This window comes from Camellia sinensis, chromosome 6 (assembly GCF_055761805.1).
Source record: "Camellia sinensis isolate YWXY chromosome 6, ASM5576180v1, whole genome shotgun sequence".
Taxonomy (NCBI): Eukaryota; Viridiplantae; Streptophyta; class Magnoliopsida; order Ericales; family Theaceae; genus Camellia; species Camellia sinensis.
The window spans coordinates 194,552,255-194,624,343 of NC_138966.1; the positions used below are offsets into that span (position 1 = coordinate 194,552,255).

At 35.4% G+C, this 72,089-nt stretch overlaps 3 protein-coding genes and 1 pseudogene across 3 annotated transcripts; 3 read left to right on the forward strand and 1 right to left on the reverse strand.

The window, feature by feature from the left end:
* The first annotated feature begins 32,173 nt into the window (after nt 1–32,173).
* LOC114301657 (uncharacterized) lies at nt 32,174–34,634 on the forward strand. Its single transcript, XM_028246628.2, has one exon. The coding sequence runs from the start codon at nt 33,246–33,248 to the stop codon at nt 34,215–34,217; it is 972 nt and encodes a 323-aa protein (XP_028102429.2). The 5' UTR covers nt 32,174–33,245; the 3' UTR covers nt 34,218–34,634.
* A 2,407-nt stretch (nt 34,635–37,041) lies between these two features.
* Nucleotides 37,042–45,903, reverse strand: LOC114301647 (zinc finger CCCH domain-containing protein 34). The gene is made up of 7 exons (XM_028246608.2): nt 45,478–45,903; nt 45,207–45,352; nt 44,812–44,877; nt 44,442–44,561; nt 44,019–44,342; nt 43,595–43,912; nt 37,042–38,189 (listed from the first exon to the last, which is right to left on the reverse strand). Exons 1-7 carry the CDS (start codon nt 45,548–45,550, stop codon nt 37,791–37,793), a joined length of 1,446 nt encoding a protein of 481 aa, XP_028102409.2. The 5' UTR covers nt 45,551–45,903; the 3' UTR covers nt 37,042–37,790.
* A 5,989-nt stretch (nt 45,904–51,892) lies between these two features.
* On the forward strand, nt 51,893–53,708 carry LOC114301648 (uncharacterized; annotated as a pseudogene).
* A 7,126-nt stretch (nt 53,709–60,834) lies between these two features.
* Nucleotides 60,835–61,479, forward strand: LOC145793954 (uncharacterized). Its single transcript, XM_082876870.1, has one exon. The coding sequence runs from the start codon at nt 60,835–60,837 to the stop codon at nt 61,477–61,479; it is 645 nt and encodes a 214-aa protein (XP_082732996.1).
* Nucleotides 61,480–72,089: the final 10,610 nt, after the last annotated feature.

Here is a 72,089-nt window from a genome sequence, read left to right on the forward strand (position 1 = left end):
AGTTTTTCTATGGATGCTTTAATCTTTTAATTTCTCTTGATTTGCTTCTGCATAGTTCTTGTAATACCCCTGTTCCGTAATATGTTAATTGGTCCTTAACATGATGTGATTATGTATTTTGATATGATTTGGTGTTCCACTATGTGAAAATATGTGGTTTGAAATTTTATCTGTTCATCGTAGGAATATCTGTTTGAGTAGTCTGCTTTGGAAAATTAATTGAGGGCCTTATCGGCCACGGAACCCGAAATTGTTTACGCCATTGTGGTTGGCATAATTTTTAGAGCCTACGGTGAAATTTAATTGAAATTTGATTCTGGTCAATTTAAACTGATTAAATTGATAAATTAAGTACCCCATTATTTTATATTAAAATATTTGTTAGTGGGGCTTGTTGTATATTTGTATTGCACTCTCCTTTAGCTCTCTTAAAACTCAAAATCTGAGTTAGACAATTGAGGGTGAGAGAGAGGCCGGCCATGGAGAGAAAAAGGGAGAGATTTGTGTAATTTGGGCTCAAGACTTGGGAATTTGAAGATCTAGCTCAAGATTTGGCTAGAGCTTGTGGGAATTTGAAGATCTAGCTCAAGATTTGGCTAGAGCTTGAGTGTTGAAGCTCTTAGGTAAGTGAATTCATGGACTCTTACTTGTAATTTGTAAGTTCAAAGGTTGTTTGTGATCAAGAACATGTAATGAGTTGATTTTTGTTGAGTTTGAAATCTTAGAACTCATGCATGTAAGAAATTACTTTGAATTTGCATGTTTGAGCTTGAAACACATGATTCATGTAGAGCTTTGGTTAAAGCTCATGTTGTAATCACCATTTGTACCATCTAAGTTGAGAATGATGAGCATCTCCCACATGCATGTACAAATCATGGGAGTATAAGTCTTGAATGTTTGAATTTGAGCATGTTGATGATGGGTTTGAGATATCTTGGGACATGCATGTAGATAAATCATGAAATTGAGCTTCCTAATGTTGTGATCTTGTATTAGTAGCATGTTAGCATGTGTAAGTGTGTAATTTGAGCCATTGCATGCAAGAAATGTAGATGGAAAACCGAATTGGAGCCCAAGAACACGATCTGGGAAACCCAGATTTTTGAGGTCCGCTCGAGCGGGGTAATGGCCGCTCGAGCGAGAAAATCGTGCTCCCAGCATTTTTGCAGAGTTGGATGTCCACTCGAGCGAGACACCTCACGCTCGAGCGTGGAGTTTGTAGACAGGCCTTCAGCTCGAGCGCTCTATTCCACGCTCGAGCTCACCTTTCGTGCAACCAGTACTTTTGCAGGCCTTAAGGGTCCGCTCGAGCGGAGAAGTTTACGCTCGAGCGGGTACCCTGTTTTCTGAAATTTTGTTCATGCGTTCTATGTTTCGTTTCCCGTTCTCTTTCACTTATAAGCACTCTTAGGCATATGTTAAGCATTGTAAATGAGTTGATAAGATAATAATAAAGCCTAAAGAGGAATATGTGAATTAAGGAACGGATTGAATGGTTAATGACCCTTTTGTGTTCATGGAATGTGTAGGGTCAAGCTCCAGGGCGAATCCACAAGCCGATCACTATGAGTAATATCAATATTTGAAAACTTGTCAATGTCCAATTGTTATTCCCCTATAAATATTATGAGTTGTTAATCGGGATTGTGGACGAAAGTCTGACAAGAATAAATGAATGAGTGGGCCAAAGGCCGTTTTGACATGAAAGAGTGGGCCGAAGGCCGTTTTGGTAAAAATGTATGGGCCGAAGGCCGTTTTGACATGAATGAATGGGCCAAAGGCCGTTTTGACATGAATGAATGGGCCGAAGGCCGTTTGATAAGAATGAATGGGCCGAAGGCCGTTTAATAAGAATGAATGGGCCGAAGGCCGTTTTGATAAGAATGAATGGGCCGAAGGCCGTTTTGATAAGAATGAACGGGCCGAAGGCCGTTTTGATAAGAATGAATGGGCCGAAGGCCGTTTTGATAAGAATGAATGGGCCGAAGGCCGTTTCGACATGAATGAATGGGCCGAAGGCCGTTTAGACATGAATGGAAATCTGAATGGGCCAAAGGCCAGAATGATTGGAACTACAGTTACTTGACTTGCATTTCGTATAGTTATATATATATTTTGTTGTTAAACAGAAGTATGAATTGGGCCCAAGGCCGTTTGGAGCATGTTGTTCTACATATTGTTATGTAACTGTTATATTTGATATTATTCACTGGGCTATCGCTCACGCTCATTCATGTATTTGTAGGTGAGCCAAGGGAAGTCCAAACCCAGCCCCAGTGAAGTCTGCTAGAAACAACAGGAGTTTTGGGAGAGTCAGCCTTGTGCCTCGCGCATGAGACCATCCTTGCCCTTTCACTATGTACCTATGTTTTGTCTTGTTGGCAAGGACCTAGTGCATGTCTGTACATAGTCTGTTATAGGTTGACTCGTTTTGGACGATCCTGTCTGTAATGAATTTTGTGAAACCGTACTTTTGATGTGAGTTATTAACGTATCTGAGTATGGTTTGTTTGATGTGCATATAAGCACGGCTCTATGGACAAAGTTTTTAATTTTGCTTCCGTTTGGCCCCTTAACTCTGACAGGTTATGTCTGTTTTGGGTCTGAGGCCGTAGGTAATCTCAGGATTACTGGCCGGTTATGTCCTTAACCCATAGGGGCGGGTTTGGGTCATGACAGAGTGGTATCAGAGCACGAGTTAATAACTCACACACTTGTCCAAAAAGAGCAATAAGCGTCTAGATAAGATCTAGGATGCACTCATGTGATAAATACGAGTTTGGAAGCATTGATTATATGCTTAAATGTTTTGTTATGAATAATTATATGTGTAAGTTGTGAACTACTTGCATTACGAATTATCTGGAAATATGTGCCCCTTAGTGTATGTGTACTTGTGTACCTTTGGTATGGAATATAATGCAAGTTTAATCAGATGGTGAAAACCAGAGGTGATGAGTTAGAGGAATCCTCTGCTGCCAGACTGGACAGAATGGAAAGACTGATTCAGGAAATGGCAGAAGCTTTGAGACAGCAACAAGAGTGGCAGCAACAGTGGCAGCAACCACACCCGCCACCTCCCCCTCAGGCACCGCCCGTGCCAGATAATCAAAATGATGATCGGATAATTGCTCTCACCAAGGAGTTCAAGAAAATGAAACCACCGCAGTTTCATGGTGGACTGGATCCTTTGAAAGCGGAAGCTTGGGTTCTTGGGATCGAAAAACTGTTTGAGGTATTTCCGTGCTCGGATACACAAAAAGTGCTTCTAGCTACTTTTATGCTAGAAGACGAAGCGAGAAGATGGTGGATGTTGATGCGAGAAAACCACAGGGATGTTGACTGGGTGAAATTTTTGGAAATCTTCTATGACAAGTACTTCCCGCAGTGTGTCCGGGACAGGAAAGTGGCAGAGTTCATGGAACTCAAACAAGACAGCATGACTGTAGCTGAGTATGAGGCCAAATTTACTGAGTTGGCCAAGTTTGCACCACACGTGATTGACACTGATTATAAGAAGGCAAGGCATTTTGAAGGTGGGCTCCGAAGTGACATCCTAGAGCGAGTGAATGTCCTGAAGTTGGAGACCTACATTGGGGTGCTTGACCGGGCCATCATATCAGAGGCTAACATAGCTAGACAAGCTAAGCCAACAACAGAATGGAAAGGCAACAAAAGACAAGGCTTCTTTCCGAAGAAGAAGTTTCTGAAAAAGCAAAACACGGGCTCCTCAACTACTTCAAGTTCTTCCCGAGACACAGCTCCCATGTGCAACATTTGTAGAAAAAGGCACCGTGGAGTCTGTTACCGTGCATCGGGAGCCTGTTTCAAGTGTGGGAAACAAGGGCACATAGCCCGAGAGTGCAATCAGAACGGTGGGAAACTGGCAGCTAGTTCAACTGCATCGGTCCCAAAGCCGGGAAATGCTGTGAGATCCGCTATTACCGGGGACACAGTGAGACAGGGGAGAGTTTTTGCGCTTCTTCCGGGTGACACACGGAACGCCAATGCCGTTGTCTCAGGTACTATCTCAATATGTAATCAGGATGCTTTTGTGTTAATTGATTCTGGATCAACGCACTCATTTGTGACACATGCATTTGCATCTAGACTGAAAAGACCCCTAGAATTGTTGCCATATTTGTTATGTGTGTCTGCTCCATCGGGGGAATCTGTGCTATGTGACTATATATATCGGTTTTGTGACATGCATATTGAGGATGCTACCCTATATGTAGATTTGTTGCCCTTAAACTTTAGACACTTTGATGTAATTTTGGGCATGGATTGGTTGGCCAAATATTGTGCCACTATAGATTGTGTGACAAAGAGGGTTGTGTTTAAACCACCAGAACAGAAAGAAATTGTGTTTGTGGGAAATGGGGTAGTGCCTCCACCATATTTGATATCTGCAATGAAAGCATGTAAATTGATCAGGAAGGGGTGCCAGGGTTATTTGTGTTATGTATTGACTGAACAATCTGTGAATGTTGAATTGAATGATATTCCCATTGTTAGAGAGTTCCCAGATGTGTTTCCAAATGAATTACCAGGGGAATTGGTAGACAGGGAGATAGAGTTTACTATTGAGACTGTGCCAGGCACCCAGCCTATTTCTAAAACTCCCTACAGGATGGCTACCGCCGAAATGAAAGAATTAAAGGAACAGTTGCAGGACCTTCTTGATAAAGGGTTTATACGGCCCAGCACTTCACCTTGGGGTGCACCAGTGTTGTTTGTAAAGAAGAAAGATGGTACTTTGCGCCTGTGCATCGATTATCGGGAATTGAATAAGGTAACAGTAAAGAACAAATACCCCCTACCCCGTATTGATGATTTATTTGACCAGTTGCAGGGATCACAGGTGTTTTCTAAGATTGATTTGAGATCCGGGTATCATCAGCTGAAGGTTAAGGCAGAGGATGTTGAGAAAACCGCATTCAGAACGAGGTATGGTCATTTTGAGTTTCTTGTTATGCCATTTGGAGTGACTAATGCTCCGGCAGCATTTATGGACTTAATGAATAGAATTTTTAAAACCTACCTTGATGAGTTTGTTGTAGTCTTCATCGATGATATTTTGATATACTCTAAAGATAGACTTGAACATGAACATCATTTGAGGACCGTTTTACAAATACTTCGGGAAAGGAAATTATTTGCTAAACTAAAGAAATGTGAATTTTGGTTGGACGAGGTTGTTTTCTTAGGGCATGTAATCAACAAGGAAGGAATTTCAGTTGACCCGCAGAAAATAGAAGCAATTGTGAATTGGCCTACACCAACTAATGTGACAGAAGTTCGTAGTTTCATGGGCTTAGCTGGATACTATAGGAGATTTGTAAAAGACTTTTCGAAATTAGCTGTGCCTCTTACCCAATTGACACGTAAGGGACAACCATTTGAGTGGAATAGTGAAAGAGAATCAGCCTTTCATGAATTAAAGACAAGATTGACCACTGCACCAATTTTGACACTACCTTCAGGTACGGAAAATTTTGTGATTTTCAGTGATGCATCTTATAAGGGTTTGGGTTGTGTGTTAATGCAGAACGGAAAGGTTATTGCTTACGCCTCCCGACAGTTGAGGCCACATGAGAAGAATTATCCAACACATGACCTAGAATTGGCCGCAGTTGTTTTTGCTTTGAAAATCTGGCGGCATTACTTGTATGGGGCAAAATGTGAAGTTTACACGGATCATAAGAGCCTGAAATACTTCTTCATGCAGAAAGAGTTGAATATGCGTCAGAGAAGATGGCTAGAATTGATAAAAGATTACGACCTAGAAATTCAGTATCACCCCGGAAAAGCTAATACAGTGGCTGATGCCTTGAGCAGAAAATCAACAGGGAGTACGGCTTGTTTGCTTACTAAACAAAGGGAGATTTTGCAAGACTTTGAGAAGTCTGGAATTGAGGTAGTGGTATGTGAACCGGGCGGATTGATAGCCGCCATTACGGCCGAACCGGCAATTGTTGATGAAATCAAGCAGAAACAGAAAGAGGATGAGTTCCTCCGAAAGGTAATTGATGAATTTGAAGTCAGCCCAAAAGCAGAGTTCAGTGTCGAGAATGGAATGTTGAAATTTCGAAACTGAATATGTGTTCCAGTTATTCCGGAGCTAAAGAAGAGGGTCTTAGATGAAGCCCACAGATCCGTATTTGCTATGCATTCGGGTAACAATAAAATGTATAGGGATTTGAAACAAACCTATTGGTGGCCTAAAATGAAGAAAGAGATTGCAGAATATGTGTCCAAGTGCCTTCAGTGTCAGCAGGTTAAGGCTGAACATCAGAAACCAGGCGGTCTACTTCAACCTCTCCCCATTCCTGAGTGGAAGTGGGAACATGTGACTATGGATTTCGTTGTTGGCCTACCTCGGACTTCCCGAGGTATGGATTCTGTTTGGGTTGTAGTTGATAGACTGACTAAATCTGCACATTTTCTGCCTGTCAAAACTACATTTACTGCTTACAGGTTGGCTACTATTTATGTTGATGAAATTGTCCGCTTACACGGAGTTCCAGTATCCATTGTGTCGGATAGGGATCCGAAGTTTGTGTCTAGATTGTGGAAGAGTTTGCAGGAAGCTATGGGAATAGAACTAAGGTTCAGCACTGCATTCCACCCACAGACAGATGGGCAGTCGGAACGAACAATACAGACTTTGGAAGATATGCTTCGCATGTGTGCTTTGGATTTTCAGGGGAGTTGGGAAGATTACTTGCCACTTGCAGAATTTGCCTATAATAATAGCTTCCACTCCAGCATCGGTATGGCACCATACGAGGCTTTGTATGGTAGGAGGTGTAGATCACCTATTTGTTGGACAGAGGTCGGGGACAGAGCTTTGCTCGGGCCTGAAATTGTTCAAGACACCTCTGAAAAGATCAAAACTATTCGGCAAAGGCTCAAAACAGCTCAAGACCGACAGAAGAGTTATGCAGATGTCCGGAGAAGACCTCTTGAGTATGAGGTCGGCGACCATGTGTTCATCCGTGTTTCTCCAATGAAAGGCCAAGTCAGGTTTGGGAAAAAAGGCAAGTTGACGCCCCGTTATATTGGGCCGTTTCAAATTTTGGAGAAACTTGGTCCAGTTGCTTATAGAGTTGCTTTGCCACCGGGATTTGAGCAAATCCACAATGTGTTTCATGTGTCAATGTTGAGGGGTTACCTCCGAGACCCGTTGCATGTGATTGATTATCACCGGATTGCTATCGATGAAAATATGGAATATGCTGAATGGCCGGAAAGAATTGTTGACCGACAAGTGAAAGAATTGAGAAACAGATCCATTCCAATGGTGAAAGTGAAATGGAAGGAACACTATGGGACAGATGCTACATGGGAAAAAGAGGAGGAAATGCGTCTACGCTATCCACATTTGTTTCCCGACGAAGGTAAATTAAGTTTGGAGGACCAAACTTCCTAAAGGGGGGAAGACTGTAATACCCCTGTTCCGTAATATGTTAATTGGTCCTTAACATGATGTGATTATGTATTTTGATATGATTTGGTGTTCCACTATGTGAAAATATGTGGTTTGAAATTTTATCTGTTCATCGTAGGAATATCTATTTGAGTAGTCTGCTTTGGAAAATTAATTGAGGGCCTTATCGGCCACGGAACCCGAAATTGTTTACGCCATTGTGGTTGGCATAATTTTTAGAGCCTACGGTGAAATTTAATTGAAATTTGATTCTGGTCAATTTAAACTGATTAAATTGATAAATTAAGTACCCCATTATTTTATATTAAAATATTTGTTAGTGGGGCTTGTTGTATATTTGTATTGCACTCTCCTTTAGCTCTCTTAAAACTCAAAATCTGAGTTAGACAATTGAGGGTGAGAGAGAGGCCGGCCATGGAGAGAAAAAGGGAGAGATTTGTGTAATTTGGGCTCAAGACTTGGGAATTTGAAGATCTAGCTCAAGATTTGGCTAGAGCTTGTGGGAATTTGAAGATCTAGCTCAAGATTTGGCTAGAGCTTGAGTGTTGAAGCTCTTAGGTAAGTGAATTCATGGACTCTTACTTGTAATTTGTAAGTTCAAAGGTTGTTTGTGATCAAGAACATGTAATGAGTTGATTTTTGTTGAGTTTGAAATCTTAGAACTCATGCATGTAAGAAATTACTTTGAATTTGCATGTTTGAGCTTGAAACACATTATTCATGTATAGTTTTGGTTAAAGCTCATGTTGTAATCACCATTTGTACCATCTAAGTTGAGAATGATGAGCATCTCCCACATGCATGTACAAATCATGGGAGTATAAGTCTTGAATGTTTGAATTTGAGCATGTTGATGATGGGTTTGAGATATCTTGGGACATGCATGTAGATAAATCATGAAATTGAGCTTCCTAATGTTATGATCTTGTATTAGTAGCATGTTAGCATGTGTAAGTGTGTAATTTGAGCCATTGCATGCAAGAAATGTAGATGGAAAACCGAATTGGAGCCCAAGAACACGATCTGGGAAACCCAGATTTTTGAGGTCCGCTCGAGCGGGGTAATGGCCGCTCGAGCGGGAAAATCGTGCTCCCAGCATTTTTGCAGAGTTGGATGTCCGCTCGAGCGGGACACCTCACGCTCGAGCGTGGAGTTTGTAGACAGGCCTTCAGCTCGAGCGCTCTATTCCACGCTCGAGCTCACCTTTCGTGCAACCAGTACTTTTGCAGGCCTTAAGGGTCCGCTCGAGCGGAGAAGTTTACGCTCGAGCGGGTACCCTGTTTTCTGAAATTTTGTTCATGCGTTCTGTGTTTCGTTTCCCGTTCTCTTTCACTTATAAGCACTCTTAGGCATATGTTAAGCATTGTAAATGAGTTAATAAGATAATAATAAAGCCTAAAGAGGAATATGTGAATTAAGGAACGGATTGAATGGTTAATGACCCTTTTGTGTTCATGGAATGTGTAGGGTCAAGCTCCAGGGCGAATCCACAAGCCGATCACTGTGAGTAATATCAATATTTGAAAACTTGTCAATGTCCAATTGTTATTCCCCTATAAATATTATGAGTTGTTAATCGGGATTGTGGACGAAAGTCTGACAAGAATAAATGAATGAGTGGGCCAAAGGCCGTTTTGACATGAAAGAGTGGGCCGAAGGCCGTTTTGGTAAAAATGTATGGGCCGAAGGCCGTTTTGACATGAATGAATGGGCCAAAGGCCGTTTTGACATGAATGAATGGGCCGAAGGCCATTTTGATAAGAATGAATGGGCCGAAGGCCGTTTGATAAGAATGAATGGGCCGAAGGCCGTTTGATAAGAATGAATGGGCCGAAGGCCGTTTGATAAGAATGAATGGGCCGAAGGCCGTTTTGATAAGAATGAATGGGCCGAAGGCCGTTTTGATAAGAATGAACGGGCCGAAGGCCGTTTTGATAAGAATGAACGGGCCGAAGGCCGTTTTGATAAGAATGAATGGGCCGAAGGCCGTTTCGACATGAATGAATGGGCCGAAGGCCGTTTCGACATGAATGGAAATCTGAATGGGCCAAAGGCCAGAATGATTGGAACTACAGTTACTTGACTTGCATTTCGTATAGTTATATATATATTTTGTTGTTAAACAGAAGTATGAATTGGGCCCAAGGCCGTTTGGAGCATGTTGTTCTACATATTGTTATGTAACTGTTATATTTGATATTATTCACTGGGCTATCGCTCACGCTCATTCATGTATTTGTAGGTGAGCCAAGGGAAGTCCAAACCCAGCCCCAGTGAAGTCTGCTAGAAACAACAGGAGTTTTGGGAGAGTCAGCCTTGTGCCTCGCGCATGAGACCATCCTTGCCCTTTCACTATGTACCTATGTTTTGTCTTGTTGGCAAGGACCTAGTGCATGTCTGTACATAGTCTGTTATAGGTTGACTCGTTTTGGACGATCCTGTCTGTAATGAATTTTGTGAAACCGTACTTTTGATGTGAGTTATTAACGTATCTGAGTATGGTTTGTTTGATGTGCATATAAGCACGGCTCTATGGACAAAGTTTTTAATTTTGCTTCCGTTTGGCCCCTTAACTCTGACAGGTTATGTCTGTTTTGGGTCTGAGGCCGTAGGTAATCTCAGGATTACTGGCCGGTTATGTCCTTAACCCATAGGGGCGGGTTTGGGTCATGACAGTTCTATACTTAGAATATTTTGTATGCCTTTCATACTTTGCCATCCTTGTGCAATCTTCTCGGGGTTACATATCTCGGGTGTAATAACTACAAGCTTTACTTCGGCAAGATACTGACCTGCAATCTTTTCATAAATTTTAACAAGTATGAAACATATACTATTCGATGTTTTAACTTTTGCAAACTTTTTCTCAAGTTTCAACAAGTATTTAAACAGTGATCTTGGTCTAACCTACTTGTAAATTGCTACAAATTTCAACAAGTGTTAATCATATATTGTAAATTTTTCTTAAGTTATAACAATGATCTACTTGTAAATTGCTACAAATTTCAACAAGTGTTTAAACAATATACTTAGCTTTTACTTCAACCTGTAAATTGCTGTAAATTTCAACAGATAATCACATGCCGGCTTAACATTATCTTGTAAATTGCTACAAATTCCAACAAGTGAAGATAAGGAATCAGCTTAATTCCAACTTGTAAATTGCTACAAATTTCAACAAGTGAATTAAGGAATAATCTTAACTTCGACTTGTAAATTGCTACAAATTTCAACAAGTGAAGATAAGGAATCAGCTTAATTCCAATTTGTAAATTGCTACAAATTTCAACAAGTGAATTAAGGAATAATCTCGGCTTAACTTCGACTTGTAAATTGCTACAAATTTCAACAAGTGAAGATAAGGAATCAGCTTAATTCCAACTTGTAAATTGCTACAAATTTCAACAAGTGAATTAAGGAATAATCTCGGTTTAACTTCGACTTGTAAATTGCTACAAATTTCAACAAGTGAAGATAAGGAATCAGCTTAATTTCAACTTGTAAATTGCTACAAATTTCAACAAGTGAAGATAAGGAATCAGCTTAATTTCAACTTGTAAATTGCTACAAATTTCAACAAGTGAATTAAGGAATAATCTCGGCTTAACTTCGACTTGTAAATTGCTACAAATTTCAACAAGTGAATTAAATGTCTCTGTCTTCTCTTTGCCCCCAATGTGAACCCGAGTTCTATTTGGGTTCTCATTAATCATGTCTTCCAAAAATACCAATATGTAACTTTATCCATCATATGTGTTTTAAAGAAAAGGAAAAAGATTTTATTGATGACATCGGCCAAAAATAGTGCACATCTAATGATAGAAGAATTTCAAATTACAAGTGTTCCAAGGTCTTGGCAGTGCTTTGCCCTCGTTATCTTCAAGCCGATAAGCTCCATTGTTTAATACCGAAGTAATTCTGTACGGTCCTTCCCAGTTTGGGCCAAGCTTGCCCTCTCTGGGATCCTTCTTGTTGCCGACGACTTTTCTCAGGACTAGGTCGCCGATTTGAAAATCTCTTGGATTGACCTTCTTGTTGTAAGCTCTGGCAAGCTGTTGTTGGTATACTGCGAGCTGTATTGCAGCTTTCTTTCTTCGTTCTTCCAGAAGATCCAGATCTCGGGCTAAGAGTATGTCATTGGTGCCATTCTCTACTCCCTGGGTCTTGATCCCTGGGATGCCGATCTCTAATGGGATGACTGCTTCTGTGCCATAAGCCATGGCAAAGGGGGATTCCCCTGTTGATCTTCTCGACGTAGTCCGATATGCCCAAAGCACGTTGGGCAATTCGTCTACCCACTTTCCTTTTGTTGCCTACAGCATCTTCTTTATTCCATCCAAAATTACTTTGTTGGATGCTTCTGCTTGACCATTACTTTGGGAAAAACTTGGTGTTGAAAAGTAATTCTTGATCTTGAATTTCGCACAAAAGTTCTTGATAAGTTTGCTGTCAAACTGTGTTCCGTTGTCGGCAACTATTGCTCTTGGAATGCCAAATCTGGTGATGATGTTTCTCCATATAAAGTTCTTGACGTCCACATCTCGGATTTTGGCAAGAGGTTCTGCCTCTATCCACTTCGTAAAGTAATCTGTTGCCATCAGCAAGTATTTTCTTTGCCCAGTTGCCTGGGGAAGTTGCCCAACAAGATCCATGCCCCATTGGGCAAGCGGCCAAGGGCTAGACACTGGGTTTAAGTCAGCAACTGGCTGATGTATTAAAGGTGCAAACTTTTGGCATTGTTCACACTTCTTCACGTAGGCTTCAGCATCCTTTTGCATGTAGGGCCACCAATACCCCTAGGTAATGGCCCTGTGGGCTAATGATCTGCCCCCAGCGTGGCTTCCACAAATTCCTTCATGAATTTCATATAGGAAATCTTTAACCTGCAAAGGGTGTACGCACCTTAAAAGGGGTCCAGTGAAGGATCTTTTGTAGAGGTGTCCATCTGCTGTCAAACAGAATCTTGTCGATTTCAATCTGACTTTCTGTGCCTTCTTATGATCTTCTGGCAGCTTTCCTTCTTTCAGGAATGCAACAATTGCATCCATCCAACTTGGCCCCATGTCCACATACATTACTTCCTGCTCTGTGCTCTCTGGTTCTATGCTCGGGCCCGACATATAGTCGATCATAATCGTTCTTGTTTTTCCAGTCTGCATTTGTCACGACCCAAACCCGGCCCTATGGGTTTAGCACTGTAACCGGCCAGTAATCCGAGATTACCGAAGGCCTGCAGAACAGTAATACAGTAAAACAGAGTACAGCGCCTGGCGGAAGCCAATACAGTAAGTAAATAGTGTCCATTGAGCTGTGACAGTCTGTATGCAAAAAGGCTTTTCATACATTTATACACAAGCAGTACAGAACAGTATGTACAATATTGACATCCATTCAAACTAGGGACTCAACCCTACATAACAGTACAGAAAACATTCCGTCAGTACAAAACAGTACGGTCTATACAAAATTTACAGTCACACAGTACAGGGACCTAATCCCTTTATAACAGTACAGTAGACCAAACAGTACGGAGACAGACGGGGGAAGACAAACAAAACACCCCAAAGCCATAGCATGGAAACTCGGAACCTCGCAGTGAGGCACAAAGGCTGGCTTGACAAAACTGGAGTAACCCTGACGCCTCTAGCTGCGGTCTGGTGCCTGAACACCTACATATATATATAAGCAGTGAGCTAAAGCCCAGTGAATAACATAAAGCGTAAAGAGGTTTAGAATGAATGTCCTTACAGTAATGAAAACAGTTCAATTCAATCAGTATTTCAGTCGTTCAGTACAGTAAACAGTCATATGTGGTACATCCATTAGCATAACAGTAACAGTAGGTCTTGAAAGACCGAACAGTAATGATGGCCATCAGTCAGTAAACAGTAGTGGTTCCACGAGGAAACCGACAGAGATCTCTGTAACAGTAACAGTAACAGTAAACCGTAGGTACTAAGGATGCCACAGTACAGTTCAGAAATAAAGGACATACATTCATTCAGTAAATAATACCAGTTCAGTAAACAGTTCAGTTCAGTATTCAAAAGATAATCAGTTGAACATATCTTTACACAATTGTTACTCACAGAGTTCTGGGCTACAGTATGCTAGAGCGTGTCTCCCCAGTTGCCAACCCTACACAGTTCACAGGTTGAACACACTAAGCTACACAGTTGGGAAATCTTATAACTTAATCCCTAATTTGCCTTGGTGTGTTCTACAACGATATCCTCATCTAAATGTCTTAAACTAGGCCTAAGAATGCCTAGGATGGGATGAGGATGCAAAAATACACTTAGAAAACATTTCGCAAACTTTGCTGAAAATAGGGGCTTCGCTCGAGCGAGACTTTCTCCGCTCGAGCGTAAGTCCAAAATCAAAGGCTTCGCTCGAGCGAGGAATCCTTCGCTCGAGCGGTCTGCAAAACAGTAAAAGTACTGGATGCTGAGATTTTACGCGCGATGGTCGCTCGATGGTCGCTCGAGCGGAGCCCTGGACAAAGGTGCTCGCTCGAGCGGGGAATCCTTCGCTCGAGCGAGGAAGCCAAATCTGGAATTTCCAGATCTGCCTCCCAAGCTCAAACCAAGCATTCTACCACTCCAAACTCGACCTCTTGGGCCCAAATTCTGGAAAACATCATTAAATTCAATGTATAACAAGTTTCAAAGCTCAATTTATGAATTCAAGCCCCAAAGGTGAGTCAATTAAAACCACATTCAAACCCATTTTCAAGAACAACATTCAAACATGTCATGCATGAGTTTCAAATCAAATTAAATCTTCAAAGCTTGTTCAAATGGACTCATTTCTTCAAGAACATGATGAATTCATGGGGTATGACCAAAAGATGGACATGCATGTAACCTTTTGCCATGAAAACAACTCAAATATCTACATTACAAACATGCATGCATGAAATGAGTTCCAAATCAACACAATGAACCAATTCTAGACTTGAATCACTAGAGGCTCAAGAATCTAACATGAATGAGCTCAAACACAACAAAGAGGGGTTGAATTCCTTACCTAGAGCTTTAGTTACAAGGTGTGGAAGTTAAATTTGCAACCTATGTTCCAATTCCTTCAATTTCCAAGCAATTCACAAGGTAGAACTCAATTTCTCTCCCTCTCCCTCTCTTGGTCGGTTAAGCACAAGAAAATGGCTGAGCAAATGTGTTTTGATTCAAGTATAAGGCTCAAGTGTGTGTATATGAGATAGTGGCAAAATGGTAAATATGGCAAACTCTTTAATTGGCTTATTTTAATCTAATTTAATCATACCTAATCAGTTTTCAGATAAATATACCATAAAATCACATTAATTATGAGGGTCACGGAACATCAATCGGTTTCTAATTCGGCCGCCGATAAGGCCTTCAATTAGCAGTTTAAACATATAAACATGAACAGATAATCAGACAATCAAACAGATAGAATGCAATTAACTAACATATACTCAGTCAATTCAGTTTCAATTTCAGTCAGTCAGTTCAGTATTTCATTCAGTTCGATTATCAGTCAGTTATCAGTTCCGTTTAGCAGTAATCGGTGATTATCGGTAATCGATCAGTCCTTAATCAGTAAACAGTATGAGGGTTGTTACAGCATTGAACTTGCCAGGTTAGCCAATGCGTCGGCGTGGGTGTTGTCATCTCGGCTAACTTGGAGTAGTCGGCAGTTCTGAAATAGGGCTGCCAACCCGATAACCTCTTTTGCATATGCTGACATCCTTTCGTCCCTGGCTGCAAATTCACCTGTTGACTGGTTAACAATAAGTTGTGAATCACAAAAAACTATTACCTCATCTGCTTCTACTGCTGCTGCCAGTTTTAGCCCTGCAATTAATGCTTTGTATTCCGCTCCATTGTTTGAGGCCTTGAACCCCAAACGGATGGACTGTTCTATTATTTCTCCATCTAGAGATATCAGCAGTACTCCTGCCTCCGCTCCTTGTTGGTTCGAACTTCCATCGACGAACAGTCTGAATGAATCGCCGATGTAGATGCTGCAGGGTCTGAGTTTTTCCTTTCTTTGCTCTTTTGCCCTAGGTTGGGATTCTTTTTGCTTGCTGGGACAATGCTCATCCTGGCTCAACGGAGCCCGATGTTCGATGGTTTTGGGTGTGAATTCTGCCACGAAGTCGGCCAAAACTTGGCCTTTAATTGCTGTTCTTGGCCTGAACTCCAGGTCATACTGGCCCAGGGCTACTGCCCATCTTGTTGTCCTTCCTGTTAAGTCTCCTTATTGCAACAAGGACTTCAGTGGGTGCTCTGTTAGGACCACAATCTTGTGCGCCTGAAAGTAATGGTTCAACTTCTTTGAAGCCATTACTAAGGCTAGCATTAATTTCTCCAGTGGTAGATACCTTGTTTCTGCATCGGCCAAGGTTTTACTAACATAATAAACAGCCTTTTGCTCCCCTTTTTCTTCTCGGATTAGTACTGCACTGACTACGTGTTCTGAAACTGCCAAGTACAAAAACAGTTCCTCCTCTGGTTCTGGATTGGAAAGAACCGGAGTTGTGGTCAAGTACTTCTTTAGGTCGGTTAAAGCGGCTTCGCATTCTTCTGTCCACAGAAAATCTGTGGCTTTTTTCACTAAGTTGAAGAAGGGTCTGCATTTATCTGAGCTTCTGCTGATGAATCTGTTTAGGGCTGCGGCCCTTCCAGTAAACATCTGAACCTGTTTTGCCGACGTCGGGCTCTGCAGCTCTAGGATGGCCTTGATTTGGTCTGGGCTGGCCTCAATGCCCTTTCTCGTTACCAGATACCCTAAAAACTTACCTGATCTAACTCCAAACGCGCACTTTGATGCGTTGAGTCGGAGCCGGTATGTTTTGAGTATATCAAAGACCTCTTTTAGGTCGGCAGGATGACCCTTAGATTCCTTGGTCTTCAAGACCATGTCATCGATGTAGACTTCTACCGTTTTGCTAATCAAGTGCTTGAACATTTTTGTTACTAACCTTTGGTAAGTTGCTCCTGCGTTTTTCAACCCAAAAGGCATTACCTTGTAACAGTACAGGCCTTTAGGGGTGATGAACGCGGTCTTCTCCTCGTCTGGAGGGTACATGGCAATCTGGTGGTACCCCCTGTATGCATCCAGAAAACTCATCCTTTCATGCCCTGAAGTAGTGTCTACGAGCTGGTCAATCTTGGGCAGAGGAAAGCTGTCTTTGGGGCAGGCTTTGTTGAGGCTGGTAAAGTCTACACAAACCCTCCATTTGCCGTTCTTCTTCTTCACCACTACTGTGTTGGATAGCCATGTTGGGTAGTGAACTTCTCGGATGGCCCTGGCCTCCAGAAGTCTATCTACTTCTTCTTCTACTGCTTCGACGTGCATCAACGTCGGTCTTCTGGCTCGTTGAATCACAGGTTTTGCCGACCTGTCGACATTCAGTCTGTGGCAAGTGACCTCGGGGTCAATGCCAAGCATCTCGTAAGGTGTCCAGGCAAACACCTCAATGTTGGCTCTCAAAAAATCTTCCAGTTCTCTTTCCTCTTCTTCGGCTAAGCCTGAGCCGAGAAGAAAGAAGCGTTATTCGTCGCCCTCCTGGACAAGGATTTTCTTTAGTGTCTCTTCACTTTTTTCGGTTGGCTCCTTGCCGACATCATCTAGGACCTCCATGTCCTCGTCTTCAATCTCAGCTTCTTTTGGCTTTCGAATGCTGCAAGTAGTCTTCATTGCTGCCATGGAGCAATTTTTTGCCTGCAGTTGATCTCCTCTGACTTCTTCAATCCCATGCTCTGTTGGGCACCGTAGTAGTTGATGCAGTGTTGAGGGAACTACCCCCATTGCATGCAACCATGGTCTTCCCAAGATGATGTTATATGGCGAGGGTGCGTCAATCACCATAAATTCTGTCTTGATCTTCTTAGTACCAGCTTGTACTTCCACCCTTGCTGCGCCCAGTGGCCATGTCGGCGTTCCATTGAAGCCGACCATAGGGTTGCTGGATTGTTCCAGGTCGTCAGGGTGAAGGCCCAGCTCCTTGTAACATCTGACGTACATGATGTCACAAGAGCTGCCTTGATCTATTAGGATGCGTTTTACTTGGCATTCCCCAACCTAGAGGGATACTACCAAGGCATCATTATACAGATGGTGGACCATCTCTAGGTCGGCTTCAGTGAAAGTTATCATCGGTCCTTGGCATTCTTCACGTACTGTAAGTGTTTTACTCTTTGGGTTTCTCCCCGAATGTTGTTTTCGTTCACCTTTGAGTGGATGACATTAACCACCCGTGGTCCTCCTACCTGTGGTTGTTGTGCTGGGGGAGGCGGAGCTGCAAGTGCTTGAGGCAATCTTGCATGTTCTTCTCTTGTCCTGGCTTCATCAATAAGGTCCCTCAGATGGCCTTGCCTTACTAGGTCTTCTAAGTGTGCTTTTAAGGCTCTGCAATCCTGAGTTGGGTGTCCTTCTTCATTGTGGTAAGCACAGCGCTTACCAACGTTTCTTCCCATAAATTCCCCTGGTGCTCTTGCCGGTGCCCTAAAATAGGGTTGATTTCGTATTTGGTCCAGGACTTTATGGATAGGGATTCGGAACACCGTCGTCACTGCCTGTTTACCCTTCAATTCTGTTTCTTGTTTGGTCGGCCTGTTGGTACCTCGGCCTCGCTTCGGCGAGCCGTTTCCCTTCTCCTGCTTCATCTCTTCGTTTCCCGACATATCTTCCTCGGCTCTGGCATACTTCTCGATTCTCGCCATGAGTTCCTCCATGCTTTTTGGCAATATTTTTGCCAAAGACTTCCGTGGTGGGCAGTCATCTTTCAGGCCGTTCTTAAAAGACACGACCGCCACTTCTTGGTTGCATTCGGGTATTCGATTGAACACCTCGTAGTACCTCTTCGCGTAGGCCCTAAGGCCTTCTTCCTTGGTGATTCTTAAAGCCATCAGGGCGTTGACCCTCAAGGGCTGTAGTTTGTTCGTTACAAACCTGGCCACAAACATCTCGGCCAGGCCTTCCCATGTTTTTATGCTTCCCTTTGGTAGTTTATGGAACCAATCGGATGCAATTTCCCCAAAGGATGAGGGAAATACTTTGTAGAGCAACGGCTCGTTCCCATTGTATAATGCCATTGAGTTCAGGTATAGTCCAACATGAAAGTTGGGATCTGACTTACCATCATAAATTTGGAACCTTGGCATACTGAATCTCTTTGGTGCTTCAAATTTGTCCAGTTCCACCGAGAACGGTGTTCTCAGCTTAACTGGGAAAGTCACCTTGGCTTTAACATTCTGCTGCCTCCTTTTGAGGTAATCCCTCAAGTCTTCCTTACTCCTACCTGGAGCTCGGCTGTCTCTGGACTTCAATCTTTTTGGCACATTACTTTCGGCCTCGTGGTGGGCCCTTTTCGATCTTTCTCCATGGGTTGTGTCAAAGCAGAGTGCTTGCCCTTGAACATGCCGATGTTCTTTGGGCCCTGGATCCTTCATGCGATGTGTCCTTCGGGACTCTTCTTGCCTCGGCTCCTCTCGTCCGACTTCCCTGGAAGGTCGGTGAGAGTGCCTTTCACTCCTGGTGTGCTGAGGGGCTTCAAGGATTGCTTTCCTTCCTCCCTTCTGGGTATTAATTGCTAGCATCGGCGTATCTTGCAGCGGGTATGGTGGCTGCATAACATTGTTTTGCATCATGAAGTTGACCACTGACTGTAGGTCTGCCAACTTGTTTGTTAAGTCTTTTACTTCCTCATCTCTCCGTAGGCACCTATCCCTCCATACCTGAAGGTTATCTTCGTTATAATACTTGCTTTGGTCTGTTCGTTTCGAAGTATCGCCCTCCTGGCCGACGTCTTTCTCTCCGTGGCCCTGGTCATGATTTTCTATACTGTGGTTGTCTCTTTCAACGTCAAGATCAATTGGTCTGCCACTTCTAGCAGGAGTGTCGCCCCTAATGTTTTCCCTCTGTTCGTCACTGGCCATCTATTCTTCTAAGATTCCCACAGACGGCGCCAAATTGTGTGGGTAATTTTCTGACCACACTGCCCGCCTAGTAATCAGTTGGAGAGCACCGGCAGAATAGATGGCTTCAACAAACCTGTAACAGAAAGAAAAGGCTCCGGCGGTGGCTCTTCCACCCGGGGGCACTCCGACGATCAAGTCAGTATATCTCTCAAAAATAATCAAGTGCTAAACTCACAAGCTTGAGTATAAAACTGCGTACCTTAGACCCACGGGGGTGCCTCTCTTTTATAGTTTACTCAATCCAAGTCCTACTAGAAGCCTGACTTCTATGGACTCCAATTTAGTACTTACTTTGGATTCCTCAAAAGATAAAGATAAACTCCCTAAAAGTTTTATCCTTATCTTAGCAAAAGTCTTCTCTTTTCTCTAGGACTCTTGTCCCTTATCCGCTTATCTCGGATTCCGATATCTTCGGAGATAACCTCGGCCTAGCCAAGATAACCTCGGCACAACTACCACGACACGTGGCACGTCGGCTGACACGTCGGCGTCACCATGCCACGTGTTGGTACTCAGAAAATATATCCCCACATTATCTTATAATCTCATGTGTCTGTATAATATTATAATATTAATATATGAGATAGTAAGTCTATGTTTGGAAAGTTGGATTTGAGGATTTTTTGACTAAAATAATCACAAAAAGCAAAATAGATTTTTTAATTCAATAAGACAAAATATCACATCAAATCCATAATCATTACATTCTTTCCCTCACAAAAAAATTAAAAAATCCAAAAAAGTCAGAAGTTCTTCCCAAAAAAGTCAAAAAACCAACTCACTTTCCAAACGAAGTCTAAATATAATATTATTGATTTTTAGGAGTGAATAAATTAAAAAAACATACATATAGTACAGTTTAATTAACTTTCTTAATATATGGTTTGATTTTGGTTCTTCAAACAAATGAACCATACTTCATATTTCAGTCCATAATTTTATAATTACTAATATAGTTTGGAACCAAATTGGGCCATATTTTACTAGTTCAATTGATTTATATTCAAAATTTTCATGATTTAATTTAGTTTGCTCTTAAATCAAATCAATTTGAACATTAGTCAATGGATGGTCATTTTTTTCTGCCCCACTCCATACCTACATTTCTTGGCTTGCCTCGCATAGATTTTTCTCGCCCCGATTAAGAAGTGGGGTAAGGACAAATTTTGCTTCCTCTGTCTCGTTCCACTTGAACCCACCCTGATTATATTTATTAAATATATTTATATGTATATAATATATTAGTATTATTATTTTTATTATAATAAAATTAAAATACTAAAATATTATACATAATATTAATTTTTATTCCTTTCTTTTCTATCTTATATAATATAATTCTCAATATAAATTATTATTCGTATTATACTAAATTATCTATAATTTTTATTAATATTTTTATATTTCAACTTACAAAATTAACCTCCTTCTGTCCCTGCACCTGCTTCGCTTCCATCATCCTTCAATTTGTCCCAACCTGATATAAAACGGGGGCAGGAGTGATTTTTTAATTAACCCACCACTAATCTGACTCGTGACCATCCCTACCATAGTTACTCTTAGGCCCCGTTTATTTTCCGCCATCACAGTCCAGAGTGGACTGTGATGGATGAACAATCCCACAACTCCATGTTTGTTTTGGAAATAGGTCTGGATTAGTAGTCTGGGCGAGGAGGTGGTATTAGAAGTTAGTTTGTTCGGCTTAGGATGTTATCGGACGTCAGCCTAGAAGTCCAGCTGGTCGTCCGGTTGGTCAACCGGTCAATTGAAATTTATTTATTTATTTATTTTTACTTATTGGACATTTTTTTAAACATTAATGTTTAATATTTTTATATTTTTTATTAAGTAAAAATCATAATTTTATTTTCTTTATTATTTTATATAAAAATAATTTAACAATCCTTACACTAACAACTATCATCAAAACAAACACAATTTTACTAATCCCCTCACCATTTATTTCCTCACTATCAATTTCTTCCATTCTACTTCTGAAAACAAATGAGACTTTATTGAGTTCCGTATCATTTGTGTCTCATTTGGCATTTAATTAAAATAATCAAAAAAATAATATAAAAATCATTACATCACTTTCCTAATTTTTTTTTGAGGTTTAAAAGCCAAATAAAAATAACAACTAAGGAGTTGTTTAGGATGCACTAAAATAAAGATAAAAAGTTAAAAAATTGTTAAAAAAGTTTAAAATGTTATACTATTTAAAGGTAGCTTGTGGGGAAAGTTACTGGGACAAAATTATTATTTTGTCATTTAAATTCAACTATCCAAAAAGTTAAAAAATTAAAAGTTAAAAAGATGAAATGGTCATTTTAATTTTACTACAATATTTTATTACACATTTTTTTATAAAAATTTAAAAATTATCTTAAACATACATTTTTTTTCTTTTTTTAATCAAAAAATCAAAAAATACATTTATATATTGCACATTTCAAACAGCCAATACAAAACACGGTATTTGTGTAAGTTTGGGACAAGGCTTACGTCATTAATGCTGACGTGGGATAATTCCGGTTGACATGTTGGACCCAAAGGATGTGAGATTCACTGCGTTGCAACAGCAACAGTTGTAAGAAACTGTACGTGTCTATCTGCCATTGGAAGAGTAGAAGGTTGGTCGTGTAATCCGGTATGTGTTTCCTCGCATTGGATTGTGTGATCCTCTTGCAAGATATTGCCCCCGTTAGGCGTGGATCGACTGCGGTGGCAAAACCTTCAATTAGTCATTCAGTCGTTAAATTGGTAGTTTAAAAAAAAAGTACCTCCCCTCACGTTTCTGACAAATACAGGGACATTTCCTGTAGTTTGAATAATTACAGTAACCTCCCTTATTTTACCTGACAATGTCAAGATTCCCTCAAAATTTGGCCGCCGTTTATGCACCTAGCCGACCCTGCTGATGTCATCAACTGTAAACACAAAAATACCTAAAATGCCCTCAAGTGCCTATAATGCCTATAATGTAAATACTAAAGTGTCCAATGTAAACACTTAATTTGATTTTTTTATTTAAATATTTTATTTTATTTTGTAAATATTTTAATTTTTTAATTTTAAGATTTTAAACTCAAAATACAATTTCAGACTCAAATCGTAACTAAACATATAACTCAAAACTCAATTCAAAAATTATTTTCAAACCTCATAACCAAACACATAACTCGAAACTCCACATTATTTTCAAAACTCTACACTCAAATCATAACAAAACACATAACAAAAAAATTAAAATATTTAAAAATATATTTATAAAATAAAATATTTAAAATAAAAAATAAAATTTTTAAAATTTGTTAATATTTAAAAATATATATTTAACATAAGTTTGTATTTTTTTTAAGTTTGTGTTTGGTTATGAGTTTTGAAAATAATTTTTGAATTGACCAACACAATCATAAAACTCAATTCAAAAATTATTTTCAAACATCATAACAAAACACATAACTCGAAACTCCACACTATTTTCAAAACTCGACACTCAAATCATAACAAAAACATAATTTTTTTTTAAATATTTAAAAATATATTTATAAAATAAAATAAAATATTTAAAATAAAAAAATTTAAAAACATTAATATTTAAAAAATATATTTAACATAAGTTTGAATTTTTTTAAGTTTGTGTTTGGTTATGAGTTTTGAAAATAATTTTTGAATTGACCAACACAACCATAAAACTCAATTCAAAAATTATTTTCAAACATTATACCCAAACACATAACTCGAAATTCCACACTATTTTCAAATCTCTACACTCAAATCATAACAAAACACATAAAAAAATTAAAATATTTAAAAATATATTTATAAAATAAAATAAAATAAAAAAATTTAAAAATTTTAATATTTAAAAAATATATTTAACATAAGTTTGTATTTTTTTAAGTTTGTGCTTGGTTATGAGTTTTGCAAATAATTTTTGAATTGACCAACAAAACCATAAAACTCAATTCAAAAATTATTTTCAAACATTATACCCAAACACATAACTCGAAACTCTACACTATTTTCAAAACTCTACATTTGGTTAAGATTCTATGAGTTTTGAAAAGATTTTTGAAAATTTCTAATTGGAATTGTAATTCTAAAAGAAAACCAAACATGTTTCTAAAAAAAATATTTTTTCGGAACATGTTTATACTCAAAACTCAATTCAAAAATTATTTTCAAAAACTCATAACTAAACACAAATTTAAAACTCAATTCAAAACTCAAAACCAAACTTTTTCCAAAACTCTATTTTAAAAGAAAAAATTAAAAAAATATATTTTATTTTTTAAAATTATTTTTAGAGTCATGATTTGAGTGTGGAGTTGTATTTTGAGTTATGAGTTTTGAAAAGAAAAAATTTATTTTGTTATAAGTTTTGAAATTTTTTGAATTTATTTTTTTAGGGTACATATTTTGTATTTTAAATATTTTTTATTTATTTTAATGTGCATTATATTTCATACATTTATGTGTTGTATTTTTTAATATTTTAAATATTAAAATTTAAAAAAAAAATTATTTTTTATTTTAAATGTGTCATTTTTAATATAAATATTTTTAAATTATTTTATTTTATGGTTGTGTTGGTCAAAGCAAAGGGTTTTCTCGTCTTTTACTTTATGGCAGTGATGTTCGTCTTGAAGAAAAGGATTTTTCTACTTTTTGCAGGCAAAAGCAAGGGTAATATGGTCATTTTATATAAAATACTAACGTCGTTTGTGCAAAATAGACAGAATGGGGGAATCTTGACATTGTCAGGTAAAGTAGGGGAGGTTACTGTAATTATTCAAACCACAGGGGAGGTCTCTGTATTTGTCAGAAACCTCAGGGGAGGTAAATGTAATTTACCCTAAAAAAAATTAATTCGTATCCGTCTATTAATTTAGCAAATGTGAATTGTGTGGATTGACGGATGAATGCGAATCGGTTTGATAATTTAAAATTTTATAAATTTTTAATATAATTCATTTCGTACACTTCTTCAAAAAAAAAAAATATTACAATCAATGATTTAAAAAAGTATTACAATCATTGTATGCCTCATTCAAAGAAAGAAAGTTTGAAATTTTAGAATATTATAATCACTGCATACTTCATCCACATAAAGTATTACAATTTGTAATTCTTAAAATGTAAAAACAATTCAAACCACCAAAATCATGAACAGAGCAGTAGTAGATATTATATGCCTTTGTATTGTTACATTTATATCTGTTTTTGAAAACAAAAATCGACTAGCATATATCATCTTTTTTATTTGTTATTTTTAAAGTTAAATTTAAAAACCAAAAAATATAGATAAATAATACGTTTATTTTTTTCAATTCAAAAAGTATATTCAAGTTGAAAATTCTTTTTCAACCAAATATATTTAACAGAATATTTAAACTATTTTTAATTGAAACCACAAATAGAATATCTAAACAAATTGAAAACATGTCGCACAAATTACTAGGAATAATCGTAGTTTGGCGGTTCGGTTGCGATCAAAAGAATCTCAAATCCTCCAACTGCCCGAAACTAGGCAGATTGAAAAAAAATCAATCTATAACTATCCGCCCGTCATCACGTATCCGTCTAAAATGCGACGGATCGGCTCGGTTAAGTCGGTTTGGACAGATCGATATATCCGCTAATCAACCCTTTCCACGCTCTCTTTTTTCAAATAAAATATAATAGAAATTATAATTTAGTGATAAATTTTAAGAACATTAATAATTAAAATTTTAAATTTATTTATTATTTTTGTAATTATTTTGAGAAAATAATACTGAATTATGTATATATTTTTAAATCAAATATATTTTTGTAAAAAAATAAAGATACAAAATAAATTTATAACTACTTTATTAATTACTTGCATGTGTGTAGAGTTCACGTTGTTAATAAAATAATTAGGAATTTAGTTTTAGGGGGGTTTTTTTTTTTGTATAATTTATAAATTGACTATTTTACTTATTATGAAAAAATTATAGAAAAATAAAAAGATAACGTGACCTAAATAAATTAATAAGTCAATAAATAACTTATTTATGGTGTCCGTACCAAAATAAAAATATAAAATACCATAACAAAACTCATATGTTTTATTGCATGTGATTGCATGTACCGTACATCTATTATACTACAAAAAAGATACGGTCTAGACTTACAGTGCTAGTATTTATTCAGAATAAGCATGAATAGTGGAGATTAAATTGTTGAAGTGTGGGATCCATAAATGAAATGAATTTGAAACATTGTTTCATCTTTTTGGATAAATTCTAAGTAGATAATTCCAAGTTCGTAATCTTGTTGATTGTAATATGATAAAAAAAAAAAAAAAAAAAAATATTAGGGTAATATCAAATTAGGTTATCTGATTCTTTAAATTTGTAGGACATTGTGTATAAATTATTTATGATTTTTTTTATTTTTGACTCAATAATAGTCTTCATGTGATTTTATTATATTTTTCTTGAAAATTTAAATTTAAATTTTAAAAATATATTATATATTTAAAGTAATAGATCCCGTTACTTAAATCAATGAGTATGCGTGATTTTGTTCTTACAAAAGTGGGTGAACAAAATCTTCTTTAAATTTTCACTGTTTTATTTACAAGAGAACCGATGCCTCAAAAATGCACAAGAAATTATTCAGCACGATCGACATGATTAAGTTTTTTTTTTTGGATAGGCATGATCACGTTATAAATGCATATAATTTACATAAATAAATTATTGAAATTTATTTGAGACAATATCATAACTGTTCTAAAGTAGTAATGCTTTCATTGGTCAGTTAGAGTTTAACATTAGGACAACTAGTTAACTCAGATTTTTTTTTTTTAAGAGAAATGTTTGAGAGCTCCAAGGAGGGAGTTTTAATAGTTCCAATTTGTGTGTGGACCATCTGAGGTAATGTTTTGGCCTTATTCAATTAAAATTCTAATTTTAGGGGATGAAACACTGCTGGTTTTTTAATTTGTCTCCAATGCATATATTGTTGTTGTTGGTCCAAGTTTTTTAGAAACTTCAGAATAAGTATTAAAATAAGGCATTATCTAATTAAGTTGTTGAAAAATTGAGGCTTTTGATAATAATTTTTTCAAAAAAAATTTCTTGTAGAATTTAAAACAACAATTAAAGTGACCTAATAGTTGAACTATCTTTTATTGTTGTAAATTTTCTTAGCTTTTATTTGGGATGTGAGTTGACTTTTTAATTTGTTGACTTTTTGACTATTTTAGACAAGGTTAAAAAGTCTTGTTTGGAATAGGTTTTTTGGATTTTTTTATTTTTGTGAGAGAAAAAATAAAATGATTATGGATTGGATGTGAGATTTTGGATTCGTTTGGGAAGTGGGTTGGCTTTTTGATTTTTTTGGATATGTTAACCTGGTGCTAAAAAACCTTGTTTGAAAAGGGCTTTTAGTTTTTTTAGCTTTTTTGACTTTTTTATGAGAGGAAGAATGTAATGATTATGAGTTGGATGTGATGTTTTATCTTATTTGGTTAAAAAGCCTATTTTATTTTTTATGGCTAAAATAGGCAAAAAGGCCCCAAACTTGGCTTCCCAAATGAAGCTTTTGTTTTATTGGACTAAAAAATCTATTTTGTCTTTTTATGGCTAAAATAACTCAACCCAACTCAAACTTTCACGCCAAACATAGGGTTCATTTGAGAAGTGGGTTGGCTTTTTTTGCTTTTTAGTTTTTTGGCTATTTTAGCCTAGGGCTAAAAAATTTTGTTTGGGAAGGACTTTTTAACTTTTTGTGAGAGAAAGAATGTAATGATTATGGATTGAATGTGATATTTGATCTTATTGGGTTAAAAAACTTATTATGTAATGATTATGGATTAAATGTGATATTTTGTCTTATTAGGTTAAAAAACTTATTTTGTTTTTTTATGACTAAAATAGCCCATAGCCTTAATTGTTAACCATGGCGATACTAAGTGGGTGTTTGGAAAGTTGTTATTTTAGTAGGTTATTTTAGTTTTTGACTATTTTAGAACATTCGCATCAGTATAGCCAAAATAACAAAAAGGTAAAATATAGCTAGTAAATTACAAAATTGTTCCTCCATCAGGCTCAACAATTTTTTTGTAAATTAACATTTTGTTAAATTTGCTACAGTATCTCAACAATTTTCTTGAGGCATTGTTCATTAGTTACATGATTTTTTATTATATTTTTTGGAGCAAAACTGGGCCAAAATCTTTAAACCAGTCATCCATCCAAATATCTCCTCAGATATCCCATCGGATGTCCCGTGAGTGCCTGTAGCAGAAGAAGAAAAAATGTTGAAAATTAGTCTAACCAATCGACCAGCGAATTAACTGGTCAACGGCAATTTTTTTTATTTTTTATTTTTTAAGAATTGTTTCGATGGCACCTCATCAATTTAATAAAAAAATAAAAAATAACAAATACAATAAGAAATTAATTTTTTAATAAGATTGAGTTAGAGTAGAGAGTTTAATACAGTGAGTTTTAAAAAGGTGACTAGCTAAAATAACAAAAGTGGATTTTGGATTATAATTTAACTCAAAATTTGTTGAGGCTGATGTAGATGCTCTTAGTAGGTTAAAATTTTTTGTGTTTGGGAAGATGATTGGATTTTTTATAATTGGATGTGATATTTGTGAAAGAAAAAATAAAATATTTATAAATTTAATTTAACATTTTATCTTATTTACTGTTTTAGTCTATTTTATCTTTTTATGAATTGTACCTTAAATTAAGTTAAAATCTCACTTCCCAAACATAGCAACAACTTAGAAAAAGAGAGATAAGAAGAGAGATGAGAAATAAAGGTGACAGCCTCACAATTTTTTTTTTTTTGATAACTCTTTAATTTTTTTAATTTTTAATTTTTTTTTTCACATTTACATTTAAGTTAGGTCCAACTCATTCATAAAACCACCGAAGTGATGGTTTTACACTCCCAATTTTAAAAGGCCCATGTTCCAAATCTCTTTATATACCAATTTCATAATTTGTTAATTTTTACTAATCTTATTAATTAAACAAAAACGTTAGATTCTTAAGCGGTCAAACAGAGAAAAGAGGAACATTTCTTCACCACCCCTCTTAAGTATCTTATCAAAACACACACACACTCTCTCTCTCTTTCGTCAAAGTCCAAGTTCTTTCAAGTACTAAGTCGTAAGGAAAAACAATTTTTTCCCTAAATTGAGGGGGACCTTTAAAACTTAGACAAAAAGTGTGTGCTTGCATATATATGACCCCCATGTTTTTCCATTTTGGAGTGTGTGCAATATTCTCTCTCTCTTGTCATCAGTGTATTAGCTATCTTTCAAGAGAGAGTGAGAGAGTGAGTGTGGCTCCACTCCACCTTAAGTTTGTATTTTTGTCCATTCTCTCTTCTGTTTTGTTCTAAAAAAACAAACACATCATCCATTTTAAGGAAAAACCTAAGAACTTTGTCAAACTATCCTACTACTAACACATGCATGGTCTTAGTGGACACCCAAGTGGCTCACACCTTTTCATATTTGAGGCTTGACTGCCTCACTCTCCCTTTACCTTTTCAATTATGGAGCCGCTTGTCTCCGTAGTCTAAATCGGTTCAGCTTAGGCCATAACATTATTACAGATTTCATTTCGATAATAAAATTTATTATTTGTATTAATTTATTTATTTATTTATTTATGAAAAAAATATTGAATTAATTCTATAATTGTAATCATATTTCCCAACTAATAGTCCATCATCTTTTTCAAATTTTTAAACCATATGAGATTTTATTTTATTTTTATCTTTGTTTTAAGGCTCAGAGTGAAAATCACAACTTGGATTGTAAAATGTCAATTAAAAGGCTTGTGAGAAGTTGACTTACAAGTTTGGTTATTAATATTCAATTTTTTATATGGAGATTTGAAAATTTCTTATTTAAGGCTGGTATTCAAACAACGATAAAATTACTTTAAATTCCACACATAAGGTAAATTGTATAAATGTGACTCTTTTCAAACTTCAAATTTAAATTTTTATTCAAAAAATAAAATAAATAAATCTAATCATATACATATAATTTATTTATCCCTTGAAATTTTTAGTGGAGGAGTCAAGGGTCATGGATTCCAAGTCCATGTCACTCTCTAAAAAGAAGACAATCTAAAAGTAATAATAAAATAACAGTAGTGTTATATATACTAATTAGTATATTAATTAATGTATCAATATATGTTATGATATTATTATTGATCTCACCATTACACAAATTATAAATATCTAAAATTTCTAAAATTATGTTATATTATTTGTTAGTATACTAATTGATATATCAATTGATACCTAGGCTCCGTTTGTTTTCAGAGGTAGAATGGAGGGGATTCATAGTGAAGGGATTAATAGTGAAGTGATTGTTAGTGAGGGGTTTGATAGTGAGGGGATTAAGTAAAATTGTGTTTGTTTTGATAATAGTTGTTAGTGTAACAATTGTTAAATTATTTTTATATAAAATAATAAAAAAAAATAAAAAAATATAAAAAATTAAACATTAATATTTAAAAAAAAAATTCCCAATATATAAAAAATAAATAAAAAAATTTCTAATCCTCTCACTATTTTGTTAATACCATCTCTACCTTCTCCATCCCAATCCCTATTCCAAGGCTTTTACTAATATTGATTAGGAGTCCTCTCCCCATCTCTCAAAACAAACACTCCATATAGTAATCCCACCTCACTGTCAATCCCAATCCCTCCCTATAACCTCAAACAAATGGGCCTAACATTATTCATAAAATAAAATAAAATAAAAATTATATTATGCATCCTTCTAATCTTCTCTCTGTCTCATTTTTGTTTTCTATCATTTTAATACACCTCAACTTTCTCCATCAACATAATTTTATTAGCTACATTATTGAATTAGAATAGACCACAACAGTGTCCATTGCCAACAACACAAGGATTTTGAAAATGCAAAAATCAATAAAAGTGGTTGACCCATTTGATTATGATTAGTTTATGTTGTTCCCAATGCCATTTGGGCATGTGGGTTTGATCAAAAGTTAAGGAAAAAGAGTTATAAATGTCCTGGAACTGCTAATTAAATGGATTAGTGGCCTACCTTGTTTTTGTTTTTTGGGGGGTGGGGGGGCGGTTTGATCCACCTTGCTTCCCAAGTGTCCTTTAACCTTTTGTTTGCCCTTTTGACTATAGCCTTTTAATAGTTACTTTTTGAGAGACAAAAACCCCATCTCCCTCTCACATTTTACTAATTTTTACTTTTAAATAAATTTAATAATTTTGAATCAAATTTAAGTGGATCTTTATGCAGAATCATATGAAGAAAGTATTTGGCGCTCGTAGAGCATTGTCCAAATACTTAAAGAACTAATTCACGTTAAGTTCACTGAATCCTGAATCAATCGTTCCTGAAATCTTTTTTCATCATATAAAAGAATTGAATTTAGATCATACATTAATTTTCTCTATATACAATTGTGGGCATAAATTTTGGGCACTCAGCATTTTTGTTTTTGTAATATCCATACATTCTTAAAAATGTATTGATATTTAGCAATGAATAGAACAACATTTTGTGCTACTTATTATTATTACTTCTTCTTTTTTTATTTTATACAAATATCATGAAAATTATAATAAATTATTATACAATAATAAGTCATACAAAATTATCTAATAATATTGTCAATATCACTGAACCACATGAATATTATAAGAAACATCAATTTACCACCATGCTTACTCTTGTACAAAGTAGAACAATAGTCATAAAATCCATATGAGAAGCATATGAAACTGACAAACAAACCAAAAAAATATAGCATAAACTTTGACTTATGAGGAAGTGATTCTCTTGTCTTTGGACTGTGATGTTTGTTGTCTATATCATATTCATGGGACAATAAAACCTAAAAGAATATCTGAATTAAGTATATAAAAATTTATATTCAATTTGGTTAGAGATAATCTTTAACTGCTCCCTTTGAAAACCCATGAAGCAGACAAGGACTTGAAAGAAATTTAGCTGATTTGATTTGCATAATATGCGGATTTACATGTGCTTATATGAGACCTTTTAATTATATGCAAAAATATTAGTACTACTACACTCAAAATTCATAATGTTTTTGAGTCTCTCTAGGAGTTAACCTAACCAAACTCGGATTTTCATGTTAAGATTCATGTTTTCTAGAGATCTGATAAAATTTTTACGTAAGGTTCGTTTGACAATGGCTTTTTTAACTGTTTTTTTGGATTTTTTTGACTTTTTTAGCCTGAAACTTTTTTATTTGCTTAGTTTTTTTGTTTGGCTTTTTTGCATTGGAATGACAAAATTGCCCTCCACTGGAAAATGATGCTTATTTGACTTTTTGTTTGTATATGGGTTAGTTTGGTAATTTTGCATCCCAACTCAAGTGTTTTGGTATTTTATGATTTTGTAATTTTTTTTTATCCATATGTGATTATTTAGCCCACAACAAATGCCAACCAGGGCTAAGTCACCTAACACAATCGACCATGTAAAAGATTAAATACTAGGCACAACACATATAGAATTGAGAATCTTGATTTTATTTTTTTATTTTTTGGTCTTTTATCTTTGCTCTCAAGGATAATATTTAAAAATTAATTGCTACCAACCATTCAATTATGTTTCTTAATTTTTCCCTCCATGAAATCTAAAGATTCCCATGCAATGCTCTAATTTTTAAGATTTCTAAGGCTATTACTGTAATTTTCCACAGTAGTAGGAATTGACTGAGGTTAGCACAGAAAACTTCTTTGTTTGCAAGTTGAGAGGTAAAGTCATATTTGTCCACTGTATTTCAGTTGTGTTATTTGTTTAATTCTGTCCCTCCCACTTTGGGAAACAATACCAACACAGAATTTTTTTTCATTGTAATGTTAACATCGTATTCATCCTGAAATTTATCAATGTAAGTAAGTTAAATTTAATTGAATAATAGCTCAGTCCCAAAAATAAATAAAAAAATTTGAGTAATAGTCTCTTTAAGTTTATTTTAAAAACTTATCAAATTTTAAAAATGTGTTTAAATTTGAATTTTATGTATATGTTGTATACTTAGATGAAACTTGGAACAAAGTGAAAGTAGTGCTGTGAATGAACAAGAGGTGAAACAGTTTGGTTAGGGAACCCCCCCATTTGAAGATTTTGACTACTTTTTGGGATATCATTAATTTCACCTATTACTTAGCCCATAATTATATGATATCAAGGACTACAGGATTTAAAGACTCCCCCAAAAAAGCATGAGAAAGATTTCAAAAGTGGGTGGAAAAAGGAACCCATAGCATAGCCCTTCCATTCAAGGACATCTTCATTGTCCTCTCTCTCTCTCTCTCTCTCAATATTTATACAATTAAAAAAAAAAGAAATAGATATAGAAACAAAAAATACATAAAAAATGATGATTGTGAGGTGTAACATATTTTTTAATATAAAAAATGTCGCAGTCACATTATTTTGATGAATGATTTTGTATATAAATTATAAAATATATATAAAATATTGATATGAAAAAATTATGCACTTATCACTTTCAAATAATATTTAACATTTTTTTATTAACATGTCTCTTATATCACTGTCGTATCATTCTAACAACCGATTTCTAAATAGAAATTTTGAAAATTCTTTACCTTTAAATGAGTTCCCTACACGTCCTTCACACTTCAATTCAAACTCAGAACTTCACTTCTTTCACCTTCTACATTCCCTCTCTACCACTGTATACCTCCTCCCTAGCATAGTCACTATCCTTGACTCATTCAAACTCCATTTTCTTTACTAACTTCCACCAATGTCCACCTCCAAAACCTCTGATAAAACTCTCCAAGCCTTTGACCCCACCCTGGCTGCCACCGGCTTTTCACTCCTCCAACGGAACACCTCCCCTCCTCAGCCAAGTGAGAGGAGAGGCCGGCGGAAGCCAGCCGAGCCAGGGCGGTTTCTTGGAGTTCGGCGGCGGCCGTGGGGCCGCTATGCTGCCGAAATCAGGGACCCCACCACAAAAGAAAGGCATTGGCTGGGGACTTTTGACACTGCCCATGAAGCTGCCCTTGCTTATGATAGGGCTGCCCTTTCCATGAAGGGCACTCAAGCAAGAACCAACTTTGTCTACTCTGACAACAACACCACCAACAACACAGCTTTTGGTCTCCAAACCCTATTTCAACCACCACATCTCCTCCTCCCCACCGCCACAACCACTGATCAGACTCAGACTCAGACTCAAACCCAACAACCAACCAATCATCACAACAGTCCATGCTCTGACAATGACTCTGGCTCTCAATCTTCATATGGGTCATCACCAAATAACCATAATAACTTCTTTTTCTCATCATCTGATAATTCAAACTCAGGTTATCTGGGCTGCATAGTACCAGATAGCTGCTTGAAGCCTCCTAACAACAATGCTAGTAGTAGTACTACTTCAAATGCAGGTTTTCCTAGTAACCAAACACATTGGGATCAAAGCAGTGCAGTACTTGGTGGTGGTGGTGAGCTTCCTTACTTTGATGGACTTAACTATGGATTTTGGGGCAGTGATCAGCAGCCATGGGAGATGAATTCTTGTGAACCCGTGTCGGCGGAGATGATCAACAACAACAACAACAACCCATTGATGGAAACTTTGTATCCAAACAATGGAAATCTGGTGGATTATGGATCAATGCCTGCGATCTCTTCCTCAGCAACTTCATCATCTTCAGTTTCTCCTCCATTTGGTGGTGGAGTTGATGATTTTGGATACTCTCTTTTCTACTGATTTCATGGTCTGACTAAACTTCATCATCATCATCCTCTGATTAAGGTGGTAATATTAGTTATCATCATCCACAAACTTAAATGCACCATCTGTTTTTTTGTTGTGTTCTTGGTTTTCTTGCAACCCTTTTTTCTGTTGTAATTACACTTTTTTGTTTTTCATGAGAGAGAGAGAGAGAGAGAGAGAGAGAGAGAGAGTGTTTCGGTTTTATTAAGATAATGAAAATTTGTTTCCCGAATTTCCTCAAAATTTCATGTTTTTTTTATTTTTATTTTATATAATAATGATGGTCAGGATATATGATCATTGTGAGCTTAACATTTGTTTAGAGTTTAGTGGGTACCATTTTCTGATAATTGGGTCCCTGCTGTATATGTATTAAACGACATCCTTTTCGTAATTTTTGCTTAAAACAAATTTGTTGTTTGTGAGGGTTGTGCATTTGGCTTTGTTTCCATTTTTCTATTCTTAAAAATAGAAAAAAGTAAAACTGAAAACTTGTTTTGCAAACTGGCTCTGAAATTGTTTTGGAATTTTTTTTTTCCCTTCTAAAAGCACTATTTTTAATTTTTTTTTCCCTTCTAAAAAGAAAAATATTAGGAATTATGAAAAAAAATATCATGAAATACTTCATGAAAATTTTTCATCATTTGATTAGTGTATAATGTTTTATAATATGTATAATCTAACGGTGGATGATTTTTCATGAACATCTTTATGATATTTTTTTTCATAAACCCTAAGAGCATTTCCAATGCACTAGGCATATAATACTTGTTAGTTAAAATGCCTAGTGTTATTCACTTTTTTTAATTCCAATGCACTAGGCATATGATTAGGCATTTTGGCTCAACTCATATTCACTAGCTACATGTAGCTAGCCTTCAACGCTAGGCAAAATGTATTCAATCATTAGGATCATTTCCCTCCATCTTTGTTGTTGACGTGGCATTTTATAAAATTAATAGTATTTTGATAAATAGCTAAAATAAAGAGCATGATTGGAGTAAAAACATAAAACAGTTGATAGGTAAAATAAAATATATACTTTATAGTAATATTTAAATAGGTAAAATGCCTACTACGTTAGAGATGCTCTAACATTACTCTTTTAAAAATACTATTTTTTTGAAAAACAATCACGGACATTGTTTTTGGATAAACTACCAATAGGTCCTATTAGTTGGACTTAATTCCCATCAAGTCCTACTAAAAATAAGTCTTGATAAAATTGTCACTAAAAATAATTTTTTTGTGATAATTTTTTATATATGTCGCTAAAAATTGACAATTAGTGACTTTTTTTTGTCATAATTTTTATAAATTGTGGCTAAAACTTATAATTAGGATATACACATAAGTACTCCATTATTTTTCATATTTTTTAAAATAATTTTCACAGAAAAATTAAAATGATATAAACAATAAGGGAAATTATTTAATAATCTCGAAACACCACATGGCCATACTCCAAGTCAATTACTAATTATTTAGTCTCATGTTGTTCCCCCATCCCTAATATAAATCGTGGACCTCTACCCCTCTCTACCAATCAAAACCTTATGAAGTATTACGTGTTCATACTCGAAGGATAATGAATAATCATCCAAAAGACAATAGGTGCTGCTCAAATATTTCACTACTATTTTTTAGCCTTCGTTTGGCATGCCAAGCTTTTTGGCTATTTTAGCCATAAGAAGATAAAATTTACTTTTTAACCCAATACGACAAAATATCACATCTAACTCATAATTATTTCCTTTTTTTCTCTCACAAAAGTTAAAAAGGCCAAAAGAATTTATTCTAAACGAGACTTTTTAACTTCATACTAAAATAGCTAAAAAGTTAAAAAAATCAAAAAATCAACCCACATTCCAAACGCAAAAAATAAAAATTTTTGAAAACAGTTCCACAATTCAACCCTAACTGAAGAGAGCTCTTTCATTATTGCTTCCAAATTTTCATTTTTATTTCTCGAAAAACAATGGAAAAAAAAAAAAAAAAAAAAACGCTTGTTTTCACTTTTCAAAAAATTTTATTTTCTTATTTTCCGTATTTTTTTGTTTTTACTGAATTTTTTTAATATTTTCAACAAATTTTTTACTTTTTAGACACACCTAACATAAATACACCTAAAAATTAAAAAAATTATAAAAAAAATCTTTTAAAAATTCACTAAATACCAAATATATATATATATAAAAAATTCAATACATTTTTTACATTTTTATATATTTATTAATTTTTTAAAATATTTTTTCATAATTTTTTTACTTTTTAAATACATCTAAGTAAAATGCATCTAAAAAAATAAAAAAAAAATGTTTAAAATTTAAAAAATATTTACTAAAAACAAAAAAACACGAAAATCAAAAAAATCAATTTTCAAAAAACTTAATTCAGAAAACTCAAATCAAACACACTACATAACTTTTATTTTTTTTCAAAAACAGTATTTGAAAATTCATAAAAACAATTTAAAAGAGTATCCTAAAAAGAGGGAGTTTTCAAAAAATAATTTTTTTTCCTGAGAGTAGTTTTCCATATCTGATTTTCGAACAAGTATTCCACATCAGTATTCATATTTTTCTGTTTTCGAGAATAAAAAAACAAAAAACAAAAAACAAAAACAAATGTGCATTGTGTTTCATGGTCAAGCGGAACAAGTTGAACATTTAAACATGCCAAGTTCAAGAGAAATCACAGGACGAAGATTCACCTAAAGTACTATACATGCATAAAATGATCATTTCTATGTCAACAAATCTCACTTACCAAATATATTTGTGATAAACACATCAAAATGTCCCTCAATCACCACAGATTTACCCCAAAATTGCTCCATATTTGGCATATAAAAAGCAAAGCTCAGAGAAGCAATATAGTCATCACCAGTCTCATAAAACAATGATAAAAATAAAGACATAAATTACTTTTACAGAATCTCTGGTTTTTCAACGTTCTTTTGTTTGTTTTTGGTGATAAATTTATCATGAACCATCAAGCAATTGAAGTTTTCACAACATATGTATCCAGCTCATCCTTGGAGTCTCTGGAGTGCCTGTTTTACCACGATAGAACCCGCCCGGGACAGAAAAATAGGGGAACAAGAACACATCCAAATTTCATTCCAAAGTTGAATTGGAAGCTTGGTCCCAGATTTCGAGAGGTACAAAAGACGGGCTAACGCAGTAAATATGGAAGGAAGAGAGGTGTAGTACTAATCTTTTTCAGAGCATAAATTAACACAACAAACTCCAAAATTGAAGAGATGGTGCAACATTGGTTAATGGAAGTGGGCCTTTTCTTCTTGGTTATTAGGAAGAAAATCGGGAACAGTATATGGTTTGCCCGATTTTGAAGTTGGGCATCACTTATTCAAGATGAAAGAAGAGGAGGGCATATAAAGATTATATGAAAACAGACATGATCAGAGCAACAGTGTGCTAGATCTGAATCATGGAACCATGATGATTGAAAACAAGCCTCGTATTTAGAGGTACTGCCCCCAAAAAATAATGCATGGTTCATGAATTTTGGAGGAACAATTAGGGTTTTGCAATAATATATTGTTTAGATTGATGTGTGAACCTCACCTCCCTGACTCACACTACAGCTGGTGATTGAAGACGCAGAAGCCTGATCAGATTGCTGAACACTAGGATGAGAAGCGGGCCCACTCTTCGATAAAATCAAACCAACCGAACCACTAGATGTGCTTGTCGAAGAAGACATCCTGGTTGAAATGGCATCCTTGTTGGACCCCAAAATAAGTTCATGCCTCAACTCTGAAGAGGATGATGGAGCCAGAGTACCCATGGAAGATCCAACAGGGTAAGGAGCAACTGGCATATCAGCAAGAGAAGATGCAGATGAACTGTAACTCAGTGTTCCCAAGGGATGATCAAATTTGCATGAGGACCCAAATTTGCAAACTCCATTTTGAGCATAGTGTGTGCAAAGCTGTGCACCCTAATAAACAATTGAGAAAACAGATTATCTACCAGAGAATTGAAGAAATCAGATGCAGTCAAGTAGCATAGGGCTAGAGGCGCATTTATGCTGTATTTGGTTAACACAAGAATGAAAATGATATCATGCACAAAAACACACATGCATGGTGTTGGATTACAAAATAGCCCCAACAATGTACATCAAGATAAAAAAAAAAAAAAACGAGCATACAAATTGAGTTGAAAAGAGTGCACAATAAAAAAATATTACGGACGAACAAGTAATTACGAGACTTTGACCCAATACCTTTGAGAACCATAGCTTTAAACCATATTAGATCACTAAATAATCCAAAAATTGGCCCAATAATGTGTATCAAGCTATCTAACACATGACATGTGTATTTACACTTTCTTAACATCAAGAGCCTTTCATAGGAATCTTAGCGCATAAATAAGATTGGAAAAAAGTGACTGCTTAATATATTAAAATGAATTTCCATATCTTGCAAGCATCCATACATCATGATTTATTAATGTCATGTCAAGGTGCCACCAACCCTTATTTTGAGTCAATACTAAGGATGCACACAATCATCCAAAAGCAATCTACACCAGGTAAGCCCTAGAAGAGTCAAAATTAAGACATTTGGCTCCTTGGCCATTGCAGCAGCAGTTGCATTTTTCATTCAAATCAATCTTGTTTGGTAATTGACAGCATAATAGATGGTTGTATATGTGAATATGGATGAAGAGAGCAAAACGATGTTGCCAATGAAAGTAAAATCAGGCAACTTGAAGAGATGTGCTTCAAGATGAACAAAGAATGGATGTTCTAGACAAGATGAAATCAACATCCAATCCCAGCTTTCAAGGTGGAAGTAGAAGTTGAAGAGATGACAAGATTAGATGAGTGCAAGCACACAAAACAATTGAAATGAGTTGTGGTAGACAGTGAGAATATAGCAGTAATTCAATATGAATGAAGTTATAAGTCAGATATTTGACTCCTTCTCAATCAAACATTTTACTAGTAGCACACTCATCATATCAGCATGGTTCCCACTAGGCCACTAAGCAAATCAAGCACAAATAGAAACAAACAATTGATTTGGCCATTTAATATCCATTCAGTACTTGAACAAGGTTAAGTTTTTCCTCTCACAAAAATAAATAAATAAACAAATAAAATACAATAAAAATAAAAAATAAAGAAGAAAGAAAAAATTGCAAATCAAATTACCATTAATTGAATACCCACAGCCTTATGAAAATATTGCACTAGTGAACTCAACCCCACAATTCTAAGTGTACAAGTAGAACTGGACTTGTGCAGCCAACCAAAAACAGAACAAGGCCCAGATGAGAATGAAAGTGAGAAATTCAAAGGCACGGTGTTGAAAATTTCCTCAACACATCTATCATTTTTGCTATTTTTTACCAGAACAATTGTATATCAGAACATCACATTTCCTTTGATGAGGACAAAAAAGGCGGAGGGCAAAGATGAATTGAAGATTATGATTTATGGGTCTAGGTTCCCTCGAGTCCGTGATTGGACTGGAGGGTACTGTTTGGCCCGTGAGGGCTCACCATGGGCCCCATTTCAATAATCTGAACCGTTCAATGTGTAGAACTCGTCGAGTGTTATATGCCTGTAAAAAATCATGTTTGTTGATCGGATATCGATAGCTATCTCATCGGATCAGATTTCTGTTACAAGCATATAGTACTCGACGAGTTATAAACATTGAAAGGTTCGGATTATCAAAACGGAATCCGTGCCTCCACAGGCTGAACAACACCTTCCAATCTGATCACGGATTGAAGGGAAGCCTAACCCATGATTTATTACTTTATTAAGCATTACCTTATATTTTTATTTATTGGTTGTTTTATATTCATTAGTTTTATTTAGAATGCCTATAAATAAGACCATGTATAATAGGTTTTAAGAGATTTGGAAGAAATTAATAATCACGATTTAAATTTATGCTATGTTTTGTGTGAAGCCAAACTTGTCGGACATTATTGCCATAAAAAAGACCACACCATTGCTGCCTCGCTTGGTCTCACTGTCACCGATCACCTTTTGTCATTGTTCCACCATCGCAGACAGTAATAGTGCTGCTACTCGCTGAAATGAGCACTACACACTAAAACTTAGCAAAGCTAATTCCAAAATGATGCGGACCAACCAGGGAAACCCGAAAAAGTCTTTGTTGACAAAACTCATCCATCATTGCTTCACCATAACGAGCACCATTCTTTGAACTATGCCAGATCAAAGTGTCCGGATTCATCCCTCAAACCCCAGATTCCAAAAACATATAACAACCAAAAAAGCCTCCAACAACTGAATCTCCCAAACGTTCTACTAAACCAAGATTCCATACAAATCCACTATTTGAAACCAACAAACAAGCCTAAATTGAACCCTCTTGTTGACAAGGCAAACAAGTTGGGAAACACCTCCCACAAGAGCCTACAACCACACCAAACATCAAGCCAAAATTTTACTCTACAACCATCTCCCAGAAACCACAATTTGTTTAGCAAATTCACCCCACGCCTTCATTAAACTCCTCCACAAATCCACCTATAAGACCTCACGATTGTACCAGTGGACCAATTCTCCCAAACCCTCCCATGTTTCCTCCCCATCGCCTCCCTCCACAACCTCTGAGGAAGTGCCAACATGGCAACCGTGCCAAATCCCAAGTGGATGCCATGGTGGCTTAGAAGGAAGTCAAGGAGTCCCTTAGACTTGGCAAATATTGGAAGACTTCCAATAGAACTACCTTCATTATATTTGTTTTTTAAGTTCTGCGGAATCATAATTTTCTAAAAAGTTGTTTGTTTTTTGTGATTTCATGAAGTTTGAAGTTATGAAGAGAAATTAATGATTTTGTGGAATATTATCTTTAAATGAATTATAGATCTATCCTCTTTTTCTTTTCCTTATCTTTGTTGTGATTTCTTGTTCATCAACCTTCTTTTTCCTCTTTGGTATTCACCTGTGTCAACCTCTCTTTCTCTAAAGCAAAATCTCCATACACACTCACTTAGCAAAGTCTTACTAAACCATTCCAAGTTACGAATCCCCAAGCCTAACCAAGTGATTCTTAAACTCCTCCCTTTGAACCCCCACAAGAAAGTCCCATCAAGTAAGAAACACATTAGATACTAGAGGCAATTGTTCCAAGGTAAAATAAATTATATCGGTAGGATAACAAATTGTAAAAGAGACAAATCACTTTGCTTTTATAATAAAATATATAGATAAATATCAAGCCAATATCCACAGGAATCGCTGAACAAATTCATTTAACAAATCATTTAACATTTCTATTTAACAAATAATAACTAAAGAATCGACTATTCAACATAAGCAAACCAAAATGATAAAGTTCAACTCAACCAAGCTTTAATCTAAACAATATGGGAGGACAAATGAATTTTTTTCCTCCAGTCACCTCTTTTTAGAGCCATATACTCATTTTGATCCAACACGGTCACCATCAAGTGGAAAGCCATATATTTTGATTGTCTCCAAGACCCCCAGTGGCCACCACAGTTACCAAACCAATAAACAAATATTATGACCAAACAAGTTACATGATATGCAACCCCTATAAACATAGAACTTTAATGCTTGAAGACAATTATGGAGATGATGCCACCAACCAATAAACAAAAACCATGACCATGCAAGCTACATGATATGTACTTATAACTGTATCCCTCTAATACTTGGGAATAATTATGGAGCAGACACTAGGGTTCAAACCCCATCACCTATCAAAAAAAAGAATAAATTAATTGATCACTTAAAAACAAAAGAGAATCGTCTAAATAAAAAGAAGTACTGCAGTATACTGCTATGGCCATCAGGAGAGCAAAATAAAAATTTTCAAGGGGAGAGAGAGAGAGAGAGAGAGAGAATTCTATAATAACTGAAAAAGAAAAATGCAATAAATCCAAAAAACAGAATCTCAAATGACAAGGTATCAAGCAGCTAAACATAATCCTATACTCAAACATATTTTTTTATCAGCATATACTCAAAACATAATAAATCCCTATAAATTACTGGGGGTTGGCTGCATGAATCCTACTCCCCCATTTAACTCTATGTAAATCCTATTCCCAAGAACATATTTGGCAGCAAACATCATGAAATTCATTAAGGGAGGAAAATCTATGAGGACTTTGACTCTATCCACCACCTAAACCGAAATTCAAAATGAATATGCTTTCTTTATTTAAGAGCAACATGTCAAGGGAAGACCATATTTCAGCATTCATCCTCTTTTCCCACAACTTCAATAAGCAAATATGACAAAAATCAGCTTAATGGAGATACCCAACATGTCAAGGGAAGACCATATTTCAGCATTCATCCTCTTTTCCCACAACTTCAATAAGCAAATATGACAAAAATCAGCTTAATGGAGATACCCAGTGAAGAATAATCTAATAAAACCAGACAGACTTTGCAGGGTGGCATATTGTTTGCCTATCCTTCAAGTACATAATAAATAAACAGACAATGAGCAAAAGAACCACCTATTTCAACCCTATAATGACCGTGAATAAACAGACAATGAGCAAAAGAGCCACCTATTTCAACCCTATAATGACCGTGAAGAATATACCACATGTAGAGTCCTCATACAATATTGCTCCTTAATGAAGGCAAGAAACAAAAAAATACCTTTTAAGGGGAAAAAAATAATTAATAGAGACCAACAAACAAGTATTTGAGACTTACCACGAGGCTTCCGATCTCCATTGGCATTCAGTTTGTCATAGATAGGAAATTCACAGATAGAAATGGCATAAATTGGTGATGAGTATTTTCACAAAGAATTTGGTTGATACAATATGATCACACATCCCAAAAAGAGAATACAGAAGACAAGACCACTCGTACAATGTTGAATTTGTCCAGATGTTACATATAGAAAATTAGTAACTTGATACGCCTAAATTTTGATTGAACTACAAGAAACCATAAATTAACCAAGTTGTACTTAAAAATGTATGCGACAGGCTGACAGCACAGTGATGTGCTGGCACTCAATTAGTAGTTAACTGGTACATTGCTCAGCTCATTGGCTCACTTGAAATAATTTTATACACATTGTCAACTTCTATTCTTTCATCAACATATGAGGATTCTTTACAGCCGGTGTCATCATAGCATGGTATTCGGTATCTTCTTTCATCAACACACATTTATTTTATTTGAAAGTGTATTTTTATGTATATATAATTATATGTGTTGGTTACATAAAATGAATCTTACAATTCACGATTCAATTGGCAATTTGATAACAATGCGCCCACCACTTGGTACCATACATCAAAACAAGTATTATAGCAATAATGGCAATGGAGTTTCTACCAAGATATACATACCGGACGTAAGGGAAGACCCATCGGACTAAGAACAAAATTCATTTGTGGCAAACTCCATTCTGGTGGATGATGGTATCTACATGATGATCCAAATTTACAATTCCCAGTTTTTATGTAATATTGACATTCAGGTTGGCCAGGTCTTTCTGGAAATGCATATTCCCTCTGGTTACTACTTGATGGACCAGCTGAAGCATGCAAGGGTAAATAAGCTCCCGCATATGCAGGTGCTGAAGGAGATAATTGTGTTAGCCCATAAATCGGACTTGCTCCAATGGTAGACTGAGAACTAGGGGAAGCTACTGGATTTACAGATGCCTGCACCAGGTGGGTCAACAACTTAATAGGAAATATATATATATATATATATATAGAGAGAGAGAGAGAGAGAGAGAGAATTCTCCAAGGAAGCTAATGCACCAACCTGGTAAGGATTCCAACCAGAAAAGGGAACCATCCCTGTAGACAGCAGCACAGGACTATAAGCCCCTTGAAGATATGAACCTTGAACTAAAGTAGGCCTTGCAACTGGCCAATTTCCAGCGACCACTCCATATTGTTGAGATGACGGAGCAGAAGGAGATTGTATTGAAGGATAAATTGCAGCAGGCACAGGTGCTGGCATAGGCAAAGGTCCAGCATTTGGTGCCGGCATTTGTATGCCAGCCGGATGTGGATGATGGAATTTACAGGTTACACCAAACTTGCACTGCCCCGTTTTCACATAGTATGAACATTCTTTTTCACCCTGAGACAGTAACTCTAATTTTGAGCCAACTTAATAGCACATGTCAAAGAAAATCAAATGAAATCTAATGATATACAAAAGCAATTACAAAATCCAGACCGGTCGAAATGGGTATCCGTAAATATTTAGTGTCATAGGGATAGCAGATCCACCTCCCTGTTGCGGATGGTGATACTTGCAGGAAGCACCAAATTTACACATACCAGTCCTCATATAATACTACAAATTCACCACAATGAGGCACAGTCAAAATAGAAACTTACAATTTCCATCAAATGTGGAACCAAAATAAAGAAAAAAACATATTCATAAATAACAATACCAGAACTCATTCTTTTTACCGAATCTAAACAAATTAACACATAACACAGTGGAATTTTGCAAACTTCCCTTGCCCAATATCAACCATCAAGCAATTATTTGAAAATCTAAAAATGATTATAAAAAAAATTGCATTTAAACCACATACCTGGCACACGGGTTGACCCACTCGCTCCGGGAACTCCTCTCCACCAGCTCTCATAACCCCCACAACCTGACAGTGTGTTTCCATCACATTTAACCAAAACATATCAATTTCTCAATCATTCTTTCCAATTTTACTAAGTCCATAATCAAAACAACATTTTTTTTCCCCAAAAAACCAACACTCCAAATACTTTAAAGCAATCTAACAAAGCAGAGAGGACTAAATCATATGCAATCAGCATCAAATCTAGGTACAAAGCTACTACAAATCAAACTAATGACAAGATCCGACAAAATTACATGCACAAATCAAAATGATCACCCATAACATTCATCAAAAGCCCTTTAATTAAGCCCTAACATATACACAAAAAAATGGGGACTTTGAAGAATTACCGAACCCCGGTCCCGGGGATGATTGAACCGACACCGCGAACCGTACCCGCAAAACCCGGTCCTCAAATAGTAGATACAATCGGCCTCGTCGGGCCGCTCCGGGTAAGACTCGACACCACTCCCGAACCCCAACTGCCACATAGGCTCTGCATTTGCAAAATCATAAACCCAATTCAAAAACACATTCCACATTCCCAAATTCGCAACAAATCGAATCGAAATTCAATTGAAATTCAACGAAATTTGAAGTAATGAGTGTCAGTGGACTGACCTTCGAGCCCGGTTTCACCTCCTGGATCAGACTGCGACCCTTCCATTGCCGTTGCTCGACCGTACCTCTCCATTGCACAAACTATGCAACAAATATATATATATGTATATATGTATGTATGTGTATATACAGATATGGGAATCAAAGTGGAGATTGAAGAAGTAGAATGGGAATGGGGTTGGATCGACTGAGAGTGATGGTTTAGAGAGATTTAAAACACTTTTTAGAGAGTTTTCGTCTCTATTTCTGATGTCTGGGTCTGGTTTTCGCTCTCTCTCTCTCTCTCTCTTCTTTCTGTCTGTGCAGTTGCAATTTTTCGTTTATAAACGCGCCAAACAGAGCAGAGGTTACCTAAACTAATCTTAATCTTAAACATAGACAAAGGTTACAATCTAGAAAAAAACATAGACACATAATACTTAAAATAATTATAATATAAACATAAATTTATATTTTTATATACAAACTATTTTTGAAAAATCATTTTTTATTAACTGGGTAAATTACAATACATGCCTTCATATTTGTTTAAAATATGAATTATTTTCTAAAATGCTGAAAATTATATTTTTTTTAAAAGAATTTCTAATCACATAACAAATAACTCATTTTATCTATAAATTATTGAGTCAATTAACAATTTTAAATGATGACAAAAATAAATTTTAATTAGTAATTTTGGTAATTTTATTGTTGTGTAAGAGAGTTGTTATAAATTTCATTTTTTATGTTAATTTTGTTGAATAAGTAATTCTAACAATAAATATTTATAATTTTTTAAATCACAATAAACAATATATATTTTGAACAAATTTTAAACAGTGTGTTTATAATTTATCCTTATTAAAGAGAATCACACATTATTCACGTGTGGGAATAATAGTTTTCTTTCGTGTAAGTATAACTTTATTAATAAATAACTAGTAATAAACATTTAAGAATTGTTCCATAAAATGACAGAAATAGCCTTATAGATTTGCAACTTCGTTTGGTTTGATTGTCATTTTTTTTAGGGAGCAACTTGTCTCCAGTCCGAGATCAGATTGAACGGTACTGTTTGTTTCGTGAGGGCCCACCACAAGTACCGTTTTGATAATCTAAATCGTTTCAATGTGTAGAACTCGTCAAGCATTATATGCCTGTAAAAAATCAAGTTGATCGGATATCGATAGTTATGTGATCAAATCAGTTTTGTATAAAAAAAATAGACGGTGGAAAAAATTAAAGGTTGACAACAAACTGATCCAATGAGATAGCTATCATAGCAATCCCGATTTTTTTCCGTCATTTATTGTATTCCGGACTTGGATTCCGTGGTTGTTTATTGTTGTCTATATCTTGTTTCCATCATTTAATTCCTTGTATTTGAGTTGTGGGATGTGTTAGGTAAGTTTGGAACAGGTTGGTTGTCAGTTGGAACAAATGGTTGCTGTCCAGGGTTTGGCTTCTTCGCTCAAGCGAGCCTTAGGTATTTGCTTCTTTGCTCGAGCGAAGATTCTTGCGCTCGAGCGAGCTTTGTGTGGTGTGTCTCTTTGCTTGAGCAAGCACACTTGTGCTCGAGCGTGCGTCTGCGTGAGTGGCAGATCTGAAGTTTCGCATTATTCGCTCAAGCGACGTTTCTTGCGCTCGAGCGAGGTATTTGTTGTGTCTGGTCGCTCGAGCGACAACTCCTTCACTCGAGCGAGCCTCGCATATATCAGTTCACAGCAGCGTGTTTTTACACCATTTTTGAACCTCTTTTTCTTCCAAAACCCTAAATCGACAGCCTCTCTCTCTAAAATACCCCTTCTCTCTACAAATACTCTTGATCTAGGGTCATTCTACCCTACTCTCTTTGTTAAAAAGCTAGAGCATCGTGTGGGCTACCTTTTGATCTGAAAAAGTGTAGATTTGGAGCACTTTCAAGTTTCTCATTCTTCTCCTTTGAGCTCCTAACTTTGAGGTAGGGATAAACTACTCCTTAATATGAGTTTTGACATAAATATTGGTCATTTGGTATAAATGGTGGGATTTGAAAAATTTTGGGTAAAGTTAGGATTTGAGTTTGAATATTTAAAAGATGGGTTTTCTTATTTGGGCTTCATATGTGTATGTAAGATCTTGAAAATAGGTTATTTGTGTATAATGGGTGAAATTTGGCCTTGGGAGCAATATTGGAGAAAGGGAGAAAATGCCCTAATTTGAAATATATACATTATTTGTGTAAATGATGAAATCATTATGGAAATATGAAATTAGTTTGAAAATTATGAAATTGGAGGAAATTATGACTAAATGGTGTAGTTGTATTGATAAATCACTCACCTAAGGAAGAGCTAATAAATTATCTGTTAATGGATTTATTTATTTGTTTAGAAATAACTGTTTTAAACTATCGGTGGAGGATAGCCATGATTGTTGTAGAAATTTTATGATGATAAGGTAAATTGAAACTAATCAATTGGGTTATGTCATTGAATATGACGGCTGGATGTAAACATTATATATGTGATTGAATTGGTCATTGTATATGATAACGTGTGTAAATACATCGTATATGTATCTTTGTTTGGGAGGAGATAGGGGATGTACTCCATTATGTGGGAGGAGATAGAGGATGGACACCATTGATAATTAAGTTGGCCGGAGTGTCCAGGGTAAAAGTCCCGAAATTATATATATATTTGGATGCCGGTTCTCTTGGACGTAGTTTCGTAAAATGGCAAGATATGGAAGTGTATGAATGATGTTTAGGATTGAAGTGTTGATTAATGAGTTGTAGTTTCATTTTGAATTGTTTGTATGATAATGAACTATGCCAATGAATTGACTCGAGTAAATAACTAGAAGTGAATTGGAATATGGGTGTCAATGTTGACTGATTATGGAAACATGTAGGATGGTTTATAAGTGTTAAACATTTATCGAATGCTAATGTTTTAGTTAATTCTCATATACTGCTTAGCATATCTCTACTGGGTTTTGGCTCACCCTACTTGGGACACCATTTTTCAGGTGCAGGAGACATGCAGTCGCCAAGGTCTTAGCTTGGGAGGTTTAGGAGTTGAAGACTTCCTTTTGGTTATTTTGTTTTGGTGTTCCATGTATATTCAAGCCGTGGGCTTTCTATGTATAGAGTTAGAACTCTTTTTCTGTTGTAACCAAGTGATAACTTGAAAAGTTGTAAACCCGTATGACATTTACTTTGTTGTTAACATGTAATATCCCTTGTAAAGAAGACTATGATAAATGAAAATGTATTATTCCTTTATATTCATGGGACTTATAAATGAATGATTTATGTCTTAAATTGAGGGCGTTACAACTATCGATATCCGATCAATGTGATTTTTTATAGACATATAATACTCGACGAGTTTTATACATTAAACGGTTTAGATTATCAAAACGGGACCCGTGGTGGACCTCCACGATCCAAATAGCACCATCCAGTCCGATTTCAGACTGGAGGCAAGCTGCTTCCTTTTTTTTAATTCTAAAATTTAGTTTGATGCAAATGAACACTACAAAAAAAAACTTAAAAAATATGAAAATGATAATTATTTTTGAATTATTATTATTATTTTTAATGAAATTAGTTTTAAATATTTTTTGCAAAATAAATTTTGAAAACAAAACCATATATCCGGCTTCTATTCTTTTCCTGTGAGAACATTGCCAATAGTAAGAATTGCCCCAATGCAAATAAGCACTCCACATTTGTGCTCTTTTAATTCTTTTGATTATGATGTTTAACTTTTTTGTTTTTCAGCGCATGTCATTGGCTAATTTAATATAAAAATCATGAACCCCCTGAGATAAAAATTGACTCCGTATTACATCTTTAAATTGATTTGTATTTTCTCATTTTGTCTCTCATCCTTAAGAATATTAGTGAATGTGCACGTGAAAGTTTCTTTCTTAAAAACTTTACACTAAGCAAAGAATTATCAATTTAGAACATGCATATTAATTAGGGATAAATACGAGTTTGAAGGTTTTTTCAACCTATTCATTTTGACTTGTCTTTTTAAATAGGCTAGGAATTAGTTCTTGGATTTGTTTATTAAATAGGTCGTGCTTGAAAATATTCATTGTAATCCAATCTCACTTGTTTAAATGTTAACAATTAGGAATAAGTACGAGTTTGATGGTCTTTTCAACTTGTTCATTTTAACATGTCATTTTAAAGATTTGGAATTGACATTGAAGCTCATAAAATAAGTATAGAATGAGCTTTTAGATTTGTTTATTAAATATGCCGAGCGTGAAAATATTCGTTATCGTCTGGTTGCAGTTATTTAAATATTAACAATTAGGGATAGATACTAGTTTGATGGCCTTTTACACCCGTTCATTTTAACTTGTTTTTTTAATGAGTTTGGAATTAATATTGAAGCCCATGAAATAGGTCTGTAATGAATTTTTAGATTTGTTTATTAAATAGGTCGTGTTTGAAAATATTATTTGTGATCCGATCTCAAATATTTGTATTATATATTACGTATGTCACTTTTATTAACAATGGTTGTTAATAAGGGTCGACATGCGGTCGAGTCATGAAAATAGAAGTCAAGCTTTTTTGTGAGCTAAACCCAATACCAAAGACAAGGTATGTCTTTACTCGAGTTGTTTAGAGTACGGGCTTGGAAATAATACACAAAATATATCATTATATTGATATAAAGCACATTTAAAATAAATTTAAATTGCACAATATATTTTATGTTTTTTAATTTTGTCTAACTAATATTTTTGAACCCCTATTGATATTCTCCATATAAACCCATAGTAATGGCATAGGTAAGTTTGTTGGGCGTTAAATATGCAATCCATTTGATCTAATACATACAGCCAGTTTGACACCGGCTTCAAATTGACTTTTTGGCATTCAAGCCTACAAGCGTGTTTGGTTGGCCTTTTTAAGTTAAACAAAAACTTTGGGTATTTTTGGTTTTTCATTTTTTTTGGTTATAGTATTTTGGCTTTTTTTTTTTTTTTGGTACACCATTTTGGCTTTTTTATGGCTTCATGATACATACAAAAATTTACGTAGCTATCACATAAATGTTTTAGATCCCTATTATCTATATATCTTTTGGACCCACCAACAAATTTCAAATTTTTCATAAGCCTTCTATCATCTCATTTAATATAAAAAATAACCTCATGGAATCCATCCACGTCTTTAGAACGTGAGTTGACTTTTTAATTTTTTGATTTTTTTAATTATTTTAATCTGTGGTTAAAAAGTCTTATTTTAGATAGATATTTTGATTTTTTTGAGAGAAAAAATAAAATAACTATGTTTTGAATATGATATTTTGTCTTATTAAACTATAAAACCTATTTTATTTTATTTTTTTTTAACTATTTTTACCAAAAAATCTCATTTTAACTTATGTCAAATGAAGGCCAAGGTCAACCACCCTCCTCAATCTTCATGTCATCTCTATTCCTCTACCTCCGATAAGATGACAAATAAAAGGATAATAAATTATAAATACAATATTATTGATGTCATTCCAAATGCATTACGAATCTCTTTTTGATAATATAAATAATTTATTTATAACACCTTCTTGTATATTATAATTTTTAAAAATCAATATAATAAAATAAAAATATTTTTATTGAATAAATTTAATTTTTTCTCATCAATAATATGCACGAGTGGCTTAAACAGTTTCTCACGCTGGATATCTACAATTATTATAGAGATAATTACAAATCGGTGATTTTTCACAAAATAATTAAAGATTCATGAAAAAATTATAATTTTAATTAAGATAAATTATAAATACATTCTTTAAAGATTTATTTAAAATATAAATTACTCCATGTTGTCTTGAAAATTGCAAATACCCCCTTTAAAAAAAATTGTTTAATAGAATTAATAGAAAAAATAAGATTTCTAACTATTCTCATAAACAACAATAAAATTACATAAATCATTAATTAAAATATATTTATGACATTATTAAAAATAATTAGTTGACTTAATAATTTATTAATAAAAATAGTCATTTGTTATACAATTAAGGGAGATGATATAATTTTTAGAACAATTCGTATTTTAAGTAATTTTTAAAAAATATATTATAATTTATCTTTTTAATTATTAATATTTATAAAATTTACTAACACTTACCTAAAATTATTTTTGCCTCCGTTTGGGAAGTAGGTTGGCTTTTTGACTATTTTAGCCTGGGCTATTTTAGCCTGGTTTGGGAAGGACTTTTTAGTTTTTTTGACTTTTTTGGCTTTTTTTGTGAAAGAGAATTGTAATGATTATGGGTTGGATTTGATGTTTTGTTTTTTGTGACTAAAATAACCTATTTTATTTTTTTTGGCTATTTTAGCCCAAAAAAAAAAAAAAAAAAAAAAGTCTGGCTTTTTTCTTCCAAACGGAGCCTTTAAAGAGGTACAAAAAATTGTAATTACCCCCATTGTTTCTGAGCTCGCACTGTGAAATGGTTCATGAAAGAAGTGGGTTTTAGGGCAAAAAGTTATAACGCTGTGAAGAAATCCTCTGCAGAACAGGTAATTCCCTCATCATTTGGCTAAAAAATTTCATCAATGTCAATGTCTAGTTTAAGCTGCAAATCTTTACACCATTTGAGGTCTGCTACTATAGCTTCTTCACCAACCCACCACCACAATCTCTATTTCGTTCAAAACCACCCCTTTTCATCATCATCATCCCTCGAAACCACTCCAAATCAACACTCATTCGCAGTGAATTACTTCATAAACTCGTGTGGGTTTCCTCTAGAAAAAGCTATCTCAGCATCGAACTATGTCAAATTTAAAACTCCAAATAAACCTGACTCTGTCCTCGTATTTTTGGAGAACCACGGCTTCACCAAAACCCAGATCTCAAATCTCGTAAGGAAGCATCCTCCAGTAATCTTATGTAAACCGGAGAAAACCTTTTTCCCCAAATTCCAGTTTTTCAAATCTAAAGGTGTTTCGAGCACTGATGTTGTCAAAATACTATCTTCAGAGCCAAGTATTCTCAAAAGAAGCTTGGAAAACACAATCATCCCATCTTTCAATCTTTTAAAAAAATTGACGGATTCCCCAGTGGAAATTATTAAATGCTGTGCCAGGGTTCTCTTCTTTGATCTTCAAGTTTCTGTAGTACCCAATATTGAAATTCTGAGAGAAGCAGGTGTGCCAAGTGCGAAGATTGTGTCCTTTTTTAAGTACGAACCTAGAAGATTCATGACGACTAGTGATAGGTTTAGAAAGATTGTGAATGAGGTAAAGAAAATGGGTTTTAATCCTGTGAGCTTAAAGTTTGTCATAGCATTTCAAGCGGTTAGCTCAATGAGTAAATCGACGTGGGAGAAGAAGGTTGAAGTTTATAAGAAGTGGGGTTGGTCTTAGGATGAGATTCTTGTGGCTTTTGAGAAATATCCGTGGTGTATGATGGCGTCCGAGCATATGATCATGATAGTGATGGAATTTTATGTCAATAAAATAGGTTGGGATTCTTCGTTTCTTGCAAGAAGTCCGATACTTATTGGTTATAGCTTAGAAAAGAGGATTGTTCCAAGGTGTGCAGTGTATCAAGTATTGTTGTCGAAAGGTTTGATTAAGAACAAAAATTTTAACTTGACAAATATGTTGAAGAAACCTGAACAGTGGTTCCTAAAGAAGCTTGTCAACTGTCATGAGGACGAAGCTCCTGAGCTATTGAAATTGTATAAGGAAAAGTTGGCTCTTGCAAAGTAAATAGCATACGTGCATGTAGATGAGAGTGGATGATGATGTTTCTTTTGATACCAACTCAACAAACAATTGCCTTGTTGTTTTGCTTCACGTGGTTTAATTTTGGTTATTGAATTATCTCATTTTATCATCTGTAAGCAAGTTTGAGTTCAATGTTTTCACTTTGACAAATGGGATTTGAAGGTTCACATTGCTGCATTGAATCTTTGTCATTCTGTAATGGCTGAGGCTTGAAGCAGTGTACCTATATCTGAAGATTAGCTAACTCCTTAATGCTGCATTCATCGTTTGAGTAACCATTGCACATTAGCATAGATAATGTAGATTGTTGTGTCCAGTAAATTGTTGATGTTATGCGTATGAGATGTTAACACAGTGTTGGTAAGATAAGCCATTGTCTAACTTTTTTGTAGGGCTAATTATGTAAGCCTCATTTGAAGATAAGTAAACCGTTCAAAGTTTAAATGCCATGATTTCAAGCGGTGACTGACAATGATTGTCACATTTTCTTCAAAGATGCATCTTACATTTTCTTATGTTCGCTCTTCTAGTGCAAGGTTCTTGAATTTTGTATACTATTTACTACATACAGTAAGTGTGGAGGCTAGACAGGAACTAATATTTAGCTTCAATTTGAAATAACAATGATAGTTGAAATGGTTCTCAACCTATGGAAGTGCAGAAAAGCCTCTGGAATTTGTTGAAGGCTTATGGACTAGATGAGTGATCGGTATTAGAACCTTATAACAACATCAATAAAGGCAAGCAAGACAAATGCAGGAATAGTGCTCTAAGCATCAAAGCAATGCATATAATTCCAACTAGGTTGGCACCAAAAGCAAAGCAATATCATCTGCAACACTATCCAAAAAGGTGGCTAAAGAGAATTCAACCATAACAAAGCATACAAAGGCTGATGCAGAAAACAGAACGAGGCTGCTGCTAACTATCCCTCCACCTGATAGAGCCAAGATTGTATACCATATTAGTGGTAGAGTAATCCAAATTTAAGATCTTGTACTTAGCCCATAAAGCCAGTCTTACTTTGATCAGGTCAAACAACTCCTCTCTAGTAGTCCTGAAACTTAAGCTCATTTCCACACTGACCACGTCACCGTACTTGGAATAGCTTTCCATAGCTTCCCAAATGGTTTTTTGAATCTTAAATCTTCCCACCACTGCAACAGAACTTCAATAGAGCCTGGAAGAACCCACTACAAACCCCACCATGATAACAAATCCGACCAAATTCTCCAAACAAAAGGGCAATGGAGCAATAAGTGAAGCACTGTTCCATCATGAGTCACAATCAAGAATACCAATATTATGAAGAAAAATCGAGGCTGTGTTTGGTTTGAGTTTCAAATCAATTTTCCACCCTTATATTTCAATGTCATGTTTGATTTAAGTTTTCAAAATTGATTCCAGGCCACATTTGAATACATGCATGTTTGGCAAAATAGAGTTTTTGAATTTTGAATTTGCGAATTGGGTCTACCCAGTCTTCTACCCGGACATCACCCGGTCGTCCGCCAAGTTGATTGGAATAGTCTTCTTTTTTTTGGCAATTGCAACTTGTTATTTGAAAGCACAAAAATTTATATTTGTTTTTGATATTTTTTAAATATGGAAATTATTTTTTTTAGATCGTTTTTAAACAAAACAATTTAAAAAAATTCTAACCAAATATACAATCAAAAGTAATTTTAAAGCACTAGCTGAATATTTTTTTTAACAAAAAATAATATTTATATATATACATATTTTAATATTTTAAATAAAAAAATAATTTTAGAATTTTTAAATTTTTTAAATTAAAAAAATTATTTTTTTCAATTAAATTTTAAAAAGAGTTTGGTTATGAGTTTTGAATAGAATTTTCAATAGAGTTTTGAATTATGTGTTTGGTTATGAGTTATAAATTTTTGAATTAAATTTTGAATTTTTTTTTTCAAAACTCATCCGAATACTAACTTTTCTCATTTCAAAATTCAATTCAAAACTCTTAACCAAACAAATTTTATATTTCCAAATTATAATTAAAAAACTCATGAATTTAAAATATAATTCCACACTCAAATTATAATTTTAAAACTGAACCAAATGCAACTTGAGATTTTCAACCTACCTTTCCAAGCCAACCAACCTAAAAATTGGACCTCAAGAGGAACTGGTTTTCCAAATAATTGGAAAAACATTGTTGACAGAAACCTCTTAGAAATCATTCTACTTATACTGAGTTCACGGTTGCTTTCAAAAGGCAGTGTTACGTAATGATTGTGGCAGTAGGTACTATTCGTTACACTAACTTTTGTGGTGTGATAAAAATTCACATGTATATTGGTTGTTTTAGTGTTACGTAACCGTCGTAACGGCCCGTTACACACATTTACAATATTCTGAACAGCTTCTTTTCCAAAAAAATAAAAATAACTTACAAAATATACATTACATACATTCTACAATATGCAGTAACTCAAAAATAATTTTAGTTCAGATATTAAACAAAAATAATTTTGTACACATTTAAAATTAATTATTCTTAAAAAATAAATAAAAATAAGAGGTACAATATAAATTTATAACATATAAGGTCATTAACTATTGAAATTAAATATAAATTTTTTTTTTATAATAATTTAAAAATATAATAAAACTCCTCAATCTCCATGCCATCCACAGCCATTCCTCCACCTCCGATAAGATGATGTATAAAAAGATAATAAATTATAAATATAATATTATTTATGTCAGTCCAAATTCATTATGGATCCCTTTTGGGATAATATAAATAATTTATTTATAAGACCTTCATGTATATTATAATTTTTTTAAAATTAATATGATAAAATAAAATATTTTTGTTGAATAAATCTAATTTCTTCTCATCAATAATATGCACGAGTGTCTTAAACAATTTCTCGCGCGGAATAGCTACAATTGTTATAGAGATAATTACAATTCAATGATTTTTTCACAAAATAATTAAAGATTCATGAAAAATTTATAATTTTAATTAGGATAAATTATAAATACACCCTTTAAGATTTACTTAAATACAAATTACTCCATGTCGTCCTGGAAATTACAAATACCCCCTTATAAAAAAAATTTGTTTAACATAATTAATGAAAAAAATGAGATTTCTACCTATTTTCATAAAAAATAATAAAATTACTTGAATTCTTAATTAAAATATATTTCTAACATTATTAAAAAGTAGTTAATTGACTTAATAATTTATTAATAAAAATATTCATTTGTTATACAATTAAGGGATATGGTATATTTTTTGGAACAACATAGGACAATTCGTATTTTAAATAATTCTTAGAAAATATATTTATAATTTATTTTTTAATTATTAATATTTATAAAATTTACTAACACTTGTCTAAAATTATTTTAAAGGGATTATTACATTTTACCCCTGGTGGTTTCGCACATTTACACATTACCTCATTGACTTTTATAAATGTACTTATAAACTCCCTGTGAGTTTGAGTAATGTGCAAAAGTGACGAGATCTGGTAGGCTTAACAGTATGTGGGGCAGGCGCACCAGAGAAACGTGTCTACACTAGAATTAAGGGTTTTGGTGCCAAATTTGGAGTTTTGAGTAACCAATTTGCCATTTCACTTTCTTATATAACTATCAAGTCACCAAACCCACTATTCTTAATCAAAAAAATTTGAGATCATTTTCATTTTTGAAGATGTTATCCTCCTAAATCTCCCACTATAGTATGAAACATAAAATTAAGCAGTGTGGTCAAATATAAATAGAATTACAAATTTAATGGGAATCAAAACAAAAAAATTAAAAAGAAAATTTTGGTCTTTATGACTTTTTTTTTTATTGTGCAATTCTAAACCAATGTGCACAACCGAAGATTTTCTTCCCAAGATTTTCCAAGAAAATCATGACATATATACAATACAAACACACACATATATATATATATATATATATATGAAGAGAGAGAGAGAGAGAGAGAGAGAGAGAAACAGATGATGAAGATGATAAGGGGACCGTCACTGCCTCTTCCACCTCCGATATTGCCCCCTCTGCCACCGTCGTCACTGCCGTACCTCCGTCTCCCTCTTCCGTCCTGAACCTTCCATTGGTCTTCAATGGGCGTTTTCTGTTGATTTGAATTTGTCGTGATCGTCGTCGTTGACAACGGTTTGGTGCTATCTTTGCGGTTTCTGTTGACTGTCATGGCGGTGGCTGCTGTGACACCGTAAATGTTTAATTGATGCCACAATCAATCATGATAATATTAATACTGGGAGTGATAGTAAAATAAAATAATTTAATTTATTATACAATTAATTAGAATCAATGTTAGATGAAGACATAATAATAATAATAATAATAAAATAACTAAACTATACGTGTTGTGTAAATTAATTTGCTATTGTGATTATCAAAATTTATGATTATCAAAATTTATGATGAAGAGAATTATTTGGAGGCTAAATTAATCACTAATTAGTGTGAGAAGATTGGAATGTATAGATTTAGTTAAACAAATCAAGTAATAATTAATTACGAAGATTTGTTTTTAATTGAGAGGATTTGCAAATATTGCCAAGATGATGAAAGTGGAGCCATTTGTACGTCTAGGTCTAGGGGAGGAGGTGAGTCATTACTTGGGGTCATTAATAAAGAGTGAGTCATCACCCAGCCATGTGTATATAAATAAGAGGGAGTTTGTGAAGTTGGTGCCGGCAGAAAAACAAAGAAAAAGAAAAGAAAAGCAAAGAAAAGGGCATCAGCAAAAAAGAGAGCGAAGGAAGGGCCGAAAAATCAACGGACATAGAAAAGAAATAGTAAGACTCAATATTAAAGTGAGTTATATTATAATTTGAGTTATCATAATATATTTTTTGTATATTTTGAGTTACCATAATATATTTTACGCAATTCGTGTTTTATAACTTATATTTATATTTCAATTACATTAATTATTTTCTGAACTCCATTTACATAAATTGAAACGCATGGATATGTTTGTTTAAATTTTAGAAATTATTTGACAATGATTTTGTAAACAATTATGTTTTGTAAGTACCACCACGGGAGTCCCATGCCTTGGAGAACTTAAATAACCATTGGCATCTGTTTGGCCACTTTGTGGTCCTCTAACATGGATCCATTGACCTCTGTTTTGACTGTCACTGTTGTAACCTCTGTTCTGCTTTGTTCTGCACTATGGTTATAACTATTTATTTACATAATTTCAGTATTTCAGTTTCTGTCACTTTGAATAATTTGTTTATTCAAATTAAGTTATGTAAATGTTGTAGCTTAACTAACTATTCATGATTATTTTGTATTCTCTATACTCTTGGCATAATATTTCTCACTCTGCTGTGTATTTATAGCTGTTATCCTTTCAGGTGATGAGATGTAAGAGAGACCCGGAACCTCGTATAGTGGATGTCACAACCCAAATTCGGTACCCAAAGGCTCGGCGTTGCAATAAGATAAAAATAAAATAATTCTAATAATTTTGTAATCGTAGCACAAGCGGTTTAAGCAAATAAAGTTTAGAAAATAATCCATATAATTGAAACATTAACATAACCATAAAATATAAATTGTATAAAATAATTAGTGGTAACTCAAAACATTCGTAAAATATATTATGATAACTCAAGACATATAGAAAACGTATTATGATAACTCAAACTATAATATAACTCCCCTTACACTTACTCCGAAAATAACCTTGACTCACTCCCCGTTTCTAAGACTTCTCTATAACTTGAACTCCTTATACGTGTGATTCTTGCTTGAATGCTCTTCTTTTAATGTTCTTGCTACGACACCAACCTTCCATATTTATACATGACTTAAGTGTGAGGCCATGCAAAAGAAACACACACGTAGGTAATTTCTCTTCTTGCCACCTGTTCTTCACCCCTCAAGTTTTAACCCTTTATTGACACCTGTTTCACCCCTTAGGTTTTAACCCCTAAATTTTCCAAGAGTCACTTAACTCTTTGGCGCATGAAAAATTGATTTGGCTTCTCACAATTGGTACGGTTATTTCCCTCTTGGTAGTTTACAATGATCCCTAAAATTATGTATGATTATAAGCTAGATTCACGTTTAAAAATCTCATTATCAAACTATAAAACATTATTTACCGCTTACTAAATATTTAATATTACAAATACGATGTCCCACAATCTATCCCTTTAAACAAAGATTTCTAATAATTTAAAATTAATAACCACTACCGTTTTAAACCACAAGTTTTCACTAAGCACTTTTTGATATACTATGGAATTGTATTTATTTATTTATGTATTTATTTATTTATTATAGATATATTTTTTTGAGATTAATATAATCATGGTAAAAATTCGGGTGCCACAATGGAACCCGTGCAAGAATTTGATGCTGATGCGTTGTTTCATTCTTTTCTTTTCTTCCTTTTGTTTTTTTTACTGAGGACTGGTCACTGAATAATAAAATAATAAAATCCTATAGATGTACTTTCTTTTATCAACATAATAAATTTTCTGTTTAATTATCTCTTACTTCCATTTTACCTCCGCCTGTGCCATTTAACTTGTTATGATTAGAATTATTTAGTAAGTTGCGATACCAGCCCTAGGTCCTAGGGTTGGGTCGTGACAAATGTGGTATCAGAGCAACAGTTAGACATATTAAAGAGATAAATATTTACCTGCGACGTTAGTCCTTTTCTGAATATTTACCTGTGACATTAGTCATTTTCTGTAAAATCTCACGTTTATTCTGGTGATGTAGGAATGTTTGAGATTAACCTTGATGAGGTATTTTGGGAGGAGCTTTGGGCCATTAATTTGGAGGATATTTTAGTAGAACACCCCGCCCCACCTCACCTGAAGGATGGAGAGACTCGGAGGATATAATTAGGAGACTACATCCAGGTCTTGCCCAATTGATGGGTCGGCCGATATATGTACAGACTGATTCTACTGATGTACCATACTTACTGTGGAGGCAGAGCCGTGCCTATACGTGCGGACGATTTCTTGGACCTACCTGTGTCCTGAGCCTTTCCCCAGGCTATGACTGCCCGCATTACATCATTGGCCCTTTGTCCTCAGATTTTGTGGCAAGAAGGAGAAATGTGTACCCCGAGACTACATTTTTACCATTGTCCCTAACCCGTTGGAAATTATTAATATTTAAAATGTTGATTTTAGTAATGACCTATCATACATTGAGTAACTGGGATGGATAGTCGATCGAGCATTCTAGGGCTACATATAGTCCATCCCTGTTTACACCGTCCAGGCAGCGTAGATGTGTTTTGGTGTGGTACAGTTAGGATAAGAATTTGTATTTTTTATGCAATACTACTTCCCGTGGTTATTTGACCCGTTTGACCCACCACTCTAGATTTAGTAGAAAAAAACTTTTTTTGTACGCTAACCATGATTTGTTCTAATCCCTTTTTGTTTTTTGTTTTTTGTTGTACCACAGGGATAAGACACTAACATATTTTGACTTTAGAACAAGGATGTAATATTAATTGTAAAAATAATAAAGTTGGTATTTTATATATATTGCGATATATGTATATATATATGTATATGTTGCGTTATGGATGTAATGCCCCGTTTATTACTTTGTAGAATGACCAATAATGGTAATGGAAGCGAGTCATCAGTTAGTGGCATTGAATCCATCTTGCAGACCAACATCAACAATGGGATGTCGGAACGGCGAGAAGAGCCGGTTACCATAAAACAATTCCAGGATCTGAAACCCACCACATTTACTGGCGGTCTAGACCCAATGGTAGTAGACACTTGGGTTAAAGACATGAAAAAGATTTTTCGCGCCCTACCCTGCACCAAAAGACAGAAGGTGACTTTCGCTACTTTCACTTTTAAAGATAATGCGCAGGAATGGTGGCTTCTCACTCTGGAGATAGAAGAAATTGTGACTTGGGCAAGATTCTTGGAAATATTTTTGGCAAAATACTTTCGAAATTCGTTGTGGGAACAAAAGGCGTCGGAATTCATACATGTAAAGCAAGGAACTATGACCGTGGCCGAATACGAGAGCAAGTTCATACAACTCGCTCGGTTTAGGACATATGTCATCCCTACCGAAGCTCGAAAAGTAAGAAAGTTCGAAGTAGGATTGGATATTGAAATCAAAGATAAACTTGAGGTTTTGAAACTGTCAACTTATGCGGAAATGGTAGACTGGGCATACATTGCAGAAAAGGGGATTAAAGCCTCGCGTTTTGGGGAACTAAGCCAAAAGAAATAATTCTAGAAAAGAGACAACAGAAGATCCGGTGTTGCGCCTCCCAAAAGGGTGAATATGGGCACAACCAGCTCAAGTAATCAAGGTTCTACTAACCCCAGAAGTGGCACCATTCCAACTTGCCCTACGTGTGGAAGGGCTCATTGGAGACAATGTCATCAAGACATGGGAGCATGCTTTAAATGTGGTCAAGTTGGCTACTTGCTGAGGGATTGTCCAAAGCTAACCAATCCTCCAGCCAGCCCCTCTAGCCTAATCAGAAAACCCCTTAGGACCTTGAGGAGAGAGGAAGGACCAAAAAAGTCAAGGAAGGGCTTTTACCTTAGTACCTGGAAAACCAGAAGTCATAGAAAACATTGTGTTAGGTATACTTTCTATCTATGGTCATTTAGCTCATGTCCTCATTGACTCTGGGTCAACTCACTCTTTTGTTGTACCACACTTTGCTGCCAAGTTGGCATTAACACCTGAACCTTTAGAATATATTTTGTTTATGTCTTTTCCTTCTGGTAATTCCGCCCTTAGTACTGATGTCTACAAATCTTGTGCTATATCCCTAAAAGGTAAAACATTATACATAGACTTGATTCCCCTCTGCATTGGAAACTTTGATGTGATCTTAGGGATGGATTGGCTGGCTGCCAACCACGCCTCTATTAATTGTAACGTTAAAAATGTCTCCCTCAGGTTACCAAACCAACCCGAGCTTGTCTTTGATAGGACTGGAGTTTCCAACCCTCCCTGTATTATATCCTCCATGACAACCCAACGACTTCTAAGAAAGGGTTGTTGTAGTTATGTTGGTTATGTGATCGATACACAAAAAGAGGTCCCTCCCATTGATGCAATCCCCGTGATTCAAGAATTTCCAGATGTCTTTCTTGAAGATCTACCTATGTCACGACCCAAACCTGCCCCTATGGGTTTAGCATCGTAACCGGCCAGTAATCCTTAGATTACCAAAGGCCTCTTGGCATAATAACATATAGCAGGGGCTGCGGAAGTAAATAATCAAGACATACATAGTCCAGAGAGCTGTGTGGACATATATGAAACAGATAACTTAAAACTTCATAACAGTGTTACAAACTTTACACATTATTTTCCAACTTACAATATCAGACATTCTGACCAACACAACGTAGTATAAACACAGCCTATCATGTCTACAAAAACAGCCATGAAACTTGACTTCAATCGGAACCTCCTCGGGAGGCATAATGGTTGGCTGACAAAATTGAAACTTAGGCTGTTAATTCTGGGCCTGGTCACGTGCCTGCTCACCTACATACATAATATAAACAGTGAGCGACAGCCCAGTGAATAATAACAAAGTAAAGACTTTAATGAATGATGTCCATAACTTGTCTCACAACATTTAAGGATCATAATCAGATAGTGAAATAGAATCATAGTCTTATCCTTGTTCAATCATGTGTGGTACATCCATTAGCTTAAACATGTCTCTTTGGTCAAGCATATCAAGTTCCATAATGGAACCTCCGGTACCGGGTAACATATTTCATACATCGGCCACGGTATTATTTCCCCCGGGCAAGGGCCTGGGCCACGGTATTGTTTCCCCTGGGCGAGTCCATAAGCCACAGTATTATGTCCCCTCGGCGAGGGCCTCTGCTAAGGATACCACAGTTACATTTCAAAGAAAATTGGACAATCATTCATTCATACAAAACATAGTATTTCAGAAACTCATCATCTCATATCATCAGAAAATAATTAAAGTTAAATATAACTTTATAGAGTTATTACTCACAGATAATTGGTAGCTCCAATTAGATGACAAAGTGGGCAATTCACTTATCTCGAGGCGCGTGACCTACATAACATGATAGATACATACATTGAATTCCCACACTCAAACTGAACATAACTTAATTCTTTGCTTTTAGTGTGTTTCTAGCCTTTAATCCTCATTATGGAGTCTTAACATGGCCTAGGAATGCCTAGGATGGAATGAGGATGCAAAAATGTGCTGAAAAACATTTTTTTCAAAACTTGCTGGGAATAGGGTCCACGCTCAAGCGTGGCTTTTCCCGCTCGAGCAGACATGCATAAAATGAATCTTCGCTCGAGCGTGACTTCCCTCGCTCGAGCGGACTGCAAACTCTTTAAAAAGTACTGGTTGCATGTTTTTCACGCTCGCTGGACACTCGAGCGTGAGACTCAGACCCTCGTTCGAGCGGACTGCAAAACACATGAACTTCTGGGCATATGCATTTCACGCTTGAGCGTGACTCTCGACGCTCGAGCGGAAGTGCATGTACTCAGAGTGTACGCTCGAGCGTGAAGTCCTCTGCTCAAACATGGATAAAAAATCTGGAATTTCCAGATTGATCCTCAAGCACAAAACTCAACCTTAAAAGCTTCAAACTCGATTTTTCTAGGCCAAAACTTGAGAAAATACATGAAGACCCCTAAGCAACATGAATTAAATATATTTCAAGAAACCATGGCCCAAAGGCATGCCAATTGTACAAAATTCCAACACAAACTTTATGAATATGTCATTAATACAACATGCATGAACTCCCTTGAATTCAAACACTCCAAAACATGATCAAACTTGGTAATTTAATGGAAAACATGATGAATGACCAAAATGTAAGTGAGGTTAACACATGCATGAAAGAAGTCTTTGAAATCATGCTCAATTTGTAAGAAAATGCACATGCATGCATGGATTGATCTACCTCTCTACTCCTTAAGCTTGATTCTTATATCTTATATTTCAATTTACTTGAATTCATGCATGGATTAACTCAACTTCAAGGCTAAAGGCTTGGTTTCATACCTTAGATGTTCAATTGGGCTTTAAGTGCTAGAATCTTGAACTAGATGAACAAATCTTCAAGTTTTCTTCTTTTCTCCTAGCAATTTCCTCCTTGTGAATTCAATTCTTGAACCTAGGACCCAAATCCCTCAATTCTCTCTCATTCTCACGTTGAGCATCAAGTTGAAGAAGAATGAAATGAAAAGGTAAACTTAGTGGGGTCAAAATGGCCCTATAGGTAGTAATTGATCAAAATTAATCAAATGACATTAATTTAATCTAATTTAATCATTCCGAACCGAATTTTAATTAAACCTACCATAAAATTCTATAAATCCTAATTAGCATATAAATCAAGTCAATTTCTGTATCGGATGCCGATAAGGTTTTCAATTCGCAAATCAAAACTAAAACATAAACAGATCTTCCTACGCTAAACAGATAGAGACACATTAATAATGCAATACACATGTCATTAATTCATGATTTCTTCTTAATCACTTGTTAGGCACACTTAAGCATGAATTAACGTTAATTAAGGATCGGGGTTGTTACAACCTGGTACCCCGGTTGACTGGGAAATTGAATTCACCATTGAAACTCAACTTGGTACCCAACCAGTATTAAAAGCCCTTTACCACATGTCAATGATAGAATTGAAAGAGCTGAAGACTTAACTCCAGGAACTACTGGACAAAGGCTTCATTCGACTTAGTACCTCACCCTAGGGGGCTCCAGTATTATTTGTAAAGAAAAATGATGACACAATAAGATTATGCATTGTTAGCCCCAAGGTTACTCAAACTTGAATTTCTATTGATTTTGATTAGTGACGAATATTTTATTCTTATGATTTTTTGAAGTTTTCAAATTAATATTTGTGCTTCATGATTCTAATTGTTTTGGGACTCTAGAATATTTATGTTTCAATAACTTTTGGGATATAAAAAATATAAGCATTAGCTCTTGGTTGCAAAACTCTATCTTTGTCTAACATAGGTCTAAGGGTCGACACCAGAAAAGCAAGGTTCGACACTAGAATAATTCTTAAGAGTGTTAAGTGTTCCAGAACAAAGGGTTGACACCAAAAAAGCAGGGGTCGACACCAGGGAGAAGCTGGAAAAATAATTAAGTGTTCTAGATGCAAGGGTTGACACCAACAACAGCAAGAGTTGACACCAAAAAGCAGTATACACTCCAGATGTAAGGGTCGACACCAACAGTAGCAAGGGTCGACACCAAAAAATAGTATACACTTCAGGCGCAAGGGTCGACACCAAATGAGATAAGGGTTGACACCAGGAACACATGTAAATCAACTCAAGAAAGAAAAGACAGAGCAAATGGTCGACACCCAATCTGCAGGGGTCGACACCTTTATGTCTGGGTTGCAAAAAAAACCTAGCCGCCATCTTCCAACTCAAAGAGGGTCTCTGTGACATCATCATTAGACAAATGTTATTCTAATCAAAAGGAACTTTGGGACAATAATCTCTGACTTAATGGAGGAAACATTCTCCATTCACACCACTCCCAAGATCAGAAAAACAAAAAAGCATGGAGGCAACATTATATCCATCCACCATAGTTTTGTATCCCAAGCATGGACATCACTTCCTTTGAGGAAGCTCCATCTCCAATGGTCAGAAAACAGCCTGTACCATCCGTCCTCCACTCACAACAGCTGGAATCTTTTTCCTTGCCCAGCTCCAACGGATAGTAAACCCACGTGGGTGTGGTTTTACTTCAAGAGTTAAGTCGGATAGAGGCTATAAATCTGGATCTTTTCCAAATATGAAAGCACATAATATATGATTGCAACTACACTAAGTATACTGAGCATCATTTTCAATCTCTGTGATTTCACTTGTGTTCTCCCATTTTCAGATCTAAGTTAGTCCAAAACTTACTTGTGAGCTTACACTTTCATAATCCATCTTTTGAGAGATAGTAATTGTCAAAGAGGACAGTTGAACCTCTTCTTCTAGTTTCTTAGTTTCTGAGTGAAACATTTGTAAAGTGAGGCATTTTGTTGGGTGAGATCCTCAACAGATTGAAGTAAGTCCTTTTGTAAAAAATCTCAAGTTAGGAAAAGCTTAGTGGTGCATCGATTCATAGTGAAGAAATTCTCAAGGAGGATTCTTGAGGGGTGGATGTAGGCTGGTGAGCCGAACCACTATAAATTCTTGTGTTATGTTTTTCTTTCCTATTCTTTTTACATTCTGTTAATCTATTGATTATCTGTTGCATTTAATTACTTAAGATCTTTTGAACCTTATTTTTGGACCAAATTTTTTAACAACCCAATTCACCCCCCTTCTCGAGTTGCTTTCCTATTTAACAATTGGTATCAGAGCCATGTCTTTAGTAGTGTGACTTAACTGTCTTAGAGTGATCTATGGCAAACCCTAGTTCTTCTCTCCTTGAAGGTCAAGCCTCAAACAGACCACCCTTCTTCAATGGAACAAATTTTAACTATTGGAAAACCCGCATGATTATGCACATTCAATCTACTGACTATGAAGTTTGGAAAATCATATGTGTGGGTCCTAAGATACCCACAAAAACCATAGATGGTTTACTAGTACCCAAACTTGAGAGTGAGTGGACTAGTGCTGACAATAAAGATATCCAATTAAATGCCAAAGCTGTTAATATGCCCTATTATGCACTTGATGCTACTGAGTTTAACAGAATATTCACTTGTACCACTGCAAAAGAAATTTAGGATAAACTTGTTATAACTCATGAGGGAACCACTCAAGTTAAAGAATCTAGAGTGAGCTTACTTGTTCATAACTATGAGCTCTTCAAGATGAAACCAGATGAAAACATATCCCATATTTTCACTCGTTTTACAGATATTACAAACAGTCTTAAGTCTATTGGGAAGACTTACACGAATGCAGAAATTGTCATAAAAGTCCTCCGATCATTGCCAAAAAGTTAGGAGAACAAAGTTATTGCAGTGATAGAAGCAAGAGATTTATCAATATTAAGTCTTGATGAGCTAATGAGATCTGTCCTAACCCATGAGATCATTATGCAAGAAGGAAGAGATAAAGATGACAAGAATAAGAAGAAATGGATAGCTTTCAAGTCCACCACAAAATCTCAAGAGGAAAAAAAAGATGCTTCAAAAGAAGATGAAGAGATGGCTTTCATTACCAAAAGATTCAGAAGATTTGTAAAGAAGAAGCAAGGTGTAGGGAAGTTTTTCAGAAAAGATTTCAACAAAGTCTTCAAAAAGGAGAAAGTCATAAAAAATCCGAAGTGATCTGCTATGAATGTAACAAGCTAGGTCATTACAAATCAGAATGTCCAGAACTCAAAAAAAAAATTCAAGAAGGATAAGAAGAAAGCCATGATTGCAGCATGGGGAGAAGACAGTGATGACAGCGACTCAAAGACAGATATTTGCAAAAATGAAGTAGCAAATCTATGCTTAATTGTGATAACCCTGGTCCGTGTGATGCAAATTAATCTTGATTATAATTGTGATTATGTGTTTGATATGATTTTGAGTGCCATTTATATGAATATATGTGGTTTTGAATTTCTATCTGTTTACCGTAAGAAAATCTGTTTGATTATCTGCCTTAGAATGAAAATTGAAGGCCTTATCAGCCACCGAAGCCAAAATTGATTACGCCATTATGATTAGCGTAATTTTTAGAGCCTACGGTGAAATTTAATTGCAAATTTATTCGGATCAAAATAATTAGATTCAGAACGATTAATTAAGTGCTATTAATTAGCTATAATTAAATGTGATTAAGAGAGCCTATAAATAGGCTAATATACACTCATCTTTCTCATTTTTGTTGAACTCAAAATTGAAGTCACACCCTAGAGAGAGAGGGAGAGGCCGGCTCTAGAGAGAGAAGAAGGAGAATTGTGTATTTGGCTCAAAGTTTGTGAGATTGGAAGGCTAGGCTCAAGGTTAACTACCATTTGTGAGAATTGAAGCTCCTAGGTGAGTAATTAAGCAAAGATTTATGAGCCTAAGTTTTAATTTCATGAGTTCAATGTTTGATTGTGATCAAGAACATAATTTGAATTGAATTTGTTGAATTTGAAGTCAAAGAATGCATGCATGAAAGGAATTGCCATGTATTTGTATGTTTGAGCATGAAATACATGATCCATGTTGAATCTTTGATTGAAGTTCATGCTTTTGATCATCTCTTCATCATCTAAATTGAGAATGAGAGCTATATCTCACATGCATGTACAATTCATAAGAGTATGAGTTTTGAATACATGAATTTGTTATGTTGGAAATGAGTTTGGTGTAATTTGAAGCATGCATGTAATTAATTCAAGTGATTTGAGCTTCATAATGTGGTGAATTGGTGTTGGCATCATGTTAGTAGATGTATATGAGAACTATGAGTCATAAAATGCAAGATATGTTGATTTGAATGCAAGTTTGAAGCTCAAAATGGTTGCTGGAAAACCCAGAATTTGGCATGTCCGCTCGAGCGGGGAAAGCGCCGCTCGAGCGTGAAATGCGAGCTCCCAGAATTTTCTTTGCAGACATTGATGTCCGCTCGAGCGGGGACATTCACGCTCAAGCGGGGAACCATGTAGTATGACTTTTAGCTCGAGCGTCCAAAGTCACGCTCAAGCGTAAATATGAGGCAACCAGCACTTTTGCAGACCAAAAGGGGTCCGCTCGAGCGGGGAAACCTGTGCTCGAGCGGGGAACCCTGTTTTTGAAATTTTATAAAGTTGAATTGAGTTTCATTTTCCGTTCTCTTCTATCTCTAAGCGCTCTTAGGCATGCATTAAGCATTGTAAATGAGTTAAAAGGATAAGAACGAAGCCTAAGAGGAATATATGAATTAAGAACGGAATGAATCTTTTGTGACCCATTATGTTCATGAAATGTGTAGGGTCAAGCATGAGGGCAAATCCATCGGCAAATCACTGTGAGTAATATCTTAATAAAGATATCTGAAATATGTTATTTGTCCAATTGCTTACTTCCATATAAGTCTTATAAGTTTGTTACATTGAATTGGGGACAAATATTTGTTATCCCATATGATTGGGCCAAAGGCCGTTGGATACAATTGACTGGGCCGAAGGCCGTTTGACATATGAATGATTGGGCCAAAGGCCGTCTGACATGAATGATAGTCTGACATATGAATGATTGGGCCAAAGGCCATTGGACATGAATGCAAAGATGGGCCAAAGGCCGTTCAAATATGTCATTTGATATGTTGGAATACCATGATGGGCCAAAGGCCGTTTGAATGAAAAGGTTCACAATCATGAATATGAAATACGCATGGATATGAATATAAAGAGAATAGGCCCGAGGCCGTTTGATACGCCTGATATGTTCGAATTGGACCCAAGGCCGTTTGATATGTTTGAATTGGACCAAAGGTCGTTTTGAATAAAGAGTTGGCTGGACCACAGGTCGTTTCGTATAGATGGACCTGAGGTCGTATTGTTTTATATAAGAATTGGACCTGAGGTCGTCTGCACATGGATATAATGTGTTGCACCCGAGGTCGTTTTGCTTTGTTGAGATTTGTAAGTCTGATGTGAATGAGAATAGTGGTTCAAATATGTACATTATGAGTATGATTCATTTATGAACGAATCTCATTCATTAACCTCTTTATTTTGATATTATTCACTGGGCGTTAGCTCACTCTCATTTATATGTATGTAGGTGAGCAAAGAGACGTTCAACCCCAGCCTTAGTGGAATTTAAGAAAGGAACCCGAGTCTTGTGAAGTCAGCCCAGGTGACTCTCACAAGAGGCTTTGGTTATGATCTTTTGTATTTCTTTTGCTACTTCTATTGGTCATGATAGACCATTTATGTGTATAAGCTTTTAGCATGGCTGACTATGTGTTTGAATGATCCTGAGTGTACAAGATGTTAACTACTAATACGTGGTGTGAGTTATTATTAAGTATATGCGAAATGTTTTGATATGCCATGTAAGCATAGCTCATTGGACAAAATTTTTAAGCTTGCTTCCGTTTGGCCTCTTAACTCTGATGGAATATCTTTTGTTTTGGTTTGAGGCCGTAGGTAATCCCTTGATTACTGGCCAGTTATGACCTTAATCCATAGGGGCGGGTCCGGGTCATGACATTAATGGCACTTGAAGATGAGGTAAATGATAACTCATTTACCTTCGATGAATTACAAATTGCTTTTGATGAATTGCATGATGAATTTAAAAAATTAAGTTTGAAAAGTAGTTGTCAAAAGAAAATGATTTCTAGTTTCTCTCAAGAAAAGGAATTCTTAACTTCTAAAATCAATACTTTAGAAAACGAAGTCTTGACAATGGAAAAGGAGAAAAAATTCTCAAAGGAAAAAGAATTTTTACAAAAGGAAAATGAAATTTTGAAAAATGAGAAAGTTGTCTTAAATGAAAACATAGAAGATTTAAAAAATGTTCTTTCAAAATTTATTCAAAGGAGAGATGCCTTCGACAAAATTCTCAAAAGTCAAACTCAAACCTTTGGAAGAATGGGGATTGGCTATAAACCATTTTCGAAAGTAACAACTTCCCAAAAATCCTTTGTATATGCATCATCTAACCATTCTTATCTCACTTGCCATTACTGTGGAAGAAAATGCCACATCTCTCCTTTATGTCCTGCTAAGAAAAACTCATTCCATAGAAGGAAAAAGAAGTGGGTTCCCAAAAACACTTCAACTTCTAACTCTCATGGACTCAAGAAAAGATGGGTACTAAAAAGCCAACAAAAATCTGATTCTTGTAGGTGTGCTTTAGGTCAAATTTCAGCAACAATCGGTGGTACCTCGACAGTGCTTGCTCAAGGCACATGACCGGTGATAGAGCAATGTTCTCAACTCTTAAATCCAAAGAAGGAGGTCATGTAACCTTTGGAGAAAATAGTTTGGGAAAGATCATAGGTGAAGGCAGTATCGGTAAAACTTCCTCACCCATTATTGAGAACGTATTGCTTGTTGAAGGATTAAAACATAACTTGCTTAGTATTAGTCAAATGTGTGATAAAGGCAATCATGTTTCTTTTGATAAGTCCTACTGTACTATTAAAAATTCTACTGAAACTCAATGCTTTTTGTTAGACATAGGGATGAGAACGTGTATACATTTGATTTGCATAGCTTATCTCCAAATCATAATGTTAAGTGCTTATCTGCTTTAAATGAATCTGGATGGTTGTGACACAAGAGGTTAGGACATGCTCATATGGATTTGCTTTCAAAACTTTCAAAACTTGACTTAGTCGTTGACTTACCAAAAATTGTTTTTGAAAAGGATAGACTTTGTGATGCTTGTCAACAAGGAAAACAAACACGAGTCTATTTTAAATCCAAAAATATCATTTTCACATCTAGACCACTTCAAATATTGCATATTGACTTATTTGGACTATCTAGAACCTTAAGTCTTGCAGGAAAATCTTATTGCCTTGTTTGTGTGGATGATTATACTAGATTTACTTGGGTGATTTTCTTGGCACACAAAAGTGATACTTACTCCACTTTTTCAGCTCTTTGTAAACGTATTCAAAATATGGTTAGTCTTACTATTTGTAACATTATAAGTGATCATGGTAGGGAATTTGATAATGATGAGTTTATTCTATTTTGTAATGAGCATGGCATTGATCATAATTTTTCTGCTCCTTGAACTCCTCAACAAAATGGTGTGGTAGAAAGAAAAAATAGAGTTCTTGAGGAAATGGCTCGTACTATGCTTTGTGAAAATAATTTGCCAAGATATTTTTGGGTGGAAACCGTCAATACTGCTTGCTATGTTATTAATCGTGCCATGATTAGACCCATATTG

Excerpts from the sequence above, each read along its gene's own strand:
- LOC114301657 (XM_028246628.2), top strand. The coding sequence starts at position 33,246 with ATGTCCACCTCCAAAACCTCTGATAAAACTCTCCAAGCCTTTGACCCC.
- LOC114301647 (XM_028246608.2), bottom strand. The coding sequence starts at position 45,550 with ATGGAGAGGTACGGTCGAGCAACGGCAATGGAAGGGTCGCAGTCTGAT. Across the intron at positions 45,353-45,477 it reads AGGTGAAACCGGGCTCGAAG|AGCCTATGTGGCAGTTGGGG; the intron begins GTCAGTCCACTG and ends TTGCAAATGCAG. Across the intron at positions 44,878-45,206 it reads ATCCCCGGGACCGGGGTTCG|GTTGTGGGGGTTATGAGAGC; the intron begins GTAATTCTTCAA and ends ACACACTGTCAG.
- LOC145793954 (XM_082876870.1), top strand. The coding sequence starts at position 60,835 with ATGACCAATAATGGTAATGGAAGCGAGTCATCAGTTAGTGGCATTGAA.